The sequence below is a fragment of the Enoplosus armatus genome, chromosome 15, assembly GCF_043641665.1.
Source record: "Enoplosus armatus isolate fEnoArm2 chromosome 15, fEnoArm2.hap1, whole genome shotgun sequence".
In the NCBI taxonomy this organism is placed as follows: Eukaryota; Metazoa; Chordata; class Actinopteri; order Centrarchiformes; family Enoplosidae; genus Enoplosus; species Enoplosus armatus.
The window spans coordinates 13,709,084-13,781,172 of NC_092194.1; the positions used below are offsets into that span (position 1 = coordinate 13,709,084).

Here is a 72,089-nt window from a genome sequence, read left to right on the forward strand (position 1 = left end):
CCTGAACTTAGCTTGATGCTCAGAGCCCCCACAAAGCATATGGTGTGTCCTCCACTGCTGCTTGTCGGCGACAAACACAAACTGAAATCTCCAAAAGCCCTCAGAGCTGGGGATCAACAACATATCACCCCGTCTGAGAGGGAATGAAAAAAGGATGCCGGCTTTTAATTTTCCGCTTTTATCCACTTCCTGTGTTAGCTAGCTTTGAGGGTGTCCCAGAGTCCGTCGTCAGGTCACCCCGCGGCCTTGTGCTTGCCCCCGCAGCAGCGGCAGGCCTCGCCACAGTGGTGGCAGGCGCGCAGAGGCAGGTAGCAGCACATGCAGGGCGCTATGAAGGACAGCGCCACCAGGGCCAGCCAGCGCAGGCAGAACTGCTCGTCAGATGTGTCACATGAGCAGGGGTCTGAGAAGTCGCCCTCGGAGTCGGACATGCAGTGGTACAGCATGCTCTCTGCGCACAGCATGCAGCTGACTTTGTAGATGCACTGCTTGATCGGGTCGGGGGCGTCTTGGCACTGCCCCCGCCAGTTGTCTTCGTGGTTGAACATCTCCCGACAGTAGATGCAGCGTGAACGCTCACCATCCTCTCGCCGCCGCCGGCCCGTCTTGGACTTCAGCAGGGGCGAGGGCTGAGTCTTGATAGCTGTGTCCTTGCCCAGACCCAGCCCCATACCTGTCCCGATGCCCATACCAGGGCCAGAAAGGGAGTCCCCACCAGGGCCATCGGGGAAGAGGTACTCACACTTCTTACTGTCCAGTTTGTGGAAGGCTGTGGGGAAGTCCAGGTCATCACGGTCGGCCTCCTGTTTCCACATGACAGGGTGGCGGTAGTCCTCATAGCCGCGGATGAGCACGTCTTTGCGTGGGTTGATGCGAACAATTTCCTCTTCGTCCATGTGAAAACTGACATGACGAGTCGACTTAAAGGAGACCTTCAAAAGAGGAGAAATAAGTTGGATTACTCATCAAGAATACAATACCCTGAAGTAGTAACTACATATAAGAAATACTTTTTATCTCTCAAGCTTCAATCTTGCATTCAAGACTCATAACAATCTGATTTTTGAGGAACTTATAATAAAAATTTTGGACATGTGTGTGGAGGAGGGGCAGACCTGTGGAGGCAGGTATCGGCGGTTGCTGGAGGGGAACTCGTCAAAGGGCTGGGCGCGGACGTAGCAGCCCCTGAATGGCTCGGTGGAGACGACGTTGTTCAGGGGAGAGAAGGGCTCTTTCATTGGGGTACAGATAGAGGGAGGCTCATCACACACCTGGAGAAACAGAAAAAATTAAAGTAAGTTTGTTGAAAACTCAAAATGCATCTTGCGTTTCCCCTCAGAAGGACTCACATCAAAGAAACACAAAACAATCATCATTTTATATGTAAATTTTAAAAAAGGATAAGCAATGAAAATAAGTATTAGTTGAAGCCTTTAACTTCTATCATTCTCACATTATATGTTACCATTACACTGTCAAAAGCACTAATGGTCGATCAATTCAGTTTTCATGACCACAACTGTTTTGACTCAAGGTGTGTAGGCTGTGTGTGTTCCACTTGTAACCACCAGGGGGCATCCTGCGCCCACGCTTGGCCAAATGACTGTGCTGTGTGGTGATGACTCAAGGCCCTTCTGTTGAGAACTCAGAGTTCCCATCAGCTTTGTATGTGTGTTCCCACAAACATTTTAACTGATGCAAAATCTACAAACACGGGCCTAAAAAAAAAAAAGAGGTACTTGAAACATGCGGAGAAAAAAAAAGAGAGAGAGAAACTATGGAAACCGTGTGAGCATTCCTTCCACCTCACGCCGAACAATCTCATAATTACAAGAGGGATGCTCACTGTTGACATCAATCAGAATGCGATGTCTATAAATAACACCTAGTGAATGCCACAGTCTGCATCAAACACATTGTAAAATATAAAACGCAGCAAAAATATATTTCTACACTGACAGAAATAAAATAAAATAGTTCTAGATCCAATACTTCAGTACTCATGGCAACAAAATCAGAAAAGTGATGGCTATTCATGATTCATGCATGCAGAGGTGATGAGAGATGGGGGAGGATAGTCGGTTATTACATCAAGAGCTGTGTGATGATATTTCATTATTTCGGCACAGCCATCTGTATAACCAAACATCACATCGCATATGCAGATTACATGAAAATAAACAGAATTAGGGCCAATTAAATTCAACATGTAAAAAAACTAAAGTTGTGCCTTCTCTCTCAGTACAATCTTTATAGATCGATATAGAAAATGATTCAAATGAACTGCAAGATAAACGTCTCCAAGGTTATATCTCTCCCACTCAGAAATACACAAACATGGACACACGCCGTGGTATCTCCACACGTACAAGTTCGACCTGACCGTTTTCAAGCCTTGTACACACCGGCTAGCTGTCCCTCTTTTCCCACACACACCCCGACCTCATCAAGGCAGGGTTCGTCCTCCTCTCCTCTCCTTCTCCCACCCTCTCTCTCCCTCTCTCTGCTCTGCGTGTGGAGGAGGCTGCTGGCTCTGGTTAGTCAGTGCCGTGTGTAAAGTAGCCCACGCCAGTGCTTTAACGCACAGCGGAAATCTGGTTTGCTCCCAGCTGCTGCTACAGTAATTACTGTCCTGTGGTTGCTAAGAGATGCTTCCTTTGACTTCTTTTTTTCCCCCTCTTTTTCTTCTTTTTTTCCCCTCTCTCTCCTCCACTTGCCCCCCCACCCCCCTAGACTGCTAACACATGGTGTGTGTATGTGTGTGACTTTGCTCCTTCTTTGCCTCCAAACATACCAAGTGGTGTAACACACATCCAGAGTGTCTGCAGGGGAATGTGAGGAATAGGAGACAGTGGAGGGAGAGAGGAGAAAGAACAGAACAGGAAAAAATGACTTTGTGTTGTATTCGTGTGAGAGAGAGAGAGAGAGAGAGAGAGAGAGAGAGAGAGAGAGAGAGAGAGAGAGAGAGAGAGAGGGAGAAAGAGAGCGAGAGGCCAAAGAGTCTGCCGAGGGAATGTCATAAACCAGCTCCAGCTGGAGAAATGCAGCACAGAACTTAAAAAGCCAGATGACAGCTGTGTGTGTGTGTATGTGAGAGAAAGAAAGAAAGGAGCAAGGGGTGGGGGGTGAAATGGGAAACAGACTTGGGCTTCCTTTTAAAGCGCTTGCCTAAGCCCCACCATTCAAAGGCATGCGTGGGGGCCAATCTGGAGCTGAGCTGACCCTAGAGATGTGGCTGGGTTAGGGTGGAGAGGAGGGGAGGGGAGAAGAAGGATGGAGGTGTCGGGACCAACATCAGGGATCCATGCACTTCCGCCCTCAAAGGCACAGGGGCTCAGGACAGGGAAGGCTGGGGTCGGCCCACATAGTGAAAACCTACAGAACATGCTGGATCTCTGCATTAGACAGAGAAATAGAATGGAGAAGAAAAGACGATGTGCATGTTGGGAGGTTTCATCACAAACACTAAATGGTTTATGTCTGTTTATACGAGTTTCTCACACTCTAGAAATAGAACTGGGCTCAAATGAGGCAAATCACGAGTAGTGCTCATCTCTGTGTATCGTTAACTTAAAAACAAAGAAGTACAGCCAAGTTCCAGGCTACTCCCCATGTGTCTCTTAAACAAATGGTTTGACATTTTGGGAAATACACTTATTAGTTTTGTTGCCGAAGATCGAAGCCACTCTCATGTCTGTGGGCTAAATATGAAGCAGCAGCTGGTTAGCTTAGCATAAAGACAGTAAACTGGGGGGAAACAGCTAGCCTGGCTCAGTCCTAAGGTGCTTTATGGAGCACTACTGAGACACACCAAACCAGTCTGAAAGTCTCTGGTCTATGACTGAGGCTGTAAACGTCAACTGGCTAACAAAACCTCTGTGTACTAAACTGATAAGAGAAAACTTCCTGCCAATGCTAAATTAGATGCGGATGTTTTCCTGTGGCATTCAAAAGAAACACATTTTACTTTGTACCAGCGGAAGGACTGTGGTGGTACAGCATAATTCCTGGCAGAGGGTCATCACAGCTGAGTAGGGTGTTGTGCAACCATGTTTTTTTTTTAATATGGGTAAAATATGTTGCATGTACATAGTTCAAAAATGTGTGTGTGTGTGTGTTTCTAGTGAGAGGAAGAATGTGGTAAGCTCGTGAAGGGCATACAAGTGGGTGCTGAGCCTCAGTGGGCAGGATGTGGGTGGAGAAGACTGTCTTGAACGCATGTACACACACACACACACACACACACACACACACACACACACACACACACACTTGTAGCAATACAAGGCTATCATGAATTCCAGTAAAACCAAGAGATTTTTTTTAGAGTCTGAATGTCTGAATCTAATCAAGGAACTAAACAAGGCTTGATGGTGACCTCCCATGCTGATGAGGCACTGGTGTCTGCTTTCTCAACAAGGTCAAGGCTACTCAGGACTCCTCCTGCTTCTAAAAGGGCCCATCAATGACACAAACTAAAGGCCTGAACCATATTCACCATATTCCTCCCCCAGCCTGAGTATGCTTGTAGAGACCAACACAGCTAACATCACACCTTGATGTGTGGTAGTATTTGCTAGTTCTCTGGCTGCAGCACTTGCCACTGGTTCACTTCTCTTCCTCTGTAGCCCAGGTCTCCGACCGCAACATTCGGATGCCAAATCACCATGGTGACACCCTCGGTAGCTCACTCACTGAACCTTGTGAACACCCCCTTCTACCCCCCTCCCGCTGCACAACCCCCCCGCCCCCTGCTGCCTAGCAACAGTGGTGCCATTGGATTTCCTGTATGTTCAGGCTGATTCCTTAAAGAGGAACTTCGCCAAAGGAACAGCAACGCAGCTCTCCCTCGTTCACTGCTTCTGTAGTCCACAACACACAGGGTGTAAGATATTGGGCAGGTCAAAGGTGATGACTAACCTCTAACTAAGTGCAATGAACTCGCAGCCAAAAAGCGAACTCACAGAAGGTACGGTGTGATGTCAAAGATAAGATCGGAAGGACATCTTGTTGAACTGGTGGGGCAGCAAAAACTAGAAACACCATGCAATGCAATACAACAGCCCTGCAATTAATACTTGTTGAGGCTCCCATTTTATTATTTGTGTGTCGACTCAATTATTTAGTATGAGGCGGTACTTTTGTGTACACCACAAACTACAGTGCAAAAAAAACGACCAGAGTTTAATCAACACCTCTCTGACACAGTGTCAACAGTAATTCATTATAAGTTTCACAAAGGAAGCACCTATTGCAGGACTGTTGTATGTATTGGATGGTTTCTGCATTTCTTGTCACTCAGTGTTAAGTGTGCATTACAAGAAGTGCCCTTCCTCCCACAAAGGTGTTTTTTCACCTACTTTGCAATCAGAAGTAGAACAGGTGACTGACGTTCCTGTAACAGGCCTGATATCTAAAACAAATGAACATGGGTGTGTAGACGTGAACTATAAACCTGCTGCCTTTCTCTGCTAAAGAGAAGACGGCATTCTTAACCACACATGTCAACAGTCAATAGAGTGCCTCATGCCAGGAATAGGTCAAATATATTCAATTCTTAACATAACGCACCTTAACAGTTCTCAACCTGTCAACAAAAAGAGGCCCATCTCATGAAGAAACACTTTCAGTTTGGAGAACATTGAAATCACACGCACATTTTCACCAAGCTGCCCTTGAACAACCAGCTCCTGAGGCAATAGTTATTATATCTGCATTAATTGTAACAAGAGTGACAGCTACCAAGTTAGATTGATAGAGACAGCTAAGCTTGCTCAAGCACATTCACTAGCCAACACCCAGCCTCACCTCAGGGTCTGGCTGGCACTGGTTAAACACCTGTAAATCTACAAGAACAACTGTTAGAAAACAAAGGCAGGTGTCAGCGTCTGGGTGGGACACATCAGGGCTCAAACATATGGCTCAGGTTCTAGCTATGACCTGCCTCCAATTCAGTAGTGAGGGAGAGTTGAGTGATAGATCTTACCTTGTAAAAAACCTATAGTAGGTGCACTTTAACATTATAGTCATCCATGTGAATTTGTTTTACGAACTAAAATACATTGTGAAAAATGCTTATAGCCTAAACTTCTGACTCCTCAAAGCCAGAAAAATAAACATGTACACACACACACACACACACACACACACACACACACACACACACACACATTTACTTCATACTAAAACTCTTAGCCAGAACCTCTCAGCTTTAATATCACTCACCGGTAGTCCATCCTCGGGAATATCGCCTTCCCCAAACGACCGACAACCTGGAAGAGAGAGGAAAGAACCCAGACGGGAAAGAGATTAGAGGCCTGACTTGATAATTTTCTACACTCAAAACAATACAGGCATTTTTATGGTTAAATAACCGAATAAAAGCTTACAACAGTAACACACAATCCATGTATCATCATTCTCTACGGCATTAGAACTTCCTCAAACAGTCACCAATGGTATTATTGAAATGTAGCATCAGGTTTTTGTACATTACAAAACCTGCATAATAGCACATACACACAGCACTCTTTTTAGTGTCTTAGCTACATTTGATTGACAAATACAAGGAAAGACTTGTTTGGAGAACTTTACCACTAGGGGGCGAAACTTTGTGAATTTCCAGTGAAATCACGTACCAAACCCGTCCACTTGTACTATTTTCAAACCTTAGCTACATTTCTAAGAATATGTGTCATTTATATTGTATTCATAAAAGGTATTTCCCTCTCAATGGATGACATGTCCTCTGGAAAGCATGTCTGAGCCAACAGACTTACATGGCTGATTCTTGTCAGGCCAGAAATGGACAAGACTTCTGCTTTCCTCTGACTGTAGCCTAATGGGGAAATGAAAGCTGCTTTGTGTCAGTGGGGCACACTGAAGTTAATGAAATATGCATGTCTAGAATAATGTAACCCCGACCTCGGCTAATACGCCATGTGCCATTTCCGCATCCAAAACACCTCGTCTGCTGATGCTGGAGTCGGAGCTTATGTTTCAGGTATCAGGCTGACCATGTTACAGCTTTTCATTACCACAGAGAATGAAACTGTGGATGGTGTAACCCGAGGAAAGACACTAATGTTACTGATATTTTAACACAAAGTGCTGTTTTGTTAAACCCTTTCTACTAATAATGCAGGGGGACATGTTTCACAATGAGAGCACCATTGTTTAATAGATAATAATGCTGTCTAATAATATAGTATTATTGCCCTTAATGAAAATAATACAGAGAAGAACTACTGAAATACTTGAAAAATCTGAAGTAATGTTGACAGTGTACTGCTGTTAATGCAGTTAATTTTAATTGTGTTCATGTGTGTCAATCAGGTGACACCACTCATTCATTGTGGGAGTTAAAAGTGCGATGTTTGTGAATAAAATGTCCCATCTTGTCAGCAAAGCGTGAGGTTATGCCAACAACAACAAACATTAAGAAAAGTGTACATGATAAAAATAGTTTATACATGCAACGTGTTAGCTACGCAGTAGTTATGACAAGTCTGGCTCCAAATCTGTTTCAATATGTGCTGCAAGTTTAACAGCAACTGTTAAATGACATTTTAAGTGAATAAGTGTAGTAGTGTAGTGTAAAGGATATCCGTTTAGGTCAGTATGATGTCTGTTACACCTGTGCACTTCTAGATGCACAATCAAGATTAAAATAAAGTACTATTTACTTTATTTATCACTGGTATCACTAGTATTGTACACACAACCTAGCACTTTCAGGCAGCAGCAGCCAGAATATTCACGATAAAAAAAAAACACTGTTAAAGAAACTTAATAGAAGTGAAAACGACTGAGGCTACAGTCTTGGCAAAATTGTAGAAAACAGGGATTAAACAATTTCCATTGGGATGAAGGGGAAACTGTTTGTACCTGGGGCATTAAGAGTTTCTTTTTTAAAACTTAGGTTCACTTAATTAGGATCACAGAGGCCTCATTTAAAGCACTGAGGCATCAGTCAGACTGTCTGCATTCAGGGAGGGAATACAGCAATGGCATGGCATGTGCCGTCTCTGCCATAGAGAGGACAGAAGAATTCACTGGGCTTGTGTTAGACCCGGTCTGTCCATCGGTCTGTCTGTGTGTGTGTGTGTTCGTGTGTCTGTATGCATGTCTCCACTATAGAGAGAAAGAGGCTTCCTGCAGCACGACTCTGGCAGTGCTGGGCCGCGAAGCTGCCTGAGCCATGTGCCCGACGTTGCCATGGCAACAGAGGACTGCAAGACTGATACACACACGTGCGCACACATACACACGGGCAAAACATATTCCTCTCTCTCTCTCTCTCTCTCTCTCTCTCTCTCAGCAGAACGATGCAACAGGAATACAGACGAACCTGCTTGCCTGAGCTGAAGAGAGAGGCATTACACAACACTGGCAGAATACAGAAGATGCCAGCAGAGAAAGGAGAGCAGAGGCAGGAGAGGACAGCAGGGGAAGGAGAGAGGGAGAGAGGAGTGCAGGCACTAGGAGAGACGAAGCTCACCATCACCTGCTGTAGCTGACATTCACAGGAAAGAGTTGAAGCATTTACTAGGAGGCAGACACTGTACAGCTTCTGAGTGAGGGGAGTGTGTTTAATCACACTGACCAACTATCAGAGATGTTCAACCTGTCTTCGCAAAGCATCCTGTTGTGTGAAGTAGGGCTGCAACTAACTATTGCTTTCATTATCGATTAATCATTCAGTCTATAAAATGTCAAAGAAAAGTGAAAAACACGGCTTCCCAGAGCACAAAGAGACTTCTTCGTATTACTTGTTGTCCAATGAACACTCCAAAATCCAAACATACTCAGTTTGCTATCATAGAGGACTGTGAAAACCAGCAAATAATTATATTTGAGAGGCTTGACGTAGTACATTTTGGGCATTTTAGCTTGACATTGTCGTCCTCTCATTAATATATTATGGTTGAAGCAATCCATGATTCTTTGCTCTTTATCTTCAATTGAAAGTCCCAGGCAGAGCTATTTGCAAAGCCAGCCCTACGGTTGTTGCCCATGATTACCTTCTACCTAGACTCTGTGTGGACTTGTGCCCAGGAAGTTCAAATCTCAGATAAATGCTTGTGGGCAAGAAGCGACTGATGCCTAGCAGCGATAAGCCTTTTACGATATGTTCTGCTGTGTCTCCTCTATGCTCCCCAGGGTTCCCAGGTCTAGAGAGTAAAGGAGATTATAGCTCCCCAGCCAGCCAGCCAGCCTCTTGTGTAACATGGGGCTGGGTGGCAGATTGCTGAGCTGGCGATTCTCCTGCTAATTGGATGACTTTGCAACCTCTGGCACTGTACTGAAAAATAATGCTTATCAGGATCCAAAGCTGCTAACTAAACTCAGGGGCTCAACTCCACCCAAGTGTAATATGTAGTTTAGCTTAAAAATGTGTTTAAATGCCACACTGAACACAGACAGACTAAACCCTACCTTTATTTAGACTAGACTAGCCAGTTCTCAAACTTACTTACCAAGTCTGAGCAGCACAAAAGCCAAACCTGGTCAAGTTTCTTCTGCCCCGATATCAGGTTGTCACCCCTTCTATGTGTCCCAACTCCTGCCCCCCTCTTTCTTACAAACCTCCCCTCCCCTGTCCTATATCCCTCACTGTCTGGGCACAGCCTTGCCCTGCCAGTCTCTACAGGAAGTGGAGAGTTTATCAGGGCAGCTGGCGCTGATAAGATAACTCAGGAGGGGTCATGCTTGGGTGAGTGAGCAGGTAGCAGTGGGGGGAAGTCATCAACGCTAATCAACGCTATGCATCTCTCCTAGAACAGATGCTAGGTCAGCCATTACAAGCCAATGACAAACAGGCAGGAATACAGGCTGTAGAAACCCGCTAACAGAATGCATGCCATGTTCATACACATACACCCATATTATTGGATGGCATTGGATGGCTGCCAACACACATAGCATAATGCAACCTCTTCCAAACAAACCTGGTGTATTGTTGATAGGGTTCTAAACTCCAAACACACACACACACACACACACGCAGGCACCACTACCCACCAATACACACACCCACCTTGTTTGATGTCCTCAATGGCCCGACGTATGCCCCGGTCAAAGGCACGGGCGTCAGCGGGGCTCTGGAAAGTCAGCCCGAACTTCTTGTCGTTGATCCTCCAGTGGTGGAAGATAGGGTTGACCTTGTTGTATATTAGGTCTTTCTGCAGGATACACTCCAGCACCACCTGACAACACACACAGTGAAACAAGACATATTAGCATTCAACAACATTGCAGTTTAATTTGGTCAATCTAAAGTTATTAGTATGCAGTCTGGAAACTGCATCATTTAAAAGGTTTGATGATGAAACTTGCATGTAAATCCTTCATTTTACTCCTCACCCTAAGCCGTTTAAATGTGTCACATTTAATCATTCCATAGCAACATGAGTAAGGGAATAGACAAAAGAGATTGAGAGTAGAGGCCTGCATCTGGAACTACACATAACTCCAGAGTTTCTTAAATAGAAAATGAAAAAAAAATCATCCTAAACCCAATAATTTCACATACTTCTTTGGATAATTTGTAAAACACATTCTAAATGGTGGGGTTTTCATTACAGATGATGATAAAGTTGGAGAGCAGTGGTGGTGGCATAAAAAGGGGGGTTGAGTATGTTTTGGAGCCAAGCAACCCAAGTGTGTGGCAGAGAGAGACTGTGTTTCCAAAGCCTATTATTAATCAGGGCTACTGGGCCGCCTCCCGGCCTTCCTCTAGGCAGATTAAATGAAATGAGAGACGGCCATTACAGTCTTTGAGGGCTTTTTTTTTTTTTTTTACCGACGTGCACGAGAGGTGGCTTAATGGGGTGTGAATGTGTGAGCGTGCACATGGCGATCTGCGCGAGAGAATGCGTTAGCACAGGAGCCCGTGTGATGAAAAGCTCAATGACCCGAGTGCTACACTGTGCGTCTCTGCAGTGCAAATGCCTCGTCGGAGGATAACGGTCACAAACCGATACTCAACAACTGAAAGCAGATGGCACCGTTCCCCGTCGATCTGGACAACAGTCAACATGCACACTTTAAGAGGCTGATACGTGGCAGCTGTGTGAGAGGTTGATGATATGTGATACGTGCGTCAGAGAGGGTGCACACAGGTCTACATTTCATTCAGAATGTCTGAGTGAGAGCTGCTTTTTATGCTCATTGATTTGGTTGCAAGTGAACCACAATGTAATTTTCTAATATCTGTCCTTGTGTCACTATTGCATAAATGTCTCCCCCAAAACAAGGAGGGGCAAAGGTTAAGCCTGTGTGTTTACCCAGAGTAAGGGGGAAGAGAGAAGAGAGGGATGGATGTGAGGAGGACGGGGTGGCAAGGAAAGGGGGGGGGGGGGTCTGCTATGCCTCTGGGGCTGATTGTGGAGGCGAGACTGAATGGAGCCGGAGCAGGTAAGGTGAGCGCACAGTGAGACCAACAGAGGAGGAAGTATCACAGTTGCATGGAAGGACGATACTTAACACCGCATTCCACACCGTGCTCAGAGAAAAGAGGGAGGGAGGAGCCACCCTGACAGAAAAGAAGAGACAGAAACGGAATAGACGTTGGAGATGTTAGAGGAGGAGAGGGACAGAGACAGAGACGGAGACAGACAGAGGTGAGACGTGCAGAGTAGTGACGAGATAGTGTGAGAGCGGAAATGGGGGAAGATAGAGAGACACTACGTTTACATGCACACAAGAAAACAAGAGGGAGAAATTAGGCTAAAATCTATGTATGAACACTGCCTTTGCCATCAGTATTTACAGAAATTACAACCTGACAATGATTTCAAGACGTTTCAATTTCACAACCATAATTGTCTTGGAATAAGGTATGCAATAATATTTAAGCATTGAGTTTTGAAGGCTTAGTAGGAGGCAGTGGCTGAAATTGACACACAAGACACACAGCTAATAAACCATATTTTGCTAGCAAAGATAAGTCAAAACAATCAAATGACAAGGTTAACAGCAGAAACAAATAACTGTATTAAGTGGGTCCTTGTCTCAAGGCAAAGCTTAGAGTAAGCCTGGACTACACCACATTCACATCTGTATCAATCAGGGGCAGTCACTGACTATGAATGACAGGAAGCGAGGTGAGAGCTAAACCAGAGATTTGTCATAATCTGAGAGCCAGTATGGTAAGTAATCATCAACCAATTAGATCTGTAGTTTTTAAGAGTCAGAGAATCAGAGTGAAGGAAAGAGAAAGAAAGAGAGAGAGAGAGAGAGAGAGGAGGGAGGGGGGGCAAGGAGGAGAGTGATTGGTAGCTATATGGAGAGCCAGCTGAGTCATCACCAGTACACTCTGTGCCGCATCACTGCGCTTATAGACAGATCCCCTCCACTTCTTCCGTCTCCTGTCTATCTGGCTCCACCTCTGTTTCCTGCTCTTTGACTACACACATCTCTTTCCCTGATTCATCTCATATCTTATGCACCCCAATCACCTCATTTCTGCCAGCCAAAATCGTGCCTTTGTGATTTTGAAATGACTGCATCTCTGATCTGTTTTCCTTTGTCGGGGGGGGGGGGGCGGGGGGTCATTGTGCTTTTCTATTCTGTCCATTTCTGGCTGAATTAAAACACTGAAATTATATCCCGTAAGACGATACCAAAATGAATGTAAAACATGGAACTGCATTTTCCTTTTCTGTGCTTTAGTAATAAATCAAACCAAACAGCCTTTCAGACATTCAGAAGCTCTACACTAGGCCACTTTTTTCTGTTTTCAACATCACTCATACAACATAATTATGGTCCTTCATTTACCTCTGAAATCAAAACACTGATGTTTCAGTTTTAGACAACACTGTGGTAACAAGTACTGATATTGCATATACAGACTCTGGCTGACATATTCTTCTGTGGTTTTGTCTGTTGCTGTTGTTTTCATAGACTCATCACTCTGCCTCTTCTGATGCCCCCAGACTGTCGGTAGCGGTGTGGTTGACGCTAGCACTATGGCGCTGGGTGGCATCCCGACAGACCTACATATGGCTGGGTGTTTGTTGTGGTGGCTGGGGGTAGACTCTGGCGGTGATAGGGGTGTTTTACCACATCCCAGAAGAGTTGCCAGGGTCTCCGAGCCATGTCTATACCCTGTCTGAACAACAGCATTCCCGTCACACCCATTCCTGTGCCACACACACGCTTAGATAGCAACGCACAAAACACAAAAACACACATAAAATGTGTTCAGTCAAAGAAGATTAAAAAAAAAAAAAAAAAAGAGGGTGATTTAGACGCCCTGCTGTAACAAGCCTCTAATGTCAGATCATCAGGAGCCACCAGACTCATGGTGTAGCCTCCTCTGTCTCCTGACATCTGACAGACAGCTCCCACTCTCTCTCTCTCACACACACACACACACACATACACACACACACACACACACACACACACACACACACACACACACACACACACACACACACACACACAGATTTACACTCTCATTACCACAGACCGGGATTATCCCAGCGCATCTACTGGATCTGTTTTACATCTACAACACAGAATGAGTCTGTGACAAGAAGGCCAGGAGCTTTGCAGCAACTACAGCAAAAGCCATAAGGATTAGAACTACAGAAACAGGGGAAATAGAATGACCACGCACTTTGCGTGGTATGTGTACATGGTACCAAAAATGTGTGTAAAAACTAAAATAAACTATTTAATATCTTAATAGACACACTGATAAATATGTTTGTATTTTGTATATTTGACATTAGTAATGTGTGAGCTCCACTGCATGTCGCATCTACAAAACTGCTGTTTACATGAACAGCCCTTTAAATGCAGCATTTACACATCTCTTATAAAGTCAAAGTGGAGCGCGGTAGGTGAGGATGTTCTTGCTGTGTAGGACATTTTGCTATCTGTGAATGAAGCCCTGTACTGCTGGTGCAACTGCTGACAAACTGTGCTTGTAAAAGTTATTTGTTTTATTTTGTAAATGTTGTTGAGGCAAAATTTTGATGGATTAAAATAGACCAAACAAAGTCCATCGACCCTAGATTCAGCCCATCGTTGATAGCGATATGCTATCATATTTTGTGGCTAGAGACTCAACTGCACCTATATCAAAATACAGTAGTGTATGGTAATGCTTAATCTGTAGACTTTACACTAGACTTGAAACGAGTAGTCGATTACTCAATTAGCTGTTTGACAGAAAATTAATCAGCAGTTATTTTTCTCATTTTTCAAACAAAAAATCCAAAAATGTGCTGGTTCCAGCTTCTCAAATGTGAGGATTTATTGCTTTTCTTTGTCTTATATGACAATTAAGTGAATATCACTGGGTTTTTTGATGATGGACACACAAGCACTTGGGCTCTAGAAAATTGTGTTAAGCATTTTTCAGTATTTCTGAAATTAAAATGACTTGCCGCCATACTACAAAAACCCTGCTTTTTCAACTAAATCATAATCTTTCTGCATACATTTTTTAAAATTGCATTATTAACCGTTTATCCAAAACAACTAAACATAGTCAGTGTGTCAGGCCACATGGCAACTAAAAAGATTACTGAGGGAAATATTAGCATGTCTGTTCCTCACAGTTGAACTATATTAACTAAGGAGTGCTTTACACTAACCAGACTAACCAGCAACATATTTTCCAGGCTTACTTTACTGACATATACAGCCTTTACATCACACATCAAGGAAGAGGAAATGCTTATAAAAAGGTGGGCAAATACTTGTGTACTCATGGAAAACCAGAGTGAGTGTGAATTTCCAGTCCGTATTCCATCATATAGGTCCCTTCCAAGCTCTTTGTGCATTTCCCACATCCCTCATCCCACATTCTTTGCTCCTGAGTAATCTGCCCTTCTCCCTGATGATATCATCATGCATCACAGCATCACACAGTTCGCTCCTATTTTCAGATACCTGCGCCATGGAGGAAAGCCAAACAACCACTTCCTGTGTGACTGTGTGTGTGTGTGTGTGTGTGTGTGTGTGTGTGTGTGTGAGTGAGACAGAGAGAGGGGAGTCTGGCAAAGGGGGGCTCAGGGTGATCTCATCCATCTCCGCTTTGTTCACAATAAATGTGCATGAAAGAGAAGGAATGACTAAATTACTTAAACGCATCAACTAGCTTCTTACATGTATAATATTAATATGAATGTATGCAGCGTAGCATAACCTAATACATTCAAAAAAGGCCATTTTCACATTATGAGCTGGAGGTTCCCTTACCAATTTGTCTTTGAGCCTCTCGCCCTTGATGTGGAACTCCACAGAGGTGGGGCTCGGACTAGGGCTGGGGCTGGGACTAGGGCTGGGGCTACAGGGGCTGAGGTTGCTGCCGCTTCCTCCGCTGCCTCCACTGTGGGTGCTGCTGCTGTCGTCCGCCCGGCTGACCTTATAGACGGTGACACAGCTAAGGCCTCCGCCCCCCAGGGGAAGCCACCCACCGCTGGAGTCATCCCGAGTCATGACCACTGCTCTCACACGCGCATAACTGTCACTGTGGAGGAGGAAGGGAGGAGAGGAAGGGAGGAAGATGAGGAGGGTAGAAGGAAGAGGAAGAGAGGGAAAGAGCAAAAGAAAAACAATGCTTTTAGTGAACATAATAAGCCATACTCAGCATATAAAATTTCTACCAGGGTCGTTTCCTGGAGGGTCTTTTCTTGTGACCTATTATTTCACTTGGATTACAAAAACATCATCAGAAGTAGACAGCCTACATGAAATATCAGCCCACACAATACAGTTGAACCGCAGCATAAATAAGTGGTAGTACAGTACATGTAGCCTACACAAAATGGTTAGCAAATGTGTAATGAGGAACACACATTACAGACATACAGATAAGATGGAGTGAGGAGATGGGTCTAAAATGTCTACTTCATATTTGTCAGACAATTTGAGTGTTTAAACAAAGTTCACCTCATGCCACATCACACGAGAGCTACTCTGATGCTGAGATTAAATACAACAAATGAACCCATGGGGAAATCTGGTTGGTGGCAGAAGCTATCACTAGTAACGAGCTAGCCTAAAAATCTGCAGCAAAACTAAAAATAGATTGTGAAAGAGCAAAGTCAAGGATATATTTTGGTTTTAGTGCATGATATAACAGACTACTGGCTACGATTTCTAAAGTCTGCAGCCGTCTGTGTATGTTTAACCCCAGCCAGAGGGTGACTGACCATGTGGCCAAGTTCAGGCTCTGGCCACTGTTGATTTCCAACCTTTCCCCTAAAGCAGGTGCTTTCAAACCAGACAACACATGACAGGGGTTCCAGCTCACATCAACCTCTTTCCTTTCTTATTTCTGATGATACTGCTATCATACTGCCATTACTCATCTCACTCATCTTTATCATGTCACCTACTAGGGCTTTGAATCACGGTGGAATACATTGTTGTTTACATAGCAGGAATGAAACTGTATAATGAAAGGCTTTAAGTTTCAAAGGTTTATACACAGCTGACACGAGGCGGTGTGGACAAAAATGCATAAAGCTTCAGTTTTTTTTCAGACATACAGCAACATAAAGGCCTGCGTCATCATTCAAATGTCAAACAGCCACAAACTGGAAAAAGGCTGAACTGCCATTAAGTATAATAATCCAAGGAAACACCTCTACCACGATATCACAACTGAATGTATCGCTACATTGGTCCCACTGTATCAGCAGACTGTATCACACCATACTTTGATTGTGACTATTAATTATACCTCATAATATATATAATTATAATAAATAATCCCACCTCCTTTGCCTCTCTGTCCCTTCACTTGGAGTCAGATGTTTCCCTGATTAGATAACACTGACTGCACTGGGCCACCGGAAACGACAAAGGTCAGGGTGTGCTGAGGGCAGCATTTTGCAGAGACTCCTGGTAATATATTAAAGACTGGGGAAGATCTGGGAGCTGACAGAAACGGGCAAAGAGAGTAAAGAATGTGACTGCCAGATGTCTTCCTGTCACACATTGCTCTCTGACCGACATCCAGGTTGACCAGTGAAGATGACATCACAGGGTCCCACACGTTTTGTAAAGAATTACTTCTCTGATGGTGGCCAAATATGTGATGATGATTAAGGGAGAGACATGTCACTGACTGACAACATGTAATATATACATAATACACAGTTAACTAGTTGTTCCTGCTCTAAAATAAGAATGGCCTCCCCCCTTACTGCCTCTCCTCTCTAAATTGAGGCCTACTCAACAAGGCTAACCTTTGGTCTCCTGCCTTCCACACCCATGGCAAACGTCTGTACCCAGGTTATTGGTTAGTAATTAATCAAAGAGCCAGTGAGCATTAAATCTGAAGCTATAATTTCCTTTGTGTGAAAGATTTGATATCCTGGAACCTGGTAATAGTTGACCAAAGTTCCCACAGAGGATTGATGAGCATGACGAATAAGGGTAACTCAAAAGTAAACCAACTGACAAAATAGATTGCCACACACTTCATTCTGGCCAATTCTGGTCTGTTCAGACTCACACATAAACACAATATTCTTTTCCAGACTAAAGACAAATGTACATCAGCAATTTCATGGAAAGAAATGACTTTATAGCAAGCTTCAGCTCATTGTTTAGCTGTCCGGCCCACAACTTAACTGTTCTGGTTCACTCCCACCGCTCTCATAGCACGACAGGCAGCAAAAAAGCTCTAAAAACCCACTGCACACTACCTGCTGAGCACCAAACGGCAGATAGAGACAGTCAGCAACTAGCTGGTGAACATAGTGTTTAGCATTTTGCAGCTAAAGATTTCCCTAAGGAGTTGGTTGAGACCGAAAACAGAGCTAACAGGGAGAGAATATTGGACTTACATTCATCAGGTGGCCAGAAACACAACTCCAAATGAAAGCTAATGTTGCTTCATAACTGCTGGATGAGTAAATAAACCATTGTTTGCTAACAAGTTCGCCATGACAAATTAAAAAGGTGGTGATATGTTAATGTTGTGTAAACTACTTGTTTCGCAGCCCCCGAGTGGCCAGGAAAATCAGTTATTGCAGGTTTAAAATAAAGTTTAGTCAAAGCTTCTCATTTTCAAATCGCTTTTACAGTGGAATGAAACTGACTTGTTAATCCCCAACCAACAGAAATCCATGCTTCAAGTCCACCACATTTTTATGAAAAAAATGAAAAAAACTAATTTTGAAAAGGGTCTAGGAGAAGGAAATTTGATTAGTTAGCTACCAAAGTTTAGCTGGCTTGCTAATACATGTTTAAGGTTATGGTCAAACTGCTAGCACATTGGTTTCCTTCAAAAAGGTAGGAAGAGGTGAGGAGTATTCTGCAATCAATGATTGTTTCAAAATGTTATTAACAGTTTTTTACATCATGCTGCTGAGTCACTTCTGCTACTACTGCTGCTGCTGCTTCAAATACAAGCTGGGTGATTTGGCATACTTCTGTCATTAGAGAAAGACATTTGTAAAATTACTGTTCAATCAAATCATAGGCAGCTAACTATCTATATATCATGTTTTACTTCTAGTTCATTAAATATTCTAATAGTATGTTTCCTTGTTTTGAGCTTCCCATAACTCCTCACAAATCGATACATCCAAACAATCCTTTGGTCAGATGAATCAAATGCTTCAATGATATTAAATTTGGTGGAGCTGTGCACACTACTGCCTGTTCAAAGTTGATGCCTTGCCAATCTGTCTATATTCTCAGTCAGTCACTGTGCAAACAAAAGTGGACAACACTGGAAGTCTTTTACTTGTTATTATAATCATAATTCCAAGGACATTTTCAAATATGTTGTGATTTTTCTGCTACAGAAAATGACTTACCAATGACTAAACTGATCCAGAAATAAGCAACTATTCTGCCAATCAAATAAATATGAGCAATAATAATGGACACTAGGGCTGAACAATAACAGATACAGAATTGATCAAATTACCAACATTATGAATCTCTTATCAACCTAAATGTACTCATATGCTGCCCCTGAGCTTAAACAGTAACTGGTCATGGGAGACTGACAGAAAAACAGAACTACGACTAACCTCCCCCTTGCAGCCTCCCAGCAACACCCTTTCTGGTTACACCTCATAACAGACCCACAGAAGTAGTGCTTAACCTTACACGAGAACCCCTGCCGCAGCAGAAAAATGCATTTTTGAGCAGTATAACAGGCAGTAAAAGAGAGAAATACTGCTGCTATTACACCCCTCTATGGCCCCCAATAAAGGATGTGGGTGATGGGTGCAGGAGGGGCTGTCAGTCAGGCAGGGGTCCCTGGGGTGAACAGAAGGCAGGCGGTGGTGTCGCTCAGCCATGACCAGGGCACAATGACCAGGGCCTGACCCTTCAGACCTACCATCACACACATGCCAGCAACCATGACACTCACAGGGAGGGGGGCTGGGCCCAGAGAGGAAGTTAAGTGGACTATGGATATGTGCATTTTTACATCCAGCTCAAAAAACCCATGTCAACCTGGTTTTAGGTCATGGTCAATAATTAAAATCAAATCTCTACAGTACACTCAACCCATAACAAACAAATGTACTAGACCCATTTAACAAAATCATTACAACAGGGGAATAAAAAATTCCATCCGCTCCTCTTGTTCTCCCTCATATAAAAACATTTCCTTTCTTATGGTAAAAACAGTAAGTGGTCCAAAAAGATATTTGAGTGCAACCTGCTGCAACACACACACACAAACACACACGCACATGCACACACACACACACAGTTCAGAGTGGGATGGTGGAGACAAAGGCTGGCCTCCACGCCCCTTGCTGGGAGCACACAGTCGACTGGACACACAATTGAGAGCGGAAGCAGATCAGCTGGCCTGGGCCAGCGAGCATGGGAGAGGGGGGAGGAAGGGAGAGATAGAGAGAAAGGAGCCCCCCATTCCAAATTATTCCAAGTTATTCTGCTGGATGACTGACTTCATTTCCGACCAAAAGCAGGAGAGAAAAACAGAGGGAGGGGTGAGAGTGTAACGGAGGACTGTGTGTGTGTGTGTGTGGGGGGGGGGCTGTGGATGGGAACAGGGTGGAGACCAAGGTGACAGTCAACAGCTCCTGCCGCATTTGAATATGGCCTTTTCTATTCATAAAAATGATAAGCATAGGCCTCTATGGCATCTATACAATATAACATGCCCAAAAAGAGAATTAGCAGTATGTTCAAACCTCATTTAAAGTGAGGGCAAAGAGCAACCAAAACACCATGACTTAAAGTAGAATTCAGCTTCCACTTGAAAAAAAAAAATGTAAGAGAAGAAAAGAGAAGAGAAGGCAAGGCGTGATAGGGGAGCACGTGCAGAAAAGGCAGGCCTGGGCCTCGAGGCCGGCTGCTCCAGTGTATGGTGGAGAAGGGGGATCCTGGGACAACCATTTCCTAAGTTGACAAAGTGGCCGTTTGTCTGCTGCTCCGGCCCATGGCTCACTGGGATCCAGCATGCCATCATGCTTTGCTCCTGTCTCAGCCTTGGGCTTCCCACCCCAGAGGCGAGTGGTGGAGGGGAGGTGAGGACGGGGGGGGGGGTATTGAAAGAAAGACAGGAGGGGGAGAAGAAGGGAAGGAGGAGAAGGAAGAGGAGGAGTGCAGGAGGAGAGGAGAGAGAGAGAGAAAGGATGTGGCCTGAGCCCTGGGTGCTCGCCAAGTCACCCTCCCTTTCCTCCGCTCCGTCTCCCCCTTCTACCCAACCCCTCCCCGGCTGCCTCTCTCCACACAATGGCCGCTTCTCTGCTGAAATTTCACGTTATTGGATCCCGGGCCTGGAGTTTTGTCCTCCCACAATGTCCAGGCAGCGGAGCATGCTGCAGGGGAGACACACTCTGCAAGCTAAAAGCTGGAAAACCATTCCTCCTTTCATTAGCATCAGAAAAGGGGAGAAAAGTCCCCCCACCCCTTTTTTTTCCATCGCCCCTTTTCCTCCCCATCTCTCCCCTGTATCAAAACCGGAGGAAGGCTGTCAAGCTCGGTCAAGCTCCACTAGACCACTTTGGTTTGTAGGACTTTTGAGGAGGGGAGGGGTGGGAATCATTAAAATATCATTGGGAAAATAAACACAAGCTACTTATCCCAATCCGATTCTATAGAATATCCTCCAAAAGGAAAGCAATCGCTAGGAAAGTAGAGGGGGGAATGGAAGATTGCATAAAAAGCTACGCTAGGTGTGACTCATTCTCTATGATTACTAAATTGTGTGGCTATCTTCAACAGCTGTTATAATAGAGAAAATATGCTTTTACATTTCCTTAACAGATTAAAAATGCAAGGAGTCTTGATGTATTCACTGTAGATGAACTTGCCCAAAGATCTACAGAAGTCCCAGGCTTGTGAATACAATATAGCAGAAAAGCATGGAATATTTGAATGCAGTCACGAGTGATAAAAATGTAATCCACCACAATATTTCCCTCCAAAACTAAAATCTAGAGTAAGAAATGGCATCTTGGAGCTAAAGTTGCAGGAGGATAAAGTGGTGCAGTTTTCTTCACTGTGATCACGCCTCATTGAAGAAATGAATAACATGCAATCTGGGACTCGACCGTCGATTCCAGCAGTGCATCTAATCTGAACGGTGCAAACTAGCTGGCCAATTAGCCACGGTTCAAATCCCCTAAATAACCAGTGGCAAACTCAAGGGCACAGACATACCCAAAACAAACACCAACACGACCCAACATGGATGCAGTGCAAATTATGACATAAGGAGCTGTCTGTTAGCCATCAATAAAAGAGAACTAATAATGGAACAATGCCTGCAAGAAACACCAACAGGCAAGCCCGCTTCACAAGCCTGCTACATTAGCTGCAGTGAAAACTAATACGTTGGCTAAAGAAAGAGAAGTGAAAGAGAAATTTGCCCTATCTCCTCTCAACACCTCAGGCTGCTGGTGAGTCATCTCCCTCACAAGAACATTCAGCTTAGCTACCAACTGACTCAGGAAAAAAAACAGAACAAGCCTACTCTGCTGCTGCACCACACAGCGAAACCACACTTCAAATTTACCACCATCCTTTCACAGAAATACCACCTAATATGACAACAAATTAACCGATCATAGTCACTTATGGTAGCATCCGTCACAGACAGCAGTTAGTGGGTCAAATTAGCCTGTAGCCCGAACCAAAGATAGACCTAAACCAGCAAATAAATGTCAAAACTGCTCACTCAGACAGCGTTTCTAACATCGATTTTCTAACCAACCCAACCCCTGTATTACTGAATTGGGCCGGCGACCCCAACAACAATGTCTAGGTGCCACTGTGCCGTGGCACTATAAATCAAAAGGACCCCATATGTGTATCAAATGCCAAAAAACTATTCTCAAACATCAATCAAAGCCACATATTGAGATGATCTTAATTTGAACCGCAAGCATTTGGAAAATTAAAACCTTGCGCTTGCCATTACCAAAAAAAAAAGAAAGAGGAACCACAAATTTCAACTGCTGCGGCGTCTCTGGTCTTCTTTGATGTAAGAGTTGTCCCCAGGGACCCAAGCATCTACTCGACAGTTACTCTGAAACCAAGGGGGAGACGGGAAGCTGAGGGAACAAGGCAGCCGTCTAGCTGTGGGAGAAACCATCAATACATCTCAGGAGCAACTTGGGAAGGATAAACCACCAAACCATGATGATGGCCCATGGATGTAAAGAGAAACTGCTATGACAAGTTGTAAACCATCACAGCATGTCCTGTTTTGGGGAATAACATAACATTATCATCATCTTGAAAATCAATCAGATTCACAGTCAAGCAGCTTTCCATTGAATCTCTGCCTCTAAGATTTGGAGGAATCAAGAAACACTTTCACCAACCAATAAAAGTCTGTTCCAAATTCTAAATATAGCCGATAGACAAGACAAAATCTGATCAAAAGTTACTGAGCAGATAAAAATATATGCTCTTACAGGCATCCACTTTTAATCATATTTGAAAACGTGACTCACTAATTCATTGATTTGATAACATAAAGCTATGTTTGCTTAAATTCTCTCATCTGGGATCCTGGCCTATCTCTCCCAGAGACACATACACATGCCAAATGTTCCCAGAGAAATAAACACACAAGTGTGTGTGCACAGACGCGCACAGAAACCCCTTCCTGTTTTCAAAGTGTTTGGAAACTCAATCAAAGACACAAGGTTTAGGATTTACATCTGTGCCCTTTTATGTCTGTGGCCTCGCAGGAAAGAACCTTCTCAGCCCAGCTGCAGCCAAGAGCAGCTCACAACAAGGCCCAGCCTTCATGCTCCCGCATGCAGCACAACTGAAAACAATATCCACAATTCAGACACTTAGTGCTAAAAGCACTTCTTAGAGGCATTGAGATATGGTCTGTGAACATCAGAGGCCCTTCTTGACAAAGAAATAAAGACAAGCCCTGCTATCTGGATGTTGTGATGGAGATAAAAACAAATCAGCAAGTTTTTTAGTGTAGCTTCACAGCCTACGTACACAGCATAGGTCCACACCAGGCCTTTGTCTCAGAAAATTAGTTTGAAATATGCTCTAAATACACCGCTGACATTTATGCCAGTTTAAGCTTGCTCCTAAAATACTTGAAGAGGAAATGAAAATTATAAGAGGGAAGTGGCTTGGGTTTAAAATACACAGAATCCGGGCCTAAATCTGGCCATGGGAATGGAACAGTCCACCACTATACAAGGCCTGTTCAGTTTTTTGGCTTGTCTCAGTTACAGACAGTCCAAGCCCTCTGGTTATACAGAGGATCATTGTCGTTAATCACACAAACAATACGACAGCTTCTAATAGAACAAGTAGACAGTGGGGCATAAATATTCTGTACGCAAAATAACATTTAGGATTACGCAACTTTTCACCCCAAGTAAATACGGTGAAACTGAGAGATTTAATGTAAATTCATTTCTACAATATACGTACATCTTAGACATACACCTAGATCTAATAAAATGTGAGAGCATGCCTAGCAGCCAGTAAAGTGAAATGCTGTTACAACAGCCCTTATGTATATTTGTCAAATAACACATTTCAATAGTCTATGTAAACCATTGTGGTCACAAGCAACACTTCCCCAAAAGAATACAGAAGCAAAACCAAAGATGTGTTCAGCTCAGCAGACTTTGTTAAAATGTAAGATGTGTCTATAGCTTAGACTGGTTCAGCTAGCAAAGCTAAGTGTTCGTGGAGGTCACAACTGGCAAGAACCCCAAATAATACCACCTATAAAAAAAGGTCCAGGAAATTATTTAGCTTAACATAAGGGCCACAGGATATAGGCAATTACCCAGGCCATAAAGCACTCGCCCTAACAGTTGAAGTAGCTGTCTCCCATTGTCGTTTCAGGACATGATGGGGGTTGTTTAGGAGGAATGTGTTTGGAAAGCTCGGCAACAGGAATGGGAGTGCAAAACAGCCCTCAGGTGATAAGATCACGACACCCACATTGGCAGATAAAACGCTGAGCTGTCAAATCAATCACACAGATAGGAAGAGGACACAGAGAGAGGAATCACTGAGGATCACCTGACTGGCAACAGACAATACCACAGAACTGCAGGAATCTAAAACAATGAGGCCATACCCTGTACATGTTCAATGGAATATAGAGGCAAGTGAGCTAAAAATGGAAGAGGGATTCATGCGAAAAGCAGTCTGTGGGCCCATACGAAGTAAAATCTACATTATCACCTGTTTGATTTTTCTTATGGTTCTGATTAAGGGAAGACAGGGAAGTCAAGTTAAGAAACAGAAATGTGAAATTTTAGCTTAGCAAAGCATAAATGTAATGCGTAAAAACAAGTTATTCACATGTATACAATGACTAAGTAAAAAGAGTATCTACAGTACACAGATAAAAGGTGCCAGTACAGCGCACCTCAACAGACTACTGCCTTGGTTGAGATAAATATTTTAGATAAACGTGACATTCAGCAGAGCGGCTGCTTGCACATACTTTCATAATTCTCCCACTTCTCCCAGCATGGTCATAGCCCTCGTCTGCAAAATTCACATTAGCCTTACATCACACCACACCAACGCACATCCCAGATCAGACACAAACCAAAATCTGACAAGGCTTTATGTGCCTTCTTGTCATTTCAGCCTTGTGAACATAGTTGCACCAAGGCCAAGTAACATGTTCTCAGCAAAGGGTGTGCTGTGTGTACACACACACAGCTTGGCTTACCACCCGTCATTCAGACAAAACCACGTCAGGACTATCTCTTCACACATTTTTGGAAGATTTTCAAATCAAAATGTTTACAATGCAGGCTACATGCCAACACATTTTTCTATAATTACGCATGTACACGGAAGCACATTGTCAAAAGATAACCACAATTTATAGTAACAATTTCCATCTATTAAAGAAAAGGCAGGGTGTTTTTAAGATTTAGCAAGTGACTCATCAAACATCTGAATTTATCTTATCAATGAAAGAGAGCACAATGTAAAAAGGGACACACAACTGTGACAAACATTTTGATTACTATGCCTGATGCTAAAAAACAAAGAAATACACACAAAATATCTGTATAATATATATTTTTTTGTGAATAGCTGTGTCATTAGGAAGAGCATATTAAGGGGACTCTCTTGAGCTATAACAAATGGCTCAGGCAACACTCTGTATTCTGTTCACTCCATTACTATGAATCATACAACAGCCAGAAAGGTGGTGGAATCATAGCAACAATGTTTGGATCACTTCGCCATCTTGGCTGCTGCCAACATGCAGCGTGGAACAAACCCAGCATATACTGTAGATTGCACACCACCGATGATCTGTAGCCTATGGCAGTAGTTCCCAAAAGTGGGACCTGGGGGGCCTCAAGGAGCCCCTGAGTTCATAGGAGGGAGTCCCAGCAAATGCAGGAATGCTTTAATTTCACTGTATTTTCTCCCACTAGAGGTTAACACAGTGAGAAAATGTTTCCAGACGACTGCTCGAATCAGAGGTTTCACCCTTCCCACTAACATCAAACATGCAACACAGTTTAAGCTAAATCATGACTAAATGCAAAAATCAGCTCACATAAAATGTCCCTGAAACAATATGTTGTCAACTGAGGGTTAAGTGGTTAAATTGTAATCTATTTGAAGTGGCTTGATATGAGGAAAAATAACTCCATGACATATGTTACATAAATTTTTTTTTTTAAAAAAACAGAAATGTAGTTCAAGGACAAAGCCTCCATGCATTAAATCAATCAGCCTCATAAAGGCCAGATAGATGAAATGGGGGAAAAACATGGGAGTGTTTCGAACATTAAACCATGACACTGTAAATGGCTGAAAGGGGCATATGACTTCCTCTGTGACAAATACATTATCAAAAGAAAATCCTCTGAGATAGTGAAGAAACGTCGGCTAAATAAAACATGTGCTGCGCTTGTGTGAAATAAACGACGAACAGACTAGCACCGGTGTTTATGTGCGATGCATTGTACAGTAAATGCAGGAAATGTGATCATTGTGTGATCGTCGGTGCAATGCGAAACAGTGAACAGTGCTGTGAATGGGCAGGCAGGTACTTTATGAATGGAGGGGATCATGTGACCGCAGCACCTCCCGAAGCAGATATTTCTCACTGACTGTCAACAAGCGCACACAAGGGATCAGCCCATTAAAACAATACCAAAATGCGACTTGAAATGGGCGCGACGTGCACAAAAACACCTCGTGTACAGATCACCATTGATGTGCGCGGTTCGTAGGGATTTGGGCGTGAATGCGACGCCTTTTTTAACCGTTTTTATGAATGGAGATTGTGATATGTAAATGAGTGTGATTGAGAAAAAAAAATGGCATCTTCGGCTTTTCAACGTTGACATTGCCGCAATCTGCTCGAAGCGGTTTTCATTTAAAGAAAGGCTGGACTGAGACACAAACATTATCTGCACGATTTTAATCGATGATTATGTTCCGAAATAATGGCGGACAGCAGTTACGTACAGATCCAGCTTGTCAATATAACGCTTTCTGAGCATGATGTACTGCACAGACATGTACATAAAATCATATTTAGACTGGATTATTGCTGTGTACATGTCTACTACGAGTGATCCCTCATACACTGTCTTGTAACTGCCAATAATAAATATCCTGGGCATATAATTGTCCCGTTAGATAAATTACATGCGGGCAATCATCATCATAAACCTATATATACTGTGGTCTAATATGAATTCTCACAGCAGACATGTTAGTTAGTTGAATTATAAGACCAACATTATTAACAATAAGATGGATTATTTCTTACTATGGGCCTATGCCATTGCTTGTCAGCCACTGTTCTTCTTAAACTCATAATTTAGTCCATGGAGTACCTTTATATTAGCCTATAAAACTTTCCAAACCAAAAGATTATAAGTCTGTATTTCTTATTGTTGATTTTAAGAAAGTAAGGTGATGAAATACCAGCGTCGCTCGGTTAGAAATGTCACTGGGAGCTGGCAGTGCATAGCTCATTGAGTAAAGCGTGTGTTCATATCTAAAGATATGTAAGTACATATTAATGCAGCCGTGTGTGGTATATGTGAATGGAGAAAATGTATTAGACAGCATACTCACTCGTTGTTTGGATTTGTTGAATCTTCACTCATTTTTTTCCTCACGGGGATCCAAATCCTAGCAATAGCATCGACGACGCAGTGACGGCGGGATAAAATACCACAAATATCACCATTTTCCTTCACATATAGAAATCACCCCTATTTTGGATGGTAAGTAAACGGTGTACAATGGGGCATGCCTAACTAAGCGTCCCTGTGAGAACCAAGTGGAGCTAGCTTAACGTTAGCTTTGCTGGCTGGAACTAACGTTAAATCGCGAGGAGGATTGACAACCGTTGATTCATTTTATCCTCCCTGGAAGTAAAATCCGACCACAACAAATGGGCCATCGGCACCATCCTCTTCAACGAACGCAGATCCCCGTTTTGCAAAAATGTGAATAGATCCTCAAAAACAGTAGAAATTGTTGTAGACTGCAACGTTTGGCAGGTTATTTATGGCTGGCTGTCGAGCATCCATTCGCCAACTTCAGGTCCAGGACAACACTTGAAAAAGCGCTGTGGAGCGTTGCTCCGTCAACGTGTCCGAGTAATTTGCAGTAAAGGCATCCAACGCCGATAAAGGGTTCAACTGCTTTCAATATCAACACTGACGCGTAAAGTAAAAGCACCTAGACTTGAAATTTCCTTGAGAAGTTGGTGGACATCTGCTTTAATCGAACTCCATTTTCAACTCGGGGGGAATGAAACATCGGAAAACTGGGCGGATGTGTCGACCCTCGCTTGAGAAAACTAGATCCTTCCGCGACGTAGTAAAAACATAGCACTCTTGCGAGAAAATATGCGCAACCAGCACACAATTTAATGTATCTCGTTGAAGAGTCACATATATTGTACTAAAATGCGTCCCCTTGTAGCCGTACACAGTAAATTAGGAGTGTTTCTCTCCAAAGTTGACCTAAAGTAGTCCCCGCACTTCCCAAAAGAAGTTTCCCTTCAATCACGCATTGATACAAGAGGGAAGCGTCTGTGTGATAGCACGCAAAGTAGAAAATAATCTGGAGGAAGGACTTGGGCTGACACACAGACTCGGCCATTAACAATTTCTGTTGTTTTCTTTCATTAAGCAGCGTTACCGTGATCGACCGCCCCCGAACCACTTTTTAAAATCTTAATGTAAAATTGTGGGGCAAATGCTTTAAATGTACGGCCGCTGCAGCACGTGGAATGACATTAGATCCCCTGTAGGATGTATATGGCTAAAGCCAAGGTAGTATTTCAACCTCAGAGCGTTTTTGTGTGTGTGTTTATTCTTCAGTTATAATAGCTTCAAACGTAAAGGTAAAGTGAAAGACAATTCCGAAAATGAGGATATTTTCTGAAACACAACTGAGATCTATTCTGAGGGCTATGAAATGGCAGAGTGTGGTATTGTTTCAGTAATGCATTAGCATATAATGGTGAATAAAAAATAAGGCATGAGATTAACTTCCATTACTACTAAGCCACAAACATGGGTTTTGAGCTTGCCCATTTGGTTAAGGAGGGGACTAAAACACACACGTAGGTCTAGTCATATAGTTAAAGCTGCCCCACCTTGCACCCCAAACACTGCCCAGGCAGCTGGGGCACCCTCCAAAATAAAACAGCCCTAGAAGTCACCAGAAAATTCCATGTATGCACCTATGAATCTTATTTGCAAATGTGTTAAAAGCCTTGCAGAGCGAATCGGCGGCCTGGTTGCGTAAGACTTAAATGCTATTGGATTTCTGTGCTGTGTGGAATGGCAAGAGATCAGGCTAAATGATTCTGCCTGGTTGTCATAGTGACAGCATGTTGTGTGAGAAGTTTCTTTGTATTTCTCTGGCTTTCATACAGCTTGTGCCACAGCCTTATGTTGCAGCCATATAAAACATCCCTCTGTGTCACTGTATGTACTATACATAGCCCATGCACACAGGACCCTCATATGTGCAGCCCTGACATATTGTACACTTCCTGTGGTATTTGATTAGATTTACTCTCTGAGGTGTGTACTGCTGTCCTGATGACTGCCTGGGACAATTGGCACAGGTACAATTGTCTCTTGGGATTGCTTTCTCACCAAAAATACGGATATCAGGGTGATGTGAATGTTATGTGCGCTTATTTACACAAACAATCTGTATTTCTAAAAAGTCTCACATTGGGTAATCAAGTTACAGAAGAACGTATCTGTCTGTCTGTCATCTCTCTGTCAAATGTGGCCACTTTCCTACCCTCCTTCCTTTTTGAATTGGGTTACCATTGCCATGATCAAGCTTACAAGCCCAAATAAAGTGTCCCTTGTTTCAAATAGAGCAGAAAAAGCAATGACCATGAATTTTCCCACTAGCTTGCCTGTATCCTTTAGAGTATTCAGAGTTCAGGAAGTCAGCCTTCTTTCTCATCAATGTGGATGGCCCAAGTGCATTTCCTGTGTTTTTCACACACTGAACACAACACACTGTAGTGTACTTAAACAAGGCAACAGGATGTTTAGCAAACAGAGGCATCCCTTGGCTTCCCTCACTAAGTGCAATCAGGGTCATCACAATTCTCTTTAAGACGGTAAACAAGCTAACATTCCTATATTGCCAACAAGCAACCGCAGAATAAAGGATGTGTTTAGCTCAACAGAAACCTCATTCAGCAGAGTCCAACACAAACAGAACCTTACTTGACTTTCAGGAAGATGGCTGAAATTATTTGCAGATCATAGTCTGATGTGATTTGAGTTTGGTCTTGTTTCTTCATTTTTCAGTAGTTACTTTAACACTAATTTTACAAACTTGTGTTGCTTTTTCTTGGATTTGACTTGTTATTCCACTCATGAACTTGAGAGCTGTCATTTCTGTCTTGAGATATGAGTTAACACTTGAAATGCATAAGTCAAAGCCTACATGTGACTTTGTAATGTTGCCATGAATCCTATTTAGTCAGTGTAAACCTGTAGGTGTGTAGGTTTGGTGTGGACTGTTGTGCTTATATTGTAATATATGTAATACTTATTTTGTTAAATTGAATTGACAAATTGAAAATCCACAGACAAACTTGTTAACATGAAAGTATGAGGCATGAGATATTTTAAAAATGGAAAATTCACCATGGAGAGTGATGAGGGACAAACCAATGGCATAAACCCCCCCCCCCCCAGAAACTTCTCTCCGTGACCACTTTTATTCAAAACAGCACAAGAGATTAATTCCTAGTACTGGAACCATGCTGACTAGAATCAGATGACGACCTCAAAACACAGGTGATGTGATCACCAGCTCCCAGCAGCACAGGCAGTCTCTGGTCACAAGAGAGGAGAAGTGAAGGCCTCTCTTTGTACAGCAACTATGGAAAGGAAATTCAGTGTCTGTGTAGTTGCCGCCATACAGTCTGCAGCGACCTCAGGGCTTCTAGTGAGAAGGACCGGAGACGGCTGGTGACAGCTCTTGGTAAATAATCTAATCTCAGGATCCTCTGCCTTATATTTGCTTTACCTCCCTACTTTTTCTCCATTTTAAACATGTATGGACTGTTTCCATTCTTAAAAACACACACCTGTAGAGTTTTCTCTTGTTTGTCTGTGGAACCCCTCGGACAACGACAGTGGACTCGCGGCAATCCGGGCCAAGAGGTGTGGCTCAAACAAGAGGTGCTGATTTTTAAAGGCCTGGTAGCTGAACAGAACAATGCATACCTATGATTATTGTGGGCCTGGCCTCGGAAGCCTGCAACTTTTAGGCACGCTAATTGTAGGGTGGTGAGTAGAAAAGGTGTAGTGGCTAGAGGGGAAGGAAGTGTGAGGGCCTTCAGGCATGTTTGACTATGTGCTGTGTACCAACTCTCTCTCTGTCTGACTGTGTGTATATGCATATGACCAGTGTGGAACTAAAGATGCAAACATTTATTATTATATTGCCTTATCATTCTCAGAATACTGGTTTGAGAAATCTTTGATGCTATTTAAGCAGCATGAGGGGATTTTCTTTTTCAAGATTTTGTTTCAAGAATGTCTTAGAAGAGAGATGGATGTGGATAACTAGATGAGTAAAGTGTGTCAAGCTTAAAGAGCCGGTCTTGTGACCGTGCACAAGGAAGTTGGTTCAGATGGAAGGTCAAAAGCCCTTGATGGAAACACATCTCTTGTGGATTGTGTGAGTTCTGTAAATGGTGAGAATTTGAACTATGTGAGCATCTGCAGTGTGTGTTTTAGAGGGAGAAATGAGTCGTGTGCTATGCTTATCCTTCGAATGAACAGAAACCAAAAGTGTTGCTCCGTACTTTAAAGTAAATGTTGTTTTACACTGTATAACTGTCTATCTGACATTGTGTCGTGAGGGTAAGACAGTCTGTCACTCCACTTTTGATTTGCTGTTGAAACTAGGCTTGATTACAGTCAATGCTGAAGGTCTACTTTACAGTAAATTTGTACCAGTCGCAAACGTTTCGGCTACAAAAATGGGAAACTAAATTGGTTTCAGCCGCAGTTAGCGTTTTCAGTGCTCGAGACTGTGTTACTTCCTTTTGTTTGCATGTTGTGCGTGGGCTTGATTGAAACCTGATCTAGCTGGGGAAGCTGTGTTTAGGGTGAGGTGGACAGGCCTTTGTTGCTGCCTGAGGGGTGTTTATTTGGGCGGCTTCAGTTGGCTTCCCTGTAATCATCATCTAGCCCCACAGGATAGAAGGGATTAATGAATATGTTGGAGGGGAAGTTACAGATGACTATTTACCATTCTCATGGGGATGAGAGGGAACAGCATGAGAGACGCAGGAGAAGAAGTTTGCGCGCATGTGTGTGTGGGCACGTGCAGGCTTGTGTGTTTGTCTGTGTGCATTTATGTATATAAGAAAGAAGAGCAAGGAAAGAGAGCTACAGAGACATGTATTATCATGATCTCATATTGGTATTTTTATTTCAATAAACTTAAAGGAATAGTTGACATATTGGGAAACATGCTGATTCGCTTTCTTTCCGAGAGTTGATGAGAAGATTGATGCCACTCTCATGTTAGCAGCCTGTTAGCTTAGCACAAAGACTGGAAACGGGGAAACCGCTAGCTTGGCCAAGAAATAGTCCGGCACAAAACCCCCCCATAAAACAACATGTTGTGAAACAATATTTATAGTTTTACAGAGCCAGGCTAGCTGTTTCCCCCAATTTCCAGTCTTTGTGCTAAGCTAAGCTAATCAGTTGCTGGCTCCTTACCATACAGATCAGAGAGTGGTGTTAATTCTCTCATCTAACTCTTGTTAGACATACAGAGGTCATAAAGTTAGTTAGTTAACATTTTTTGTTACAATTTACATGCTTTGATTGTCCAACATTGTAAATATGAATTCAACATAGAGGCTTTAATGTTTTTTTCTGTGAAAAAAAAGATGAAATGACAACAATTAATTTTCACTGCATTGTTTCCATTCTGCATCAAACGAGAAGGAATCAATGACTGTAAAACCTCTGAGTCAGACATGACTCCTCATATTACTCTGTGGAAGAGTGTTCAGATGTCTTCCCTGTTCCCAAAACATCCCTTCACGCAAAACTACCTACAAACACATACGCACATTTTGCTATGAAAATCTAGTAACAATAAGTTGCCCCCCCCCCCCCTCAGCTGTGTAGCCCCCATCCCTCTCTTTCTGTCCCCTATGGCCTCCTCCACTTAATCCTCCCGCTCATCTGGGAACCACCAGCACCCCTCCATGAAGAGACGCATTGTGCCCAGATTATTTGATTGTTTTCAGATGTTGAAGCTTTCCTACACAAAAGGGGAAGAACAGGGTTTGTCCAAAAGCCCTAGGCTACTTGGCCAACGGATGGACACACAGGGAGGAGGGGGGAAAGAAGGAATCGGCGCGGGGCTCAGGGAGCGGACACACGAGTCAGGAAGTGACCCCTGCAATGCCAGATTACAAACAATGTGCTCTCTCAACTTCTGCAGTCCTCGCTGTGGAACATACCACTTCGGCGGCAGCCAAAGGGGTGGCGCTAGTAGGAGGAAGGAAGGACGGTTTCAGCCCTCTCTCTCCCTCTCTCTTTAATGCTGCATCCATTCAGTGAGTGGCGGAGGGAGTAGGTGGGTTGGGGGTAGTCGGGCCAGGAAGGCACTTCACTGATGAAAAGTCGCCACATGGAAATGGATGAGAAGTGGGCTGAGGGTGGGGGGGTGGGGGTGGGGGGGTGGGGAGTGAGTGGGAGAAGGGCGGGAATTGGCTTGCGCTACAAGCAGACATGAACGAGGATGTAAAGGGGAAGAAAGGGAGGGAGGTGAAGGATGAGAGACAAGGAAGGAGAGAAAGGATAAGGATAGCGATGGGGAATGCAAGAATAGGGGAAGTAAGCGTAACGGTGAGGGAGGAATGCCAAAGAGTAATGGTCTGATTCAGGGCTTGTCAAGCATGGAGTCCCGTGCCTGTCAAATAGCATGTAACCAACAACCTTTTTCTCTGTCTGGTGGTGGAATAGTGTGGAAGGGAAGCAGCGCGTTAACACTGAATGGAGCTTTTGTTCTGGAGTTGTTGTGCCTTTACATTTGCCCAAGCCTGAAGATGAAACTGACTTCGCATTAGGTCCCATTTTCTCTCACCAATACATTTATATCTCTATACCATTTTCCTGCAGTTTTCTCCCAGTAACTCCTTTTATCCCCTTAACTTGCCTACTTTATCATTGACGATTTGATTATTCACGTTCTTCCCATCTGTGCTGGGATTGTTCACGTAACGACTACCTGGGATTTTCTATTTTATTCTTTGTCTAGAGAGAAAAGAACCTAAAGCAAATCTCCTGATAAATGAAAGAAAAGACCCGGATGGACACACACACACACACACACACACACACACTCCACCCCCGTCTGCACTGTCATGTGTGACTCACAGTGCATCGCAGCACCGTATGAACTTCAAAAAGAGGCTGGCTGTACATTCACAGTGTATTCAACCCCTGCTCTTTAAATAGCTCACCCTCCTCCAAACAGAAAAAAAAATCCATGCATTAAAAATGACTGAATCATACAAGAATTAAAGAGGCAGAGAACATCTTTTCACATAATGTAGCGCACAACAGCAGCAGTGCACAGACAATGCTAGTTTGTCTTGGTTTAAACCTACGTGTACTCATGTGAGCGAGGTACCACATGTATGTATGTACAGAGAATATGTACACTATGTACAACATGTGTGTCTTACACAGATTTATGTGGGGGTGTGTGTGTTTAGCAGAATGTTAATGAGGTAGTAGGTGATTTCATATTTGGTTGTCGTGCTGCTTTATTTGAAAAATGTTAACATACATATAGCTGTGCTATACGATCACCTATAAGTGCTTGAATGCACACATGGGTACGAATGTACATGCCTACGCATGTTGTATTTGTGATTAAGCATATATGTGTGTTCCTGAACTGTGTGTTGTTTGTCCAAATGTGTGTGTGTGTGTGTGTTCAGGAATGCACCTGGCCTGATACGCAGGCAGAGGAATGCTGAATACTGTCTCTCGCCCAGGGAGGCAGGGCTGGAATGTGGCCCAGGCCCTATTCTTCTCTCCACTGCACAGCACAGGAGAGCTGCAGGTTCACACACACACACACACACACACACACACACACACACACACACACACGGTTGCACATCCAGTCCTAAGGCCTGGTTCTGATCGCAGCCAACGTTCCACGTGCACCTGTGTGTCTGTGTGCATATGTGTGTGTTGGTTGGGGGTGTAAAAGTGCTTTCCTGCCTGCCCACGAGTGTGTGTGTGTGTGTGTGTGTGTGTGCATGCACGTGCTTGAATGAACAAACTTCTCTTGAGTGCAACCTGAGAGCAATTAATTTTTCCTTTCGAGCAGGAGCTGTGTAATTTTCATTGCTTCACGCATTGTTATTAAGTCGTTCCATGGTGCTGCAAATTCCAACCAACAAAGTGAGCTTACTGCTCCTTTTAAAACTTGCCAGATCTACTGCCCCTTCACTTCAACCCCCTCAAATCCCAATACACTCCACTGACGGTCAAGTCCATAACACACAGTGCCTGAGTAACCCAGTCAGTGTCTTGTAATTTTATTGTATGGCACAGAAAGTTAGACTTTAGATGTAACCACAATTCAGATTTTTCAGTAGAAACAAACAATTGCATTGTATATTGTATCCAGACATACATACATGTGGTACCTCGCTCACATGAGCTGACCTTAAGGGCTGTATAGAGTAGAGCAAACCCTGTAAACCCCTCAGAATTCTCCTGGATTTATACAATACCAAACTAGAATCAAAGTAAACAAGTATATAAACTTTCATTTAGATCTAAACAGGAGTATGTCAGCATTTTCCTCCCTTCCTGCTGTGGTGTGCTGTATATGAAATGTTATCCATTCTCTCCTTGGCCCTTGGAGCTGCCTCTGGCCTGAGCTCACTACATAGCACTCAGATCAAAGAGTTAATTAAAGAGCCTAGGAAGTATGGGGGAAGTTGGCCTCTATGGTTTATATGTCTGTCACCCGCCAGCACACATGCAGACCGGAAAACTAGGTCTCTTAATTGATCAGGAGTAATTAGTCTGTTCCCTACAGCGAGTATGGCTTTTCAGGGTCCTGACAAATTTGACTATCGTGATGAAGTTCAGATCTCTAAGGAGCCAAATGTATGAAAAGATGTTTAGATGGATTTGTCCAGGAAAAGGAGTCAATTTAACACAACTATTATTCATTCCCGTAAGCATTATCGAAAACCACAGAGGCTTGGTTTCTGTAAGTTTGGCCACTTGGAAATGACAATACCACAAAACCAATCACATGCTTTCAGTCAAAAGTCCCTTGACATGATTTTAGAGAAAGGAAGACAACAGTTGTACACTCCAAAATTTTCATTTTTTTTAAAAGAGGGACTGTAAAAAAACACAGTCCACATAGTGCCGTCATTCAGAGCCAATTTACTGCATGGCAGTCTTGAGACTTGCAGAGCCAATTGATTTTAGCATTGCTTTTTTGATCTCTTACACAGCACCAGGATCTCTGCCCTGTTTTCTCAAATGGGACAAATAAACAGGGTCTGTGTGTTTATTTGGAATGGGGAGAGGGAAGGCGAATTGGAGAATACAGAAGGGAAGAGAGGAGAAAAAAGAGAACGTGGGCAAAGGTAAATGGAGGAAAGTGGGAGACAATGGGGTAAAAGTGGTGGGAGTAATTCTACTATAATTAGAGCCTGTTGCATTGACTCTGGCCGTGGCCTGAAAGCCAAATCAAAGTGTTTCCATTCACACTGAAAGTGGCTTTATGTGGGCTGACAGTAGCACTGGGCTGTATGACAGAGTCCTGGTGTCACATGGACACAGCTTCTTCTTAACACTGCTGCCTGCTCTGTTTGTCTATAATGATTTTCACTTGTTTAAATTCCATTGTTTATTGTTTATGTATGCATAGGGCCACTGTTTATCTGCATACACATGTTAGTGTTTGCAGATGAATAAGCTTTTATATAGTAATCAGCCTATATACGCATGCAATTGTACCTGAGCTAGTGTGCTTGTATGTACTTGTGATGGATTGTTTGTACATGTGAAAGTGGAAGGGCATCACGTGTAATCATGTAGGTGTGTGAATGAACAAGCCCTGTTGCTAGGTGAAATTTGAACTGCTTCATTGTCAGTGCTTTCCTTTGGTGTATACTGCCATCAAGTGGGTGAATATAGTATTGTGAATATTGTTCATCGTGTGCAACAAAATGTAATGCTTAAGCCAAGTCTGTGATTCAGACTGTTGTAGTCAAGCTTTTTTCTCGAAGGAGGCCAAGTAGAGACTGAGCCATTCTCAAGATCACAGTAAGGTTAAGTCAAGATTCAGGTCTTGCAATATATTGTAAGGCTTTAATGTAACTATAATTTTCCGGATTGGATAGGTATGGGGCTGAAGTGCATAATTTGATACAAAAATATTCATGCGAATTTGACCCTAATAGGTCAAAACAAGTCTGAAACATGGCCCAAGTGCAGGACAAGAGTCAGAATTAACAAGCCCAAGTTTAACGAACGGTTTTTATCTATAAAACAACACACAGCTGACAGTTTTATGAAATAAGTGTGGTTGGCACCCCCTTGTGGCAGATCATGTATTGTTCAAGAAACTGGTTTCTGCTCAAAGTATGAGTGACGTCTTTTCCTTGATCAGTCTGCTCTGATGTATGACAGCACAAAATGGTTGATAATATTTTTTGTTCACCAGGTCATTTATTCTGTTAAACATAAAATAAGCCTGTTTTTTCAGTTTGAAACAGTCCTGGCACATCCCAAAATAGGACATCCAAATAAACAGAAACATAGTACAATTCTGTAACAGAAATCCACATATTCACAAGCACATTAGTTCAACAGATTTTTTTTGGAGTAGTTTCCCCCAAAAAATGAACAAATCTGGAACAGCAAAAACAACAGTTTACTCTGATATATCTTTGATGGTTGCCCTGTTGGAAAATTTCACATTTCACAGCAGTTTACCCATATCCAGCAATATAATAATTATTATCAATTCAACACATTTATTAACACATGTTCTTGTAGCAGCCCCAAACAGGTCATCAACAACATCAGCATTTCTCTCATTGGTGTGGACAAGGTCATTTAGTCTTCACATTCATGTCTGCAAACTTGCATTTTTAGTGTAGATTCAAAACAGTAGTAAAACGGGTTGTTATTAGTTGCTAATGTAGCAGTAAAGAATATAGTTTGCAGTGTGTCTTGTATCAGAAAGCACTGAAAGTAAAGGCTTAAATACATGTTTTATGGTGCAAATTGTACTCCATGGTGCATTCATGGGTGATTGTGTACACACTTTATTGCTCCATTGGCTTCTCACCCAAACAGGAGCAAATATATCTCAAAGCTGTTGAAATGCTGCACACCATTGGAATGAAAAATTAGAACAAAACAAACAGCGTAGTTCAATAACTGTTGCAATCCAGAACATTTTCACATCGAATGTACCTCATGCTTTCTCTCAAAGAGCACAGTTCCCTGGACTCAAAACTTAACCAACATTACTGTCATTGTTGATACTGGCATCACAGTTACTTTCTGTAGTTTAGCTCATTTAATGAATTTTTATTTTCTTTAATGTTGAGAAATGTAACCATTTACACTTTTTTGTCATCTAACAAGTTGCAAAATATATTGTCTAATTTCTGCACCTGCATGTGTGAGTGCATGCAGTGAAGAATATTCACTAGACATTTGAACACATCATATCTATGTGTTTATGTATGCACTTTGTTTTCTAAATCCTGCTAACTTTCTCAGGGCAGATACTTTGACTTATGGTAGTGAAACCACATGTGTGACTAATAACATCAATGATCGCTCTGTTCCATTAGGTGTGCCAGTAAGCCATGGTAATGAGCCAACATGCACTTTAGCAGGGCCCTAGCATTGCTTCACTGTAAATGGAATGCACCCATCATTGTTATCAGTTACACCTGTGTGTCCATTGCTCACCAAGAGGCTTTGTGTTCTCCCTCGGTCCCAACTTGCATAGATGTAACTTATGTCATCTACTGCCTATCTTGATAACTGGTACATGTCCAATATTTTTATTTCTTTTTCAAATTTTCAGCTTGACAGTATAATTGCAGTTAATGGTGTCAGTTATAAACAGTCAAAACAACATCCTGCTTAAATCACAGACGTTGACCCAAAGCCATGTAGAGAGAGAGAGAGTTGAGTTGATTGTTCAAAATGCATGATTCACGTAGACTTCAGATAGTTCCGCACAGGCAGCCTGAAAGGCTTTCTCACACGTGGTTAACGTTGTGAAAGGGTCTATTTTAACCCAAACCATGATCTTTTCCTGAACCTAACCAAGTAGTTTTGGTGCCTAAATCTAACCAAACTGAAAACTGAAAATATATATAAAAACTAAACTAACTAAACTAATAAGTCAACTAAGTCTGACTTTTGGTTTCACACAGGACACAAATCTGGATTCCTGGGTGAAGGCTTTCTGGCAGAAGGCCCTGAAAACTAACTTCTCCCAATACTAATAGTTCCTGGAAGTTCTTGGCAGGCAATTTGAATGCTTAAATACAAAAAGACAGACCTGCGATATTGGGTAATTAGTAGTCAGTGAATACATTGATTTACAGTAGTGTATTTACATCATGCTGCTCGTATTTGCTTCTAACTTCGGGAACTGTTGAGAGGCTGACATGACTCTCTCTACATGGCTCTGTGTTGACCAAACCTGCATGAGCTAAAATATTAGAAAAAATAAACAGAATTAAAAAAAAAAGAATAAAAGAATATAAAGATAAAAGACGTCCGACTTCCGCGTCACGTGCACACCCCTCAATCTTTGTACGCAGGTGCATCTACGCGTTCCCACCAAGTTGTGCACAAGTGAACCATACAGTATAAGTTAGTTAATGATGGGCACATTGTAGATAATGGCTAATATTAGGTTTAGCTCTATTGTGCCTCGGCATAGGTCACAAAGACTGTTTCTACTTTAACTTTACAACCACAAGGGAACCGCGCGTGCAACAAGTGCGTGGAGTGAAACTGTCCAAAAAGGATGGAGAATATTTGTCAAAATGCGGAGGCGCTGTTAGCATTACACTGGCGTTCAAAACAGGAAAATAAAGACACATACTGGAGAAAGAAGTTTCCAAACTAAAGAAATTGGATGTTGTTCCCTGAATCGTCGTCAGCACGGGGAGAAAATGCTAGCTAGCAAGAGGATTCACCGGCTAGCGGTAAGTTAAGTTTAAGCGGGCTGCACCTGCTCTTGTGTTTATTCTGCTGTTGAGTTTCTAAGTACTGTGTCTTGTGTTTATGCGTGTGTCACCCGCCGAGGTGTCCACGCCGTCGGCTTTATGAATCGGTTTAATCCTGGTTCAGTTTGAAAGGCTAACTGAAGTCAGTTTTATCATAAGGGCGTCCTTTATGTCTTAGGTCTGTTACTAAGGTTACTCTAAGATTAGCTAAGCAAGTGTGGTCAGAAAGGTATAACTGCACTTTCTGGCAGGCATGATGAAACTGGTTTATCAGTTTAGGTGACACTCACTTTGGTGTTTGATTAGTTGATCAACAATACATTTCCTGACAATTTGAAAAGGTTTAACATAAATACTTCAAAATACCTCTAATTATGGTTTCTCATGTGTGAGGATTTGCAGCTTTTCTCAGATACATATTGTAAATGAGTATTTGTTCAGTTTTTGTGGGTATTCCTTTTTAAAGCCACGGTGAAGTAGTAAAATAATGCATCTCATTACTGTCTGCTGACATTTAGAAATTAAACACCTACATCATTTGTGGAGGATTTTTACAGCTGCTTTGTTGGAGCATTGGCCTGACAGGTGGATTTCTGAAGCAAACGTAAATAATTAGATATTCAATCACTACCTTAATGACAGTTATAGACCCTGGCTGTTGTCACATCTTTCAGCTCCTGTTTATGTGCCTGGACCTGGCCTACACTTAAAGTACACATGCTGTTTCTCATGTTTCACAAACAACATTTAAAACACAGATGCACATTTTTAAATTAATGATTTGACACTTTTTTCCCCCATCTTCTTTCTGTCCGCTTTTGTACGCTCCCTTGGTCAACATTGGTTGGGATTAACCAATGCTGGTATTGCTTTCCTTTGTTTATTGTACCTTGTAGCAGCATATTATTGTGTGGGTATCAGACTGTAGTTGATGCATTATAATATTTTTTTACTGGACTTCTTTGAGTGGTACTGCTTCGCTGTTTCAGCATGGATGGATGAGGTTTAACATTTCTTTCTTTGTTTTATACAGATTAATCGGTTCAGTTGAGTTGTGCAGTCTTATGTGAAGAGCTCTCAACATACAGCAGCAATACACAGATAAAAATAAGAGAGAGGATAGAGAGTGTGTGTGTGTGTGAGAGAGAGAGAGAGAGAGAGAGAGAGAGAGAGAGAGAGATGACCTTATCAGAAACAAACACATGTTTATTGATGGTGAAAAACTTAGTTTGAATTGTTTTATGGATACCAAACCCCCCACCCTAACATGTAAAGCACACGTCTGTCTCCTCAAGGCGTGTCACCAGTGCTTTGATCACTGTGATGTGTTCATCCTGTCACCATGACGGGATGAGTGTCATTGTCATTTAACACACCCCTTTGGAAAGAAACGCAGCAGTGCTTATCCTAGATATTCATATGTGCAACCACACATACATATGCACTCAAAGGAAGTATGATGCCACCATCAACTCTGTCAGTTTGCAGCAACTTGGCAAAACATTTGTCCATCGCATCAACATCTGGCATCAAAATCATGCCAAACAAGTGCTTGGTAAGAACATCCCAACTTCCCCTGTTTGTCAGCTCGATGAGTGAGTCTTGGTGAAATTCTTTGAACTTGTTAACCTTAAGGAGGGTGAGGAGTAACATGCCAGATGCAGAGTAAACATCATCGCCATTCAAGTGAATATGTTGAGAAAAATGGAACCAGGTGAACTATTTATAGAGGAGGTGCAGAAAGGACTTTTAAATGCTGCCTGTTACCTGTGAGTTTGCTTTTATGTTTGAGTCATCCCACATCAACATCATTCTGTTTTTTATCCTCAGGTTTCCTTTCGGTATTTGCTTTAGCTAGAGGTTACAGAGGCTATAACTCTGCAGAATGCTGCTTCTGAGTTTTTAGTAGCATAACGTTCTCACCTTTGATGACCATAGATGCCGCAAATGGAAATATTGTTTTTAGTTGTAAGAAAAGAGGACTGTTTACTTGATTTTTGACATATAATTCATTATTTGTTCTGATGTTTTCACTTCTCCAGGTTCATTCTCCATCTTTTAGCTTTTTTCCAAACATATCAGTGTCCTTTTACCATCGGTAAAAAGTGAATGATCATTCAGAGAGGCAGTAGGACATATTATGAGAATTGAAATTGTAGCTGAATAAACTGTACACTATTTTCTTAATGTGACAGTAGTAGTAGGAGAAACTTAATAAGCAAGAATGTTTGGTAGTCTAGAACGATGAAACAGCCAGGCTGATATATTGGCCAATATTAATTCAATATATTGATATCGGTGTATAAGTTGACGAATAAGTAACAGTTTGAGGGACTTTGAGGGTCCACTAGAGAGCATGTATGTATCTTGGTCACAATTCATCAATGAAAACAAATCTAAGGGATCCATAAGATTGCTTATGTTTAGTTAGTTATATGTTTAGTTTTAAGAAAATTATTGTCAGCCGATATATCGATATCAGATGTCCCAAATATCAGTATCTGCCTCAAAAATCCAGTATCGGTCAGGCTACAGTATTATGATTCTTTTCCAACATAGGAATTTTACTCAGATCTGTGTAACTTCTTACAGAACTTGGAAGCCTTTTACTTTTTTGGAGGATATCTAGTTTAAAATTTTTGTTCTTGGCTATACAGTAGTTCCTGTGACTGATACTGGGGAGTAGTTTGCAGGATTTAAATCCCTATTTTACAATTACCACTTGTAATAACCGATTGACGGAACAGCAGCCTGTGGAAGAGACTATTAAAGCCCCTACACAACCATAGTACAGTATAGTGTTTTCACCTATTTTGCTAGTTTTGTTGAACTTGGTGTGACAACTTGCAACTTTGTTTCATCAATACACAGACACTGGTGACATCTAGATGATAATGATTTTCATTATTGATGGATCTGTACATTATTTTCTCAATTAATCGGTTGGTCTATAAAAGGTCCTTGGTGACATCGTCAAATTTCTTGTTTTGTCTGATCAGCAGTCAACAATACAACAATGTAAAACAGCGAACACAGCAGCAAATCCTCACATTGGAGAAACTGCAACCAAAGCCTGTTTGGCATTTTGCTAAGTCAATTAATCATTTACATTTTTACTTAAGTAATTATTTATCAGAATAGTTGCTGATTCATTTTCTGTCGATTTTAATAGTTGTTTTTGTCGACTAATCATTGCAGCATAGCTCCACCCAACTTCGCCCTGAGCGTCGGTCTAATCAGCCACAATAATTGAAAACGCCGGTGAGTGTCTGCAGGGCTTTTTGAAATAAAGGACAGTTGAGAAGTTGTTGTCTGACCTATTGACTGATGTTTAAGTACAAATATTGCACTGTGGACTCTGATGTGTGAGCTTGGACGGGTTTAGTTTAGTTTACTTTATCACTTAACTTACCTTCATTCACCAAAGCTTGCTGCTGACCATGCAACACCGTTTATGATTGACACAAAGCAAACGTGATGTCAGTTACACACAACAATAAACATTTAATCACCAGTAGGAGGGATTGTATTCGACTTCTCTCGTCTTCTGCAGTAGGAGTTGTTTTGATTTCAGTTATTATGGTGGAGAATTTGGTTGCCAAAAAAATATGCAAATGTGCAACTTGGGTGGCAGTAGTTTGGCTTCACTGTTAAGGTAGCTTTTTTGTATGGGCAAGTATTTGTTTATTAAAAGACTTTGATTCTCATGAGGCCTGAATTTCGTTTTGTTTACCCCTGGGGCATCAAGAAGCTCAAAAGCTGACATACGTTAATAGATCTGCGATTTAGTACTCAGCAATTGTTTTTGTGTAATTTCTAAGCTTTTAAAATGAGACTGGCAATGTTTTTTTTTTAAAACTTTAGTGTGTGAAATCACGTGCCTCTGCAAACCTTTCTGTCTCATAATGTTTATGTTCAGTTTATGTTTAGTTAACATTCATGTTAAAATAGATTTTATTCATCCCTCTGCATTAGACTTAATCTAATTACTGGGCAGGCACAGTGTAGCACCCAGGGATCAACTATTGCTCTGAAACCAGTTCTGTGGTTTTGAACAATAGCAGCTCACCCAAAGATTGTTTATGAGGTTAAAGAAGCATCTCTCTGTAACACCACTTCACAAGCGCGAGTGGACTGACACTCAAATGTTTGAGTGATACGTCTTATTTCTAGCAGATCTCTTCATTATATTACCAGTTTCAGGAGTCATGTTATCATATCAATAATTTAAGATGACCAGTTTTATAGTTTTGAAGCAGGGCCTTCAGTAATTTTGATCAAGCAGCCCGTGCAAATAACGTGCCAAATTTAGAAGGCTTCACAAGTTATTTCCTTGTGTCAGATAAATGTTTAATCAACATTTAAGTAAATATTAGATCGGATGTATTGGAGATACGCAAAATTAAAGGACTCGGATCAGGATCAGGGCCAAAAAACCTTGATCAAGATGTCCCTACTTATGATACCTGGAAGTAGTAAGACTTGCTGTTGTGTCTTAAAGATATTTCGACGATCATCCGGCTTCATTAGTTCATAAAGACCACAATAAACACAGGTGGTTCTTGAAATTCTGTTTGACAACAAAAAACAAACACACTCAAGAAACTTCTGTAGTTTCTGAACTTATCAGAACATTTTGGTGGTTCCTGTAACTTTTGGATGTGTTTGTGAGCACAATACCATCATGGCAGTGATTCAAAATGTCCACTAGAGAGCGCCATTGATACTGGATTGAATTGCACTGTTGTTGAGTCTTATCCTCTCCATATGACAGTTGTGGTAACTCAGCACTGTTTTACAGTATTTTCAGATCTTTTATTGTTCTGTGATTAAACTATTTTGTTTGTTGATATAGAGCTGATATGTTTTACTTATTGGGTGATCAAATAAGAAAGGTAGAGACTCAATAACTCACATTGCATTATAACTATATATATATATTACGTGTATGAGCTATGAATTAAAATGAGGTTTTATAGAAGTGTAAAACGTACTCGCACCACCTGTTGTTTTATTACTTAAACCAACTTCTATTATGTGGGAGGAAATGCTGATCAAATGGGTGTATATCTCTGTAACCACACAGATAAAGATGATGTTGTTTAAATGAATATATAACATAAATATAGGAGATATGTGACATGTGGGGTGAAAGGAGGGGAACTCTATTAGTCTAAACAATGAGGCTGGAGTAATTTAGGAGGTCGGTTAATGCTGAAACCTTGGAACAACTTAAACATGTATTTTCTTGAAAGGGATACAACACAATATTAGTTGATTATACTGTGTGTCAGATTAAGCTTATGAGATTGTAGCAAGAGAGTGATGGAAACAGTCATGTTTCTATGTTACCAGTTTTATCATTAATTATTTCATCTCCCTGGTGAAAATAATCAAGGTGATTTCCAAGTTACCGATATGTTATTCTGTAGTTAAGTTCCCAAACACAGATACAATGTAGGCCACGATCATATGAACCATATATTCAAGCATTTTACATTCTCACTGCTGTAAGTGTGCCACAGCGTCTACACAGGGACAAAACCCTGAGCTCCCAAAGAGCAGAGCTCTGTGCGACGGCTGCTCCGCTTGCTCTCTGAACTCGGGTGCTTCACCTTCAACTACAGTCTAAGAGGAGACGGAGGGAGGGAGAGGGAGGGAGGGGAGAAAGGGGAGAAAGGGGAGGGGGGACGTGCCACATTATAAGAGGAAATTCATCCTGTGATAAACACATAGCTACACATCCCACTGGACCCACTGTCTGAGATGGCAGCCAGTGCTAAATGTGAGCTTGTCTGAGCTGCACCACTACAAGGGGAGAAACCGCATGGAATTCATGTTTTGTCCCTAGGTTGTTCGTTTGAGAGCTTTAGAGGATTTTAATGTGCCTCTCTGTAACTCACACTTTCCATTCAAGGGGCTCTCCAGACGCAGTGCAGCTCTTCACAGAAGACATGCATAATCATGGAAGAGGGGAGGGGATGAAACAAAGAAGAGATGTGTAAAGCATCATATACATATGGCACTTTATATTGTACCCCTTTCAGGTATTCTTATGGGTGTTTTTGGTTTTAGGTTTGATTTTTTGCGTTGTTACACACAAAGGAAACAGCCGCAGCTCAGAACTTCAAAGGGGCCCCGGCAATCCCACATAGACAGACCACATTTCTGTGGAGCATGCTGTGCTGTGCTGCACTGTGCTACAGACAGACAGGAGCTCTTATGAAGAAGAGGAGACCATGGCTTCTCATTAAAAAACACTACTGTTTCCTCCATAGATTACACTGCTACGGGAAAACTACACAGGGAAGACACCCTTTGCCACGTCTACGGCTGAAAGAAGCAGTGTTACATGATTGGAACTGTCAAATAAAGCATACAGTTGGAGAAGTCTCAAAACAAGTGTTCACAAAAAAATGACAAAACATTTTTAATCGAAATGATTGACAGGTTGTTTACAGAGAAGTCTCACTTTTCTTGATGTTTAGAGATGTCTAGCCTTTTTGTGAGGGCTGCTTACTTTCAGCTTGTTGTTGTGGCTTACACCTGGTCAAGACCTTGTTACAGATCCTTATGGTTAAAAAGTCAGAAAAGCCCACAGTCTTGTATATACTAGGTACTGCATACACACATAGCTGGCACCCCACGGCTGCATAACAAAAAATGTGTTTTGAGGGAGTTGTGTTTGGGAACCTATTATGATTCTGGGGCCCCTTTCTGTGGATGCTGATGTGCACCTAAATTTGAAAAATTAAAGACATTTTCTACTCATGTATTTGGCTACTAATGTATTTACTGAAGATCATAGCAAGGCTCTGTACTTCTTGTTTTAAGTCCCATACCTCTACTTTAGACCAGTCTAGCCTTGAAGCTGCAGTTTCATTGTTGCAAGTTTTGTCACATAAATGTAACCCAGGGAATAATTTAGTATGTAGATAGTCAAGCAGCAAAAAAGAGGGAGTGTGCGTGAAGGATCTTACATGTACATAAGCTCTTTAAGTCACATTCTACTTATTTTACACAAAACTGTCTTTGGTGTATCACTTGAGGGGGAACATCAGACCTAGGATGGCCAGGGTGTATATTGTACCTCCAGCTTTGGAAAGTGCAGAGACATTTATTGGTGAAGCCAGGGGTGGTGCACTTTCATTTCCTGGTTTTAATGGAGAGAGTCTCTCAGCCCTCCCCCTAACCCTAACCCAAAATTAGACTTTATTTCATGTTTTTTTTCTGCAGCTTCTGAGGACAGTGCACACAGAAAAGGGACTGAAATCTGAAATATTTTTCACATATTCCCTCTTATTTGGAGTTGTTGTGGTTATGGTTCAAAGATGTTAAGTGGTAGTTTCAGATATTTTTTTCTTCGTCACTTTTCCTCTGTCAGTGAGGATCAGACATTGTCATTTGATGGGGCTTAAAACATGTGATAAAGATGACTGTGTCTTACATTCATTCTTTGTTGAAAGGGACAGATATCAGACATTGCCCTAATCCCTTTGGTCATAGTGCGGGTTCTCTGTATGTGAGCAGGTTACTAATCACAGCTTTCCCTTCTGCTCGGATAAATTAGCGGGCAAAGGGTTGTCTCCTGCGACTCAGGGATGAGTCGCGTGCATAAATGAAATACTGTACCATACCGTGACATTATCTAGGGCAGCTCTACTCTGCAGCCAATGTCCTCTTACAGTTACTGTGGCGCCTGCGACTCGCTGTCACACATTGACCTGAATTGGAGGACTGCGTGTGACGGTGAGGTTGGCACTCAGGCACACACACTGGCATAAACTCACTGTCGCAATTAAGGCAGATCACACTTGAAAGACACATACACACCTGAGAGCCCACATGCACAATACCATAACTGGTGTGTCACTGGCCTTTTTGTATAGAAGACATCAGAAGTTAATATTTTGTTTATTATATATTTTTTTCTTTTCAAGCTTGGGTTAAGTGCAGTTTCTCTGATAATCTGTAAGCAGTGCAATTTAGTACAGCGTCAAAGAATCACAGAAGTGGAACAAGTGTAAACATGGTAATTGACCACCATACCGAAGATGCATTACCCAGAGTAGCCTCTGGATGGCAGTGTCAGGCTGTGCTACCCGTTGTCAGCCTTGGCTCTCTCATTAGTGAGGTCTAGCAGGCCCCCTCCGACATGTCTCATAAATGTCAACACCAATACAGCAGGGGACAGTGGGCCTGGATGTAACAAACACAGACGCCATGAAAGTCCACTCTGTCTGTCAAATCAATCACAGAGGCAAGCCACAAGCTGCATGTTCACACCTCACATGGAAACTACCTGCAAGTTGGCATTTGGTTAGTTTAAAGACACAAAGAATAAATCCCTGTGGGGTTGTTAGGAATTATTTTGATCTTGACTGTAAAATGGAATTTGTAGCATACAATGCACAGGCTTTGGCATTGGTCTTTGTAAATTCCTTTATATGTTTGTATGTGTATTCCTGTAGTGTGTCTCTGGAAGTTATTGTCACCTCGCTGTGGTCAGTAAGTCCCCTTCACTATACCCTCTATCTCACCCTCTCCCCTCTCCCCTTGTCTTTCTCCTTTCCATTCTCTTCCCCCTTCTCTTTCCCATTATCAAGCCATGTGCTGCCTGCACTCTTTTCCATTCTCTTCCAATCGGGCCACAGGAGCAGGTGGATTGGAGATAACTTGCGCTGTGCTTTGTTTTCGCCCTGACACTGTCATTAATCATTGCCCAAGCCACACTTCAACATATAATAATAAGGACTGGCTGCTGTGTGGGGGCTGCCGCCCAATTGCCTTTCATTGCGCGGATGCCAAATTGGAGGTGAACGGCCATAGCCAGACACTACTCCCCTGTCCCCAGACTGTCTCATCATTTAGGTATTTATCCATCTCAGCCTTGTCTGTGGAGCTTCTCCCTGCCCTCCCAAGAGGCCCAAGATTGTTAGGGGGAGGATCAGATTTGTTGCTCAGGCTTTTTGGCTTTGATTCTGTGCCTATAAGTTAGGGATTAGAAGCAAATTTCCCACAGGGCAGTGCTGGATTTGCTGGTGTTTAACTGTTTAACCTGTCTTAGTCTTGTGTGGCAAAGGGGTGTGGGCGGTGGTGGGAGGGAGAGGAAGCAGGGTTTTTGGAGAGAGACTGGTCAACAGGCCCAGAGAGACCCAGGTGGACTAAGCCAGAGCCAGGCCAGCGTTGATAAGAGAGGGTTCCTTATCCACCACATCTCCAGTGGAGATGTTAGAGTACCAAAGTGTGTGTGTGTGTGTGTGAGTGAGGGAGAGAAAAGAGGGTGTGTGTGTGTTTATGAGTGGGTTCCCCTGGGTACCTCAGACTAATAAATCAGAATCATATTGGTCCTCCTTCGGTTACAACCCTCATGTCTTGCCTATAATACACAACACGTGAGAATAAGTAGCTACAGTGTATTCTGCGAATAGGCCGGTGAGTTGCCAGTTATATGAGGGCCCCAGACATATTTATAGATATCTTTGGATCAAGTTTGACCTTAAACTGAGCATAAACATAGAATATTCTTCATGTAAAATGTATTTTACAGATTGAGTTGTTGTATTGTATGTTGATATATGTGTACACATGCTAGATAACATTTAATGTAAAATGTTAAGCTCAGGCTATATATAAATCAAGACAGCAAGTGGTTGCAAATACTCAAAAATCATAAAATTCATGTTATTTTTGCCTCAGATAATTGAAAGTGGAATTTGAAAAACCAAGAATGTCAGTAAATGAATACCCTGTAGATACAACATGCTGCAGAGACAATGTGAGGGTTCTTCACCAGTTAAAAGGTCCATGTTCACAAGCGCCTTAAGAACTGAGGCAGGTTGGTGCTTGGTTTGGGTCTGGGTTTAGGGTTTTGGCTGTAGCCACCCTTTGTGGGCTGTACTCCGGAACAGACAGGGGTGCAGACCAGCAGGAGGATCCCTGTCCTGTCAAACATAATCCAGGCGGATTACGGTGATCTGAGGGGAACTTTGGAGCCTTGAGCGTGAAGGTGTGCTCTTTGGGCCCTGCCATCTTTACTTCTACAAACAAGGACTAAATCCTGAGGTGTACACATCTGGACGGCAGTAGAGAGAATGGTCTTGGCTTTGATCTCAACCATCATCATCGCTGCTCACCTCCTTTGCACAGTGCACAGGTGTATTAGCAAGTGATGTTAGACAGGCGAATGTCAACAAAGACTGGAAGATTGGCCGGACATTGTTGCTGCACCCATTAGCTCTGATCTTAATGGGTTTGTGTGTTTGGGATCAAGTTAAGACCTGCAGAAAGGTGAACTCACATTACTGCTACAAACATAACTCAATCCATAAGGTATTAAAACGTCTTCCACACCATCACTTCAGCAGTTTGACATATATCAGCTCACTGTTCTATTCTTGCAAATGGTCTCATTTTGCACTTTGAATCTCCGTCTATACATATCTTGTGAACTTTTATATCATTATGACATGTAGACAGTAAAGAGCTCCATGTCTCCTTTGGTGCTGTAGAAATATACTGCAAAACCGTATTGATCTTTAATTAAAGAAGCTCTTAACCTTGGCTGGGCAGAGGACCCCCAGGCCAGTGAGTTAATTAATGTACTAATAGTCATAATATTTGTGCTGTGCACGGGAGGTACATAAAAGATTATCTATTGTGTGAGCAGTTTATCAGCCCAATGATGCTAGAGCCCCGTGCTGTGCGTATATCAATATTATGGGCAAAAATCTGCAATACAGACAGAAGAAGAGGGAGAGTCGGTCTTTTAATATCTCCCTCGGTTCATCAGCAGTTTAGCAAGGCCCCGTTTTACCTCCCGGGATTCTCCTCTGATCGTAACCAGGCGGCATCGATGGGCCTTAACAGGCACTAATGCTTCGCTACCTTGACAACGCACAGCAGCTATAAGCCCACTAAAAGATCCACTTCTTCTCCAGATGAGTCAGGGGTCCCACTCCACCGTTTACCCCACACTCCCAAGGAGGGCGTCTCATCCCTGGATCAAAACCTCATACTACTGACCTTTCAGATGCTCCCACCAACCACCAGACCCCCTCATAAACAGGTCCCACTGAGGGAGGGAAGGAGAGGGGGAGAATGTGTGCGTGGGGGCCCAGACACACTGTGATATCACCCTTTATAGCTTTATTGATTTCCTCTCAGGATGCAACTATTAACATTGAGCTGCTATGTGGCTGCTGCTGTGTTGTTCTCTGCAGGTAAGAACACTGGCTCACACCCCCGGCCTTGTGGATTGTATATGGGGGGGTGGAGTGGGTGGGTGGGGGAAGCACAGGGGAGGCACATGCTTTTATAATTAAGGTCAGCTGGGATGCATTACAGCATTTGGAGGTGTTAAAACGGGCCCTCCTCAGAGAGTATGTTGGCATTGCCCACGCTCGTAAATTAGCTACGCTCCCCGCTGATGTTAGGAACAGGATATGGGGGGGTGGAGGGAAAAGGGGGGAATTCGGTAGATGACTGGGTGTAGACATGAGGCTGGATTTGATTGTACTGTATTTTTATTCAATGCCCCCCCCCCCCCCCCCCATCATTGATTTTATGTGTGTATAAAAAGGAACCATAAGGAACATGTTGCAATTAAGTGGTGAAGTCCAGTGAGGTCTTGGTTGCTGTATCCAACCTATAAATCAATTAATTATGCATATGGATGCCTTGTGGTTTACTCAGAAAATACTGAACCAATACTACTTCTACCAAACATACAGTATATATCTATAGCCCACATGTTCAAACAACAGGAAAGATATTAAAGTATAAATATGATGAAGATGAAATTAGACGGCAGCGATTCTGTCAATTGGACAGATGCAACGAGACAAACAAAATTAACATCTGTTAAGTATATTAAGTTTTTTCTTAAACAGTAGTACAGTCATATATTACTGTAGCATGATCATTCCACTTCCAAAATATTTTGAATTAAATATGAATTAACTCCTTACCTATAATAATTCATACGTTAATATTATCAGCGCAAAATATATGAGCTGTACTTTAAACCCCAGATAAGTTAATTAATAGGCAGAAAAGGTTAAAAAATGGGCAGGTAAATCAACAGATGCTCCAACAGAGGTGTGTTCAAACTCTCTTTGGACCAACACTGGCTCCAATGAGGCGGCAAAACAAAGCAGGGCCCTTCAGATTCACAATGGGGACACTGTCAGCAAGGACAGGGGAGGGGAGAGGGGAACAAACAGAACACAAGAGTTTCACAAACAACCTGTCATAAGGCATTCAGCAGGACAGGTCTGACTAGGACACCCAGCTCACACCCTGCGCCGGGGGTGAGCCAGAGGTCATCTCTCTGATGCATAGTGGGAGAAGTATGACAAGCAGAAGGAGTGGGTGAGAGAGCAACGAGGAGGAAATATCAGGGCTTGGTTACATGGCATCTTAATATTGCTGACTTCTGACATGTGACATCTATTGTCGAAGGTCGGGTTTATGTAAGGTGTTATTATGTCAGAGAGATGGTACAAAACGTCTTCTGATTAAACAGTGTTTACCTTAAAGACACAGGGTCTATAAGTATAGATGCTTTTGGTTTCTAATAAGGAATAAGGTTTAGAAGCTTTATTAATGGTTAATAAATAAATCACTAATGCTTAATAAATGAATAATAAGACATTATTTAGGACAACTTTTGTTTAGCTGTGAAAAATCCATTCAATTGGTGTATATCCTGTGCTAACATAATTTGCTCTTTCTTTTTATTTAATGTATTAGGAAGACCCTGTCAGCGCTGCAACTAATTATTATTTTCATTATCGTTTAGTCTATTTAATCTATTTCCTCAATTAAGAAATGAATCATTTAGTCAAAGAAAATACAGAGACATCCATTGCAAGCCTCCAGAGCCCAAGTTAACCTCTCCAAATGTCTTTGTTTTGTCCGATTAACAGTCCAAAACCCAGTTAACCCTAACAGTTCCTAACCCTAACCCAAGTTAAGAGGAAATTCACTATCATAGAACACAAAGAAGTCAGCAAATATTGATATTTGAGAAGCTGGAACCAGATAATTAATGACATTTTTGTTTAAAAGTGACAAATGATTAATTGATTACCAAAATTGTTGCCAATTCTAGACCCTTCCATTAGACAGTCACCATCTGGACCAAAATGCATTTATCAATGGCTTATTACTGATCTATAAAGCATTAATAGATGATATATTCATGACTGATGAAGCGTACGTTATTGAAAGTTACCATTTAAGACGATGCAGAATTTGAAATACTGCTAATCTTGTTGCAACCTAAGGTAGCCCGTAGCAATGCTACTGACTCAATAGTAAAAATAGTGTACTAATGATAAATCACTGACACAATGTCACAGCCGTTATTGTCATTTTGATTTTGTGGTATTGATTTCAGCTATTAGTTGATAATTCTGGCCCACTTTGACAGCTTGTAGATACCAGTCGTCACTCTGGCCCTCCTGAGACGAAGCTGAGTGCCAAAGACCTGACAGAAACAGAGTAATCAGAGCCTGTGCCACTGACCATTGTTTATGTGTGCTAACCAGAACTGACCTTGTCTCTGACTGTGCTCTCTTTTTAATCATCTGACATCTCTTTGTGGACAAAACACTATAAACACAATATATTAACATTGAAAAATATATCACAATCATACTAAACTATTTTAAAAACATGTTTGATTTGAGTTGATAGACATTTCCTTCTGTAAAGGAAGTATTTAAAGGGTAAACCCACACTGCATCACATAGGGCACAGTGTCAAGTTTTCTTGAGACATGTAACGTCTTCTTGACGGTTACCATAATTACCACCTTCCCAGGAGTACATACCAATCACCTTGTAATTCAGACTAGGACTTTGGTATTTTTGTGATAGCCATGATGTCGCCAAATAGGGTTTGGCTTAAACTTTTGAACCAACAGAGAACAATGAGGCAGCAGCATGATTCAGCAGTGTTTGTTTTTTTCATATTCTCCTGTTGTCAAATTCATATTTCATAAGAACACAATTAACTGGGTGTTGAATTCTTCCTTAGTTGATTTTAAAATTGAGACTTTGCTGAGAAATTATCAAGTGTTAATAGATATTCCTCTAGAGAGTAATGAGTATGAGAATGATTAGACAGTATAATGAGGAACTAAGAGCAGAGTTTCTCATTATTTTCCCACATCACTGCATTTCTTGTTGCATCCTTGCCACCTTGCCAGGTTCACTGAGCTGTACTTGCACTGCATTTCCGACACAGCATATAAAACCAGAATGCGACCCTCTGCTTTAGCAAAATGGAATGAAATCTGTTGTACACCGCTGAACTGTCACACAAAAAATATAGTAATGGGCCTCAACCTGCCACCACTGTTCACAGGTGTTTTTTTACAACAGTATTTATTTGACCATTATGTTAAATTGTCCCCATAAAGGCGCACTTGGCAGCACCATCCTCTGAATCTCTTTGTGAGCCACTTAAGTATACCACTGGGGGTTAGTGTGTTCCATGGACCCAATATGGTCGCTTTAAACTGAATAAATAAAGCCAGTTTAGTTAGGCTGTGCCCCCTTGTTGGGGAAAGCAGTGTTAAGGAAACAGCTCTCAAATTTTGTGGGTTTTCATGCATGTTGTAAGTGTTGCTATAAAGTTGGGAAGTGTACCCTGAGGACATGGCTATGTTTAATGTAGTATTTACCTCCTCTTTCTAAAAGTGGATAATATTGATCACATCTGTAAGGGCAAGTTAAGGTTTTGCGTTTAATGCAGATTGGGTATTGTATTATGAACTTAGTGGCAGCTAATGGGGATCCAAATAAAGAAAACAATAAACTTAGTTGTAGCCACTCTTTGATATGGGCTTTCTGGTATGCTGACAAGTTAAATTAGCAGCACAGAGCATATGCACTTAGTATATATATCACAAGATATATATCTCCATAAATGTATGTGATAAGTTGCATATCTGGAGTTCAAGCCTTTCTCTCCTTTTGTGGTGCTGTTGCGATCTAGAGGACTGTTGACCACAGGCAGGCAGCCATAAAATGAGGGGGCCTGACTCTGTTGAGACCACCTCTATTCATGGCCCCCGGAGCCAGTGGATGCTAAGTGGCAGCCGGAAAATCACAGCTGTGGGATCAAGCACGCCACATTAGGAGGGAGAGAGAGTTTGGCCCCAAACAAGGGTACAGTACAGAACAAATAGAATACCAAAGGCAAGTTGATCTTCTCACTGATGCCGAGTGTATATATGCTCCTGTCGAGGAACCGGCACAACTATTAACTATGTTAAAACCAGGGCGCTTGGAGATACTTGGAGCAGTAGATTGTGATTCCCTTGCATATGCTATTGTTGGACATTATTTGAATGTAGAAAGGAAAAGGAATATTGAATATTGTATTTCATTTACTTTAATCTGTTATCATTTATAGCAAATGCCAAATAAGTTGCTCAAGTCTTACTTTTTTGCTTACACAAAGAGACCTTCATTATACCCTTTGGACAGAGCCTCACCATGCGTTTTCGCTGAATTTCAGAGACGGAGCATTTTTCTACAGCAATTTACACTCCTACAATTATAGCGTTCTGGTGCAGATATGGTGTCGGCCACTCCTCCTTGACCTCTGCCCTTTGCGAAGCAGGCGAAAGTGTGTTTCCTGATTAACGGCTGGCTGAGGTACATGGCTCCAGCTCCAGCGCCTTGTCCTCCCAAACTGAGGTGACAGTCTCCTAGGCTCTTTATGGAAATTAACTGCAAAACATAGCCAATTAGGCCTGCGTTATTTAGAACGACTCAGCTTTTCACCCTGAATAAAAGCAGGCCCAGATAAGACCTGTACACTCAGACGCTGCAGCAAATTAATGTGAAGTTGGTGGCCTGCCAGTAAGCCAGTCCATCTAAAATGGGGACATTAAAAGCATGAAGGCAAGTTCTTCTATGAGTTGTAAATTATTGCTGAATAGAACACAGGATGATTAAAGAGTGGGGTTTGAGAATAACTTTTGAGGCAATTATAAATTGAACACATTAGAAGTTGGAAATGGTGATGTAAGATGCTTTATTTGGGGAAATTAGCAAAAGATTCTCATCAAACGCTATACAATGATTTGTACGTTTCTAGTTTTATTTACAACATAGTTCCTGGACAAAACTTTCCCAGGTTCTCCACCTTTTATTCCAAATGTGTAACTGGGAATTAAGCATCTGTATAACGTCTTTTCACTCCACCGGCTAAAGATAGGGCTCTTAGCCTGATACGCTGTCTTAATTTTCCCTTTCTCAGGTCACCGCAGAGAGCGACGGCATTAGAGTGAGGAGGAGGGTCCTTACTCTATGTGCAAGAATACACTGTGGAAGTTGCAAAGGGCAGAGTCTCTAGGAAATCTACTCTTTCTTTGAAAAAATGTCACGGGAGAGATAGGAGATTGGCACCACAAAGAGCCCAAAATAGCACGGGCTGCTACGCGTTGTCAGACGAGATTTGGGCTGAGACATTGACTTTTGTTCTGCAAAGTATTGGCCCCTGAAAGGGAGATGGGAGGTGTAAAAATTGTGATTTCTCCTCTTCCCCTGGTTATGTGCAATACATTACCCTCCTGATAATGCTTGCTGCTGGGGCTGAGGTTTGTAACGTCACAATTATTCCTTGTCTGCAACAAAATAGGTGTACTTAGGATTGGGATAGAGTTGGGAAATGGGTAAATATGGACACTTCTTCTTCCATTTTAGGTGAGTGGAATCAGTGTTTAGAGAGGCAGTTATTTATCAAAGGCATAGGGCCTTGTCCTGAAGATTAGGACAGATCCCTAACCTTTCTGCTTTCCCATAACTCCAGTGAACTCACATTCAACATTTCTTCCCTCTGCCTTCCCCATGATAATAAAGCTCTCATATATTTTATGCAGGTTTGCCCCTTGGCCACATAATAGGATTATGAATAATTTCTACAAATTTACAAAAACAAATCACATGGCACGGCTTAGAGTTTGCTAATAATTTCTCCATAGCTGATAGATCAAAGCAAGGCGCAGGGACTCCAGAGCCAGGCAGTAGATTGACCCTGGTCAGGCATTTTTAATGAAAGGGTTAATCTTCTCAGAGGTGACTATTCAGGAGCAAGCAGTGTGACCAAATGAAGAATTCAGGTCTGGGATAAGAAGGAGAATAGTGGTCTTTTGGGTGACAGCGAGGAAGCCCTGAGGTAAAACTGTGTGATGCTGTATTTGAGCCCATCTGACCAGACCTCCTCCCCAATCCATTATAAAAGAAAGAGAAAGGTGGGGGAAAAAAGTCAGGCTGTTTGAAGAACCTATGGCATGTAGGCCTAAGGCTATTTCATGGATGACCACAAACAAACCTGCTCTGTTGGCTCTGAAACCCCATGTAAAAAATGCTTATAATATGCACAAAAACAGGCAAGATGGTGGCTGTGTGCACACTCATGCATAGAGACCAATGAGGACCCGTGCACCCACGCACACACTCAGACTCACAGACACACACTTACACTTTCCCATTAGGACAACTGCTGTTCATCTCAAAAAGTACCTGAATGTACTTAGAGTCTTGGCTGTTTGGGATAAACTTTGTTGTCAAGCACCTCTTGTGCTACTGTAAGCACACATGCCCTCTTGTGAGTAATTAGACTTGAATACCTTCCAAAAGGAGAGAGGGTAAAAAAAAAAGAAAAGATGCCTTTATAAATGTATAAGCCTTGGCTGGTTAAGGAGGTTTAGAAATTTCATCATGACAGTGGCAAAATGGGCCTCTTGGTAATTAGGAACAAATGAAATTGCTTATCACTTGTGGAGTTACTGTGCCAGCCATTTGGCTGTGTTCTGAGGGATTAATCAGAAGGCTATTGACATTACATTGTTCCATAATTATCATTCATACGTTTTATGGTAATTGGGCTTTTTTTCACACGGAGGAATTAAGGTGCCTACGTAATTCCAGACAAAATGAACATACGCAAATACAAACATTAATCAAATCCCTGAAATAACGCATCAACATTTCAGCTGCTGATCATCACGCAACAAAGTGCTGAAATGAAACGTTAAAAATGAGGTTATCAGTCTTCTCTTTGAGAGGAACTGAAATGCCATTTTAATAATTCATTTATATGAATGATAGTTATTTATATCGAGTTGAAGATGTATTTGTGCCTAAATGAATCAGTGATTAAAGGAATAGCAAGGTTTATACAACATCGTCTAAATGTTTGTGAATTGGAAATATGATGCGTGAAACTGATTTATTGCATATTTTACTCTAAATATTGCTATAAAAGTAAAAGTTAATTTAAGATTTCTTCATAAGCTTGGTTACTGTGTTGCATTAAGCCTTCCTATAAGGATAACAACAAACCACAACGTGACATCAACCTAATAAAACCAATAAAAGCACTTTGTTCTGAATGTAATCAAAACGTAGACATGTAACTCCTCCCCCGTGCTCTCTTTCCAATACCTTCCTAATAGCACCTACATGTGAAAATTACATGTCATTGTCCTAATGGCCTGGGGAGGTTGATAAAGGAAGACTTTGCCTAATGCTTCCATAAATGTGTTAGGCAAAGTCCAGCAGGATGTAATTGCATCTAATATATTTACAGAGGATTGATTTCCCTCCTATGACCCACCCACCAGGCAGCAACAAGCTGCGGTCAGTTCACCGCGGTCACTGTGGATGAGTTCTGTGTCCACTCTGTCGTCTTTACACCGAGCAACAAGGCTGAGCCACAGAGAAAGTGGAAAGTATTGGAGTGCAGCTTAATGAGGTAATTAGTCAAAGGCCATGACGATCCTTGGAGGCTAATACCTGTGACCTCTTGATCCTGGATTCCTGACACACGTCTCTGGAGACTGTACAGGAAAGACTGCTGCAAAATCCCAACACTGTCGCCTTGACCAGACAATTTTTTTTTTTTTTAACCAAGAACGTGTGATATTACACTTCAAGAAATGAGACTTAGGATTCAAGCTGAGCAACCCACATTTCTCTTCTTTTTTTGTTTAATTACGGAGTAATGGGTCTGCCCCCTTTCCTTCCCTGAAGAAAAATAAACCTTAGCAAACTTAAAGTACTTCACCTGTTTACATAGGGAATGAAGTTCTGGAGAATTGACAAAGGCAGTGAAAAAGCACAAGAAAGGAAAAAGGATGAAGAACACAAAGCAGGTTGATATTTTTTCCCTCTCCCATCCCTTTCTTTTCTTTTTATCAGGTTACGTGACTGGAGGCTTCATTAATCACCACCTCGACAGCCTCTGCCAGGGGGAACTAACTGCATTTGGCCCAATTAGGCGCTGTAGAGACAATAGGAACAGCACAAGTTGTGCCTCTATGCCAGGAGCCAAGCGTTGCCTCCCTGTCATTACCTACAGAAAGGGAAAAATTAACCCCTACCAGCTTCCCTGCTTTCCTCCATTGATCCGAGGCTTTTGTGGTGTCCCTGGAGCGTGGCAGACAATTACAGATATTATTACATCTGCATTGATTTTTTTTAAAGAGAGCAGAGTGTCTCCAAGCAATTAAAAAAATTACAGTTCGGAAGTGGGCCAATTAAAATGCCCCCGGCCCTGGAGGGTGGCAGCAGTGTTGGTGGGAGTGGAGGGGACAGACTTGACTGTCAGAATGTTGCCTTTTAGAGACATTAATGTGCAAATTCATACACTTGCATTGCATCCAGAAACCAAGTTAGAGTTAGTTAAGTCAAAGAAATGTGCGACAACAAAAAAATGAGTGAATGAATGAAAGAAGTCTGAAACATGGAGAAAAGTACTTGTTCACATAGGTGATCTCATTGGCCTGTGCTGCCCATTGAGATTATCATTAGCCCAAAAATATCTGTTTAAAATGAGACTATTTTGAGTTTAGTCTCAGATGGATGTCTGTTTTAACCCATATAACTATTGTGGACAGTTTAACATTGTCAGGTTAATTTGTAAAAAACGTAAATGATTCAGTGAATACTTTTTAAAATTCCTGTACAAAACTACACTGCTGTAAGCTGTCATTTCAGCGTCTTATTCATGGTATTTTTCTGTTGTTGTTTAGTAACTGCTGACGTTTTTCAGCAGTAATTTAGGATAGTGGCTGTATTCCTGTCCTGACATAACCGACTCTTTCCTTTGGTTGTATGAGTGTGCCTTCACACGGCTGTCTCATAAATATTCATCTGAAGTCTTTTCTGATTCATGCTGTTAAAGTCTCATACCTTTGGCAATCAGCTCCTCTGTCATCTTTTATCTGTCCGACCAAACCCCCAAAACTCATGCAAACTTTCTCACCCTTACGTTCTCCGTGTTTCTACATCTGTCTCTTGCTTTCTTCATTTCTTTCACTTTCTCTCTCCCTCATTCTATCACATATATGCACACACACACTTCCTCCTTTCCATCTTTCACTTGGGCCTTGACGTTTCTTTCCCCCATGGAGCAAAGGTGGCTTTTACCATGGCCATCTGACCAGACTTCCTGAAACCACAAATAAAGGGAGAGGGCTAATTGGAATTATGGGTAGATGGAAGACTGGCAGTGTAGAGATAAGGGATCAGTGTGATGCAAATAAAGCCTGCATCCAGTGGCTGCAGAGCCTCCTAAGGGCCGATTGTTTTCTTGCTTTGCAATTAGAGCTCGGGAAAGGCATTACCATCTATTATTGCTATGTTTGGTAGTTCACAAAAGCACACATACTTGCAAACACAAACACCTACCTGGCCTCTTGTTTTGGAGCGGTTTGAGTTGAGCAGGTGGGCTCTGGGATTATTCAAAACCAGCTTTTGACTAAGGAGGTAAACAATACCTCCAAATAAAAAAAGACATCTATACAGAGACACCCAGACACTTGGAAACCAAAAAAGAAAGGGTACAGTTTAAATAAACAGCATTTGGCGCAGGAGGAAAAAGGACAATGAAACTCTGGTTCTGAGCTGCAGTCGTTTTATCACCAGACACGCTGCATGTGTTTGAAGTGGAAAATCGCAGTTTCTTTAATCCATGGAGCATTCAAATAAGTTTATTTCTCTCGGATTAAAAACAGTAACAATAGCAGGCAATAACAAACAGCTCCAAAACAAATGGCGACGAGGCTGAGGCGCTCGGCATGGGTAAGCTCTCCATACATCGCGGTCTGTTTCATTAGCTGAAATGTATTATTATTGTTTATCTATTGAGCTTCCTGATAAAAACGAGCCATGCTTCCCTTTTGGATTACAGAGTTAGAAACGTTCAGGGGTGGCTTGCCAGTGTAATCCACAGAGTTCTTTTCCAACAACAACAACCTCCGGAAGATGGGAGAAAAAAGGAGCGTTTTCAACACCTGAACACCATGGTGCATTTGATTAAAGAGGGCTAATTTCAGAATATCATCAAAGGGGAAAGGAGCTTGGTCTCTCTTTGTGTGTGTGTGTGTGTGTTAGCATGTGTGTGTTTGTAAGGGTGAAGTCCTGGCAGCTGTTTAAAGAAATAAATTCAGGAGTAGTCTCACATAACCTTTAATTAGGGAGGTAAAAAGACTGGGCAACACGTCCTCATTGACTGACATGCAGAATGTTTTGTCACACTTCTTTGAGATGCACGTGGGATTTGAGAGGTACTAACTTAATAACAAGGTGGCCTTGTCACGTAATGTCATATGTGTTGACTGTCCATTGCAGGAATTTGGGCTTTCTTATGGTTAGAAAACTATTTTGATGGCTAATTCAGATGCATAATCAGTCAAATACAGTCGCTGTGTGCAGAGTTGTAGGTATTTTTTTACTAAAATTGTCACGTGTCATGTAAACAGTATATGTGGTTGCTATGAAATATACTTTATATAATGTAGTCATGATGCCCAGTCACAAAGTTTCCCATCACCTTTTCTGAATGTATATTTGAAAAGAAAGCAGAGTTTCACATTCATTCAGATCCACACAAATGTTTAATAATGTTGTCAGTTGCAATTCATCAGCGGTGGTAAATGTGAAATACACATCAGAAAGACAGAAACATATCAGATCATAACCAGATGAGCCAGGAGGGCTGGGTCCACGCAGATCAGACAAGCCTCACATTCCACCGGGGGCGATGGAGGGACGGGGGAGGGCTGCAATGATTTTTGTAGAGTGAATATTCTGAGATATAAATGAGACAGTTGGCTCGTTTCATAATGAAATATCAAAAATTCACCTGGAATTGTCGCGTTGGGTCCTTTTTAGGTGGCCGACTATGAAAGCTATTGGTTACAATTCAGCAGTTATAAATTTATGATGAAGGAAGTGATTTTAAGAGAGCCTAACTAAAACCGTGCAGAATATTCCTTTGGGTTTTATTCAGATTATAAACTGTTATCAGACAGCTGTGATTCACATTTACACTTTGAGCCCACAATCATTCAAAACAGTCACCTCTGAAAAAGCCCCCCCACTGAACTGAAACGCCCCAAAAAAAACATAAAAATTTAAATGAATTTATGGGACCTGCCTCTCCCGACAGTCACTGTGATGACACGCTTTCAGATCCTATTTGGATGGGTTTGAATGTGCTGAAATGTAAATGACTGGACGCATGGAGGCCCAAATGGGAAGCTAGATTCTACATGGGTCAAAGACAGGAAGACTATAGAACTAAGATAAACGGAGGGAAGAAGGAGGGAGAGATTCTCATGCGAATCGTTTAACAGCGGACACACGGTGCCACTTGCATTATGGTGACTGTTGCATCAAGGGGTAACGCAAAGGGGCCCCTTTTTATGCAATGCACCCCAGGGTTTTTGGTCTTCTCTGAAAAAAGGTAGCCAACCAGATTTAAGAGTGAGCTGCTAACTCATGTTATGGAATCAGATGTCTGATTTGCCAAGCAAAAATAACCTTATGTACCTTAAGTATTTGCATAGAAATGCGCTCAAAGATTTCAAGACACTAAAAAGAATATATTGAAGAATAGCTTGAGAACCAACGTTAACATAGAAAAATGTGAAAATATACTAGTAAGCATTAGAAGTAAAGTTTGGTGCTGTACAAAGTAGCTGATTAATGCCTGATGCTCATGTTTATGTCATGCACCTCACCATTTTACTGCCTGTCAGTGTCATTATATCTCCATGTGCAGTTCATTCATGGTGTCTGCCATGCCTCACTCTATCAGTCTGGTGAAATACATGCTCTATGCTCCCTGGAAGCTCAAAACAGCCTTTTAATAGCACCGATGCCTTCTTGTTAGCCAAAAAAAAAAAAAGGTCATGCAATTGGATTTCCGATCTCTGGAAATCCCTAGATATTTACCTCAAACATGGTGTGCGCCTTGCCCTCTCAGCTCACCTTTCTTTCTCTCTAACTGCTCTCATGCTGATTTGTCAACCATATGTAGGATCAATTAATCTATTGAGTCTGAACAGCATGGAAGATTTAAATTGTCCGTACACACACCCATGTGGCCAGCAAGCCCATTTTCTCTATTTATAGTCCTCGTCAGTTAGTGCTGCGAGTGCTATAGACAAAAGCCTGTCAATTAAAAATAAATCCCCCTGCCGTCTTTTTGGAGTCTGTGGGAGAAATGTGTAGCATTTACCTTGAATCTCACAGTAGCTCTTTTGTAGAAGGCAATATAATGAATGTTTTTTCCCACAAAAACAGAGATGTACCTTAATCTTACAAAGTAACTCATTTAACTAGGCATCTGTTTCAAAATTCATCCCCTTTTTTCATATCAGCAATAAACAAGTTGCGTTGTACATTGTGACTGCTTTGAATAGTGTTTTCTTATGTATTAAAGGAAGACAGTAAGACTATGGTGTTTCTTTCAATCTTGGGAGAGAGAGGAAAAGAAGTCAGTGATTCTCGACTTATTCCTTTCTTCCCCCTAGAAACAGGCAGGTACTGCAGCAAGAGATTCATGTAGAAGTTTCCCCTGCAGCCAGTAAGTGCCAAGCTGTGTCAAAAATGACATGCATCTCCTGTTTTGATGTCATGCCATGCATGTGATGTGATGGGCGAATGAAGGCAGTTCCTGCAGAGAATAGTAGGGGGTCATTATTAAGCCTCTTAAATTAGCGCCCCCTCTCACACAGCCCTCGCAATTTTCGACGACCCAAAGCCACACGGACACCCCTGAACTCAACACAGTAGACTTGACAAAGGAAATCATTTCCAAAGTTTACTTGCAGCAAACTCATTTCATATGTGATTGAATTGTACCTGTATGGTATGACCCATTTAAACTCAGTCACACTTGGATGCTTTTAGAACCTATTTGAGCAGAACCATGCTGTTAGTTAGCTATAGACTGTGCCAATTGCATGTCCTATGCAATGCAATTTACATGTCTCTCCATCACACTCACTTATATGGTTCAACTCACAAGAGCCACCATTTAGATCACTTATGGGGGAGGGGAGAGGGAGCGAGCTACATCCACTGGTATAACACACATATGTATGTACGGCAGCGGTATAGAGTGGGTGGCAACAGCAGCAGAAAGCTTAACCTCTGTTGCCCCTGAACTCCATCCTTAGTGAAACACAAATGACACCATGACAAACCCGGCTCGTGCCCCAGCCGTGGAAAAAGACTGCTTCTGGTGCTTCTCCTCCCATGTTGATAGGCAGGTCCCACCACTCCAGCATCTGCCTGGTCCATCTAAAGGCTCTTAATATCCCCAGATTAAAGAGACCCCAGCCCCAAGGTCAGCGTTTGAGGGAATGACTGCTTCTTCCTTTTTTTTTTTTTTAATCGCATCCTTTGTCTCATTTTTATTCCACTCCCTTTCACTTGCTTCTGTCTTTCGATGTGTGCATCACAGTCTTTCCCTCTTTCTCTCCCACTATCGTGTATATGTATATTTACAAGAGTGCACATAACTGGTGTCTGGGGAAGAGTAAGGAGCAGTGGGGAAGGGAAGCCATTAGGGGAATAAAGAGAGGTGCTGCCTCACAGCCGAGCTTCACAGGCCAGTGGAGCAAATCAAATTGGGTCTTGTTCTGCGGCAGGACACATGTGCACACACACACACACACACACATACACGCACACATATATACACCCAGTGACAGTGGTGGAGGCACACGGCTGATATGAGGGCCTTTGGGACGTAGCAGGGCTGGGCATGTCTAGGGCTGGCCCACCAAGGGATGCATTCGTGACCCCCAACTCTCCTGAGAAAACAAATTTTAAGAAGAGTTTATGATTAGTTAGTATTACTATTATATACAGAAGAACAGTGTTTTTCCATGTAATTTCTGTGAATGTGATTGTAAATTGTAAAAAAAAAAAAAACATAATGTAAAAACAGTAGCCTGATAGAGCTTATTCTTTGGTACCATAGACCTCCATTGTTGTCCAGAAACTATTAAAACACACCAGTGAGCCACACTGTTGCTCCTTCATTGCACTTTAGTGTACTGTCCTACTGCCTTAAATACTCACTAAGACACCAAATCAATGGAAAATAGTTACTAAGAAATACACTACTTACTCCTCTTTTAATAATGTTTGCTTAACACTCAAGTGACCAGGTGTTTTAGGAAATGATTTAGCCTTTTTGAAAATTAAGGTAATACTTGTTTTTTAAAGATTTACATATTCAATAGGAATGAATGGGCTTGGGATTCAGAGCTACAGAAAAGTATTCAAAGTATTGAGAGACAGATCTGGTCTTTTCGTGGGATTTGTTAATAAAAATATAGTATATCTCCAGCTTTGTTCTTTAGGTGTTAGTGCTGGAATAAAGTTAGGAAAGAAAGGTAAACAAATAGGCTTTAAAGAAATACAAAGTAGAATATCATTAAAAACACCGTCATATATTGTTAATGACATCCCCTGTGACAGTTTTTATGGCAAGTAGCAATATCCATCCACCCTCTCTGCACTAATACCTCATTTATAACTGCTCAAATCCTCTATTCCCATAATGTTCTGAATGAGATTTAAGTTATTAGCAGGCTCATAGCAAAGCTGAAGAATTGGCAGAGGACTCCAGGTAAAGGGCACTAAAGCTAATGAAAAATGAGATGGAGAGTCATTCTTAAGGCTTTAGTTTTATTAGAAATACATGGTAATAGCACCAAAACCTTAGTCAACATAATGTTCGCTGCCATCTATACGATACCAATGCCTATAGGGCACCATTCATCCACAGAGAAATAAAGGGAGATGGGTAAAAAATACATGCAATGCTTACACTTCATTCAGTTTCTCTAAAGGATTACCACCACAAATCACTTTTGCTCAATTCATTACATGCCTGCAGAGAGGGGGCAGATGTCTGATGGATGGTCGTCTGCAAATGGAGTTGTCGGTAACAGAAAAATGCACACGCTTTAATTAAAGAGAGCTGGACAAGTGGATCCAGAGTGGATTTGGGTGTCTCTCCACATCTGTGCAGGCAGGGCCGTGGATCAGAGAGTTCGCGAGGCCACAGGGAAGTAGCCACAAGCTGTATATGCTCAATCTGAAAATATTCATCATACTATGGTTCAGTAATCACAAAGACAAGAATGTAAACCAGACTGAAACAGTATATGAAGATCTGAAGGCGACTGTTAAAATCATAGTTGAATAAAAGTAAAAAAGTAAAAAGTGAGTTTCTGTTGCCTCTGACCCTCTCCTGCTATTGCTTTATACTGTAGTTGTGCTCACAGTGTAGTTTTGTCTGTTTTTTTACCTTTTAAAAACCTTAATAAGAATTTGGGTTTTGTAGAGTTGTCCCGAGTTGGTTGGGTTAAAGTCTAACTTAATTATTGCATAATTTCAAGTGGATTAAAATACAATATTAATGCATAAGCACACAGGTACGGGATACGCACTCTGAAGGTCTTTTGTATAGCCCGACTGATGCTGGATTTTTGGCTGAGGCTGATATCGAGATTATAAGTGTAGTAGTTTGTTTTAACATAAACGCAGCTGATATATCTGCTTAGCCAATTTATCCGTCTGGCTCTGGTTTTATGATAGTCCTATGATACACGGTGGTGGTGATGCAGCCAAAAAAAATGTAGCAAAGAACCAGCAAAGGCAGAGAAGAAGATTGCTAGTAAACATCGATGTTAATAATGGATGTTCAAGATATTAAAAAAATTATACATTACATATGCTTTAGTACAATTAAAGAAGTGTGTTAATGCTGTAACTGAAGTAAAGTCCGTGATGTGCCACTGGACTGACATTTTAAGTTGTAAACACAGCCATGGAAATGGCGTAGACAAACAAAATACCTCCTTTATGTTCTCACCATGCCTGTTGTTCTCCTTCTATCATCCACTACAGTCCTTTGCATTTCACTCCAATGTCAATCCTATGCAGCTACTTTTGTTTAAAGCAGGCCTTTAATGAAGAGCTCTTCAGCTAAATACATCTTTATTCTGCGATTAACGATGGTGCTTGAAGTAAGCACTGGTGTGAAAGGAGGCTGAGGCCCTTCAGCTTCCAAGCCTTTACAGCCTCTCTGCCATCAATCAGGCCTTGTGTCCAGTAAGTGCTGCTAACATTTATGAAATATTCATCAGCCATTCACTTTTGCTTTCCACTCACCCTAATCATTGCGTTTAGGCAGCATTGTGTCACCTCTCCTCTTTTTAGAAGAAAAAAAAAAAAAGGGCTACAATCATCTTCCTGAGGGGAGGTGAATTGCGTTTTTGCTTTTATGCTAGGCGTAAAACGGGTGGACATTTTCGTTCTGGTATGAAAATGTCAGTCAAAAGTCTTCCCCTCCCTCCTACGATGCTGCCTCATGTTTTCAGGGACAGTTTACAATCCATGCTTTAATTTAAATTGAATTTAAACTGTATGTATTTAAAATGTATGTATGTTTAAATGACTGAATGAAAATATAACGTGTCTTGTGTGTTTGAATGAATGCGTGTTTACACAATGTTACGGTAAGCTGTGTGGTTGAAATACACAGTATGCGTGTGTGAATACTTGTCCCCGGTACATGCACACTACTGTGTATGTAATAAGTATTACATAAAAAGTTGCACTCAAAGGAAACTAACTAAATATCTACTTTGACTCTTCTGTATCTTTAATCAGTTTCTAATATGACTCACTCACACAAACTCATTTCAGAGTTTTGCTGTTAACCTCTGTCTCTTTTTCTTTCTATCTCTGTGGCTCACTTACCTATGACTGTGATTAATGTCATTATAATACAATGAGTATGATATTCCCATCAGTCATGTTCAAACAATCCAAGACCCAGCCGATGAAAGGTTGCGATATTCATCACCATCCATTGACTGCAGTCAAACACACGTCTCAGTTCACAATAGCAAAGGGAAATTCCACCTTATTCTTCACCCATTTGCAATTCTTATTGCTGTGAGAAAGTTAATCTATCCCTAGCAATAACTCATTGGATGTTACAGCTTAAGCGAAGATGTCCTCAGTTGCCCATCTTGCATTTTAAACAGGGGGCAAAGAGCCTTGGTACAATTTTCCAAACACAACTGAGCTAACACTGATTTATTGCTCCAGTTTATATAACTCATATTAGGAATTCATGGACCTGGCAAAAGGGATTAGAGCGTTTATTTCAGGCAGGGAGATGATCCTGTCATTAATGGTCGATACTTTCATCATCGTTTAAACCAGAGGAATTTGCCCGGTGACGAATCGTGGCGGACATAGCTATCAGAGTTGTGCAGCTGTACTCGTTATCTGCCGACGACCCGCTCTGCTCGGTGAACGTGGACCCGCGCCCATCAAACTTGGATTAGGCTGTCAATCAAGCGTCGGCCTCGTATATTGTGTTACAATTTCTCCCAAATGTCACCAAGATCAGAGTAATTTCTTGGCTAATTGCATTTCGTCTCCCTTTAATGCTGCACGTTTAATGGTTTTGTTACATTGCGTGACAAGATGGTGTTTCTCTCATACTGGCACGGTGATGAGCATAAAGAGGGCCACGCTTTTGTTTAGAGAAGGAAATGAAAGAATAAATGACTGTTAAAGTTCAGAGGGCGTATTCCTGAAATGGCAGCAAATAAAGAGAAGAAACTGAGAAATGATCCCAATCTTGCCATAGAGTGACATCAATTACACAAAATTCTCATTAGAAAGGGTTGCTCTGTAAGTCTGCCTGGGTTATTTTACTCTGGAAGTGGCAGCATGTTATGCTGGAGATCTGTGTCAGACAGCTCAGAGCCATACTGAGGATTTTCTCTCCTCTGACACCTACTTTTTTTTTTTTTTTTTTTTACGTGCGGCTGACTTAGTTTAAACATGACAAATACAATTTCAAGCATTTGACTATGTCCATGTGCTTCTCCACAGCTAACAATAGTAGCCACAATACACCCATTAATTTCCTCCCCTCAGAAATCTTTGCTAGGGGAAATACTATTAACCATGTTAAATAAAATACTGAAATGCTAATTCCACTGCACATCATCGGCCGGATTACATTTACAATATATGTCAAGTTATACTGGAGGGAGCCGCACAAATAATTACTAAAACTCTGTTTCTTAAATTCCTCAAAGGCCAAACATGCACGGGGGTGTCGGGGTGATTCATTACTGCACCATTATGATGGTGGCTCAGTGTTGCAATATATGCAATATGAAGGTGCCATGTACAAAATAAAGGCCACTGACGAGCATTTTAGAAAGTCCGCCTTACTTCTTGCGTGCCTAATACAAGCCAGTTTGCACAGGAAACACATTACACACATTATAATTTCAAATATTTAGCTCACATAGAGACTATATTATACTACTGTTATCCTTTCTCCTGTGTAAGTTTGAATAGTTAGACTTACAGCTGTGTACCTGTGCCATCTTAACACTACTTGAATTAACCCTAACCCCTAACCCAAAACCAAAGCACTGCAAGGACAAGATAGCTGACGAGACAATGAAGTGCACTTAACACCACACTCCAGCACCATTTATTATTGGCTGGATGAATTAAAGAATTGCCATTAAACATTCAAAAAAAATGAACATCTAGGAATACAAACTATAAATATAGAAGAGAAAAGAAACAACGGAGCAACAATAACAAACACTTAACTGCTTTCCATTAGTGCACTTAACCTCCTCTTCATGGTGAGCAATCCCACTTTACATTTCCTGTGGCTAAATGCGTGTCTCTAATTCACAAATGAGGGGACGTTTTGAGTGGCCCTCTGTCTCCCCAATGAGCAAATGCTGCAATTAACTTTTCCTCTTCTTTTTCTAGAGGGAGAAGGTGTTTTAAAGACATTAGACTACAGTCAACAGCATCTTCTAGCTACTGCTAAATTTAAGCAGATGTGTTTTTTTTGTTTCTCTGTGGTACTTAATATTACAGCTGAAGATAATAGCCCATTTGTGCTGTATTATTCAAGGATGATTTAATGGAAAAATCTAAAGGAAGATAGTCATTAGACATTATTACTGGCATCAATTGAAATGCAACTTTCAACACATTTCTATACAAAACAATGTTATGCTTTAACATGCACCATTACTTCTTTGGTTTTTAACACACCGCTATTTTAATGCAACTACAATATGCTAAGAGTTGGTATTAATGACTGTGTGAATGGTGAAATTAATCTCAGGTGTGCACAAGGTGTATAGGGGAGGACCTTGAGGGGGATTAGTGGTCAAAACAGCAATAATAAGCAACATCATGTCTTCTTGGTGTTACTGCTGACATGACACTCTGGTAAATAATAAGCATATGTCAGGATTAAACCTGATTTAGTCCTGTAATGATCTCATTGTATCCGCATGTGCATCATGTGTATGTGAGTCTGTGTGTGTGTGTGTGTGTGTGTGTGTGTGCGTGCACTATGGCTACGCATGCCAGTGAATGTGTATGTGTGTGTCATTACAACAAGAGCTGGTTGCATCCACAAGCAAAATGGCTGCATAATTGGCGATGTCCATGACACTGTGCTCTCTGTAGGTGTTTTTTCTGCATGTTGCCCAGACTCTAATTACTGGGGCTTCAGCGGGGAGGTAAGGCAGGCGATGAGGAGAAGGCGCCTGTACCGCCTGATTCTGTCAACTGACGGGTTGTTCTGTCTGCGGCACAGCCAGGCAGCCCAGAATCCCTGGAGTGAGTTTGGGAGAGACCCAGGGACTGGTCATATCAACAAATCTTAATCAAAAGCCTGAAATTGTCAGCTGTCATACACCTTTTGTGATCTTTGATACCTTGCCCCTCCTCTGACCCAGACCGCCAAATAATACCTACCTACAGACACGCGGACACAGACACACATACACAGAAAGGCACGTAAACAGAGCATATATTCACACATGGCTTACACGTGCTCTCGTTTTCTCTCTCTCTCATAGACACAAAGACACACAGTGCTTTCACACTGATGGCACATATGCAGGACACACACACTCAGACAGAAAAGCAACAACTTGCAGTATCCTCTTTTGAAAAATGCAGACAGGCGGTCGGGTTCAACATATTAATGTATTATTTATAATAGCACTCATGGCTCAACTTCTAACTTTGTATGTCTTTGTGTAATCCTGGTAAAAATACAGAATATTTTCTCTGCTTAAGGAAATGAAAAATTAGCTTTTGTAATTGTGCTACCATTAAGGTGGCACACTAACACCAGTGCTTAGTTCACTGCAGTGTGTTCTCTGACTTTTCAGTTTAACACAATTACACTGCAGAATTTTGGATGAAGTCCACCACTTTCAAGACCAAACCTTTTAGTCTAATGAATGAAACCAGCACTGATGTGCTTCAGCTTAAGAACGGCACATTTTGGTTTACTGAGTCAGGTCAGTGGCAAACAATGCCATTTTATTTTGCCCCAAGTCCCCTTTCAGACAATCTTAAACTTGTGCTTCAGTTCAGGAGAGGATGGAAAGGCTGTGGTGGCTTTGATCGACCGACTGTTA

General features: G+C 41.9%; 1 protein-coding gene across 1 annotated transcript; it reads right to left on the minus strand.

Moving 5' to 3' along the window:
* Positions 1-233: 233 nt before the first annotated feature.
* Positions 234-28,088, minus strand: spred1 (sprouty related EVH1 domain containing 1). The gene is made up of 6 exons (XM_070920468.1): positions 27,544-28,088; positions 15,223-15,493; positions 10,040-10,208; positions 6,226-6,272; positions 1,116-1,271; positions 234-932 (listed from the first exon to the last, which is right to left on the minus strand). The coding sequence occupies exons 1-6, from the start codon at positions 27,573-27,575 to the stop codon at positions 234-236; spliced, it is 1,374 nt and encodes a 457-aa protein (XP_070776569.1). The 5' UTR covers positions 27,576-28,088.
* Positions 28,089-72,089: the final 44,001 nt, after the last annotated feature.

Coding starts and splice junctions, on each gene's coding strand:
- spred1 (XM_070920468.1), bottom strand. CDS start 27,575: ATGAGTGAAGATTCAACAAATCCAAACAACGA. Junction 15,494..27,543: donor TCAACAAATCCAAACAACGA/GTGAGTATGCTG, acceptor CCTCCTCCACAG/TGACAGTTATGCGCGTGTGA. Junction 6,273..10,039: donor CATTGAGGACATCAAACAAG/GTGGGTGTGTGT, acceptor TCTCTCTTCCAG/GTTGTCGGTCGTTTGGGGAA.